At 39.9% G+C, this 60,948-nt stretch overlaps 2 protein-coding genes across 7 annotated transcripts; both read right to left on the bottom strand.

Moving 5' to 3' along the window:
* Positions 1 to 771: 771 nt before the first annotated feature.
* LOC117558109 (nucleus accumbens-associated protein 1) lies at positions 772 to 16,149 on the bottom strand. Of its 6 annotated transcripts, none has more exons than XM_034234097.1 (9): positions 15,797 to 16,149; positions 15,192 to 15,340; positions 11,428 to 11,581; positions 10,376 to 10,645; positions 7,217 to 7,835; positions 6,809 to 7,012; positions 5,917 to 6,022; positions 5,652 to 5,749; positions 772 to 4,818 (listed from the first exon to the last, which is right to left on the bottom strand). In XM_034234097.1, the coding sequence occupies exons 3-9, from the start codon at positions 11,551 to 11,553 to the stop codon at positions 4,511 to 4,513; spliced, it is 1,731 nt and encodes a 576-aa protein (XP_034089988.1). In that variant the 5' UTR covers positions 11,554 to 11,581; positions 15,192 to 15,340; positions 15,797 to 16,149; the 3' UTR covers positions 772 to 4,510. The 6 variants fall into 6 exon arrangements, with proteins under 6 accessions (XP_034089988.1, XP_034089989.1, XP_034089987.1 ...); XM_034234098.1 differs by lacking the exon at positions 15,797 to 16,149 and adding an exon at positions 15,497 to 15,732; XM_034234096.1 differs by lacking the exon at positions 15,192 to 15,340.
* A 6,840-nt stretch (positions 16,150 to 22,989) lies between these two features.
* On the bottom strand, positions 22,990 to 38,355 carry LOC117558112. Its single transcript, XM_034234103.1, is given in 23 exon segments — positions 22,990 to 23,048; positions 23,051 to 23,120; positions 23,348 to 23,619; positions 24,052 to 24,360; positions 24,534 to 24,857; positions 24,999 to 25,283; positions 25,387 to 25,698; positions 25,790 to 26,015; positions 26,017 to 26,081; positions 26,274 to 26,558; positions 26,661 to 26,972; positions 27,066 to 27,356; positions 27,448 to 27,865; positions 30,074 to 30,189; positions 30,279 to 30,318; positions 31,267 to 31,305; positions 31,678 to 31,716; positions 32,089 to 32,127; positions 33,981 to 34,369; positions 34,532 to 34,855; positions 34,958 to 35,311; positions 36,807 to 37,115; positions 38,144 to 38,355. Coding segments are annotated over 23 exon segments (4,896 nt in total). The 5' UTR covers positions 38,163 to 38,355.
* Between the last annotated feature and the right edge of the window lie 22,593 nt (positions 38,356 to 60,948).

Raw genomic sequence — 60,948 nt, 5'->3', positions numbered from 1 at the left:
TGCACTAACATAGGAAATAAAAAAAGAGATTTTTCTTCAGCTCTGGGTTCGGCAGTGTTTGCTTTTAAGGCAGTCATAAACTAAACTGAAATAAAGAGAGCGTCAGTAGTTTATCTCACATGTTGAATCATTCGGAATGTGTTGTTCTTGTTACAATAACATACAAAATGAGTCATTATCGCCAACATTTCCATAAAAAAGCGTTTCAAGTTTATATTGGTAATTGGTGTATTTCTTATGTTCACTTTTAGGAAAGGTAATATCACAGTTGTAAATGCATAACATAAATGTGTATCTTTAATAATGTAATATTGTCCCATTTTACAGTGTTTATACAAAGTTGAGTTGTGTTCACTTTATTGTAGTGAATGTCAGTACATGTGTTCTTATAAGCCAGCTGTCCTTTCAACTATGGAAAGTAGCTGTGTTTCACGATTGAAACTAAAGCCAAATAAAGGCAGAAATAACTGTGTGGGGTGATATGCTCATAAAGTGTGAAACTGGTAGTACAAGGCAGCCAGGTGGGAGTACTGAAGTGTGCATGGGAACATTTAACAATGAGCATGCATGTTTAACGTTTTTGTCTGGTGGTTTATAAAAATATGCTTATTTACAGTAAATAACTGTGAAAAAGGGAATGCTGGTGTTTTTTTCATGGCAATAGTCAACATCTTATACACTTTATTCTAGCGTCACATGAAATTCATAAGAAAACCAAAATAACCAACAGGCAGCTGAACAGTCACCTTCCAATGAAAAAGGAATCAAAGAGAAATTGTTACAAATCTTTTATTAAGATATTCATTATTTAATCAATTTTGACATTTTTCTCTATGATTTGTATTTATTTATTTTACAGTTGTTAATGTGCAATTACCTTTGATAATGTTGGGTCACAGTTACAGGGCTTTCACAAAGTTATTGGCACTTGGAACACAGAAAGAAAGGATGAGAAGTACAGGATGTACACTGGCGCTACAGGGTTACACAGGGAGAGGAGCAGGGGGCAGACCAATTACTGCACAGGTTGTGAAGAAGCGCCGTTTCTGGGTAAATATATACCTCATGCTGCGAGTGCACAACAAACAATCTGACCTCTATGTGTGCGTCTATATATAATATACAGTATTTATCTATACATGTGTATAATCATATTTATATATGTACTGTTTGGTGACAAAAGGTTCCCCGTGCCGTGCCACACCTTATCCATTCAAGTCTGTAGGTCTACATGTTTTGTGAAGTGTAAACACATACTTTGAAATTACGATCTGCTTAGAACATATAGAAAAAAAGGAAGCATTAAATCTTTCAATTCTCTAAAGCACAGAAAGTGAAACACAAGCACAACTCTTGCAGATGAAGCAAGTAGGTTGTGGGTGAGGGACTTTTTGGACATCAGAGAACGTTCACTATAGGTAAAAACCCCTGACAAGTCCCGTAACCAAAGTGAATTCTACTCTAGGCTCATGAGGCGCAATAGCAGGATAGTCTCAGTGGGTGTGGACATTTCTGTGGTTGCTGTGCGTAAGCAAAGCTTCATAAGAGTCAATACTGATTCACTTGTGATATTTTAACTGTAGTTAGTGACTCAAAATGGAGTACGAGTCATTCAGTAGGTCACAGTGTAAAAGAGTTATTGAAATAAACTTATCCAAGTTGTTTCTGTCTTTGAAAGCTACTTTTATTTAGACATTTTCCTCATTAAGTCTTTGTTGTCTCGGTTGAATTTTTCAAAGAATGTCAATGGCAATCACCTTTTACCAATGCCTCTAATAATGGAACCAAATGTAGACATTTTAACAGTGCAAATTAATCACCTATATCTCTAGGCAGGAACATTGACAGATTTGGTACCAAAAAGCTATTATTTAACAACGTTTTTTGTTATATAGTAAATTAACTTCAAAGGATTAAATTCATGTCTCTTGGTCCTTTAACTTTTTACACCAAGCATGTATCCGGAAAGCTGGTACTTTAGTGAGTTTCTTTTGAAAAGTTTGATATTTTTATCAGATTATCAGTAACACATCATGTAACAGTCCAAACTATTTTTTGGTTATGGCGAGTTAATCACACTGATTTAGGTGGCGTCATAATATTTATAAAAAGAGGGAAAGACATCGAGATGTAATTTGAGGTGAACTGTAAACGTTGCAGTTAAAAGCCACTAAGCAAATTAAACAAACATTTGAAAATGTGGATTCAACCACGGCTTTGCCTCTCTCCGAAACAGATGAATAAACTTGTGGAAGTGAAACTCGACACCAGCTGCATGAAGGACAGGAAGCACGACAGTCTTTGAGTATACTGTAGAGGTACGTGGGGGAGGGGGGGCATCTACAGTCAGATGTAGCGCTTACTGAGGTTTTGTTGTCATTACCCTTAATTACAGAATACGAGGTACTGTATTTTTGTTCTTTCCATAAACCATCAGGTCAAACTATTTCAGTAAACTCATCCTTATCATTTAATCAAAATGAAAATACGCTAAGCTTGCTTCTTGTTCTTTTCCCCCCATAAGATTGCATCAACTGCTTTCATTACAAATAATAAATTCCTTCCTGTTTTTTTTACCCTGTACCTGTCTTCAGAAAAATAAAAACCTTTTTAGAAATGCCCCTCCAGAAGGAGAAAGTAATGATCTGTAGGAGCATTTCAGGTTAACAACACATTCCCAAGTCATACCCATAACGTTTTCTCTTATAACCAACTGCAACAGGAATACTGAACCCCCTGTGTTGACCAATAACAGGCCATTCAAAAAAGCAAATACAAACTTTCACGTACAAAAAAAGGTCAGTTTTGAACATTTCACAATCAGATGCATCCAGCAACAGAAAGGAAGAACACTTGGGGTTTAACTCAACAGTCGTTTTGATTATTTACAGTAGGAATTTGTGCCACTTTCTAAACAAGAAACGCAGGCAGACATGGAAAACAAAGAAACACATTCCACCAAAAGGGGTTCAGTTGCTACACAACATTTCTCAAAAAGGTGCATGAACCGCTGGTTCTTCTTATTAAGGTGCAAAATCATTTCAAACTCTAAAACAAAACTGTCAGCCATTTTCGAATTTCCATCGTAAAGATTAGATACATGAATAAACGACATACTGAAAAGACACAGCCGTGCAATACAGGCTCTCCTTCTTACTCAAATAACTGTTTTGCACACGTGGATCGTACCATAGAACCATTTGCTTCAAGCATCATTGCCTCCTCATGACATCACTGTACCCACCAAGCTTCTGCTTACTGACTTAAATTAAAAAGGCACGTTCCTATTTTAAGTAATTATTCCCTGTGACTTTTGCATTTGTCAGCAGTTCTTTTTTCTTTTTAAAAAATATGAATACTGCCCGAGCTGTCAGATCAATATAACCTTATATTACAAGTAATCTTCATAATTGTGGACTAAAGTTTTATCGAAAGGAGGCAAACGACTCAGGTTCACCACCTAACAAGAAATGGATCTCCTAGACAACAGTCAAGCCAACTGTATCAGTCTTATTATTCCTTTAAGCGAAAAGAAGATGAAATGCTTCATATTTAGCAGTTCAACTGCTCATTCCATCTCTCTGCACTGTCAAATAAAGATACACATAAATGACTGTGTCTTGTGATAAGACTGCTTTATTAGACTCCTTTTTTATGCAAAAATAGCACTTTCCTTATTTGACAAGACCTCTTTCAATTAAACATGAAGATCGAGATTTTAAAACAATCCCTCTCACTCTCTTCTGCTCACGCCGTTCTAGGCATGAGCACTTGTATAAATATAGTTTGTCTTCTAAAAATATGACCATATTTTATAACCCGTTGCCCTTTAAATTCTCTTTACAATCATCTCAGTAAAAAGCGTTCCCCTTCTCTCTTGATCACGTATTCAGTTCATAGACAGAGAAACATGCTACAATTTGAGGAAACAGAAGAAGAGGAAGATGACAGTCTATAAGACACTGCACAGTGAAACACTCGGGTGAGATTCTCTAGGTCTCGAGAAAAGGTGATGTGGCGAAGAACAGTTGCAGCGCGAGGATGGGAAGGTGCAGGGGAGGAAAAACAGGTAGTGTTAAATTATATTATTGGTTCTATTTTATTTTTTTAGTTCCTTCTCCGAGGCTGGAATCCAAGTTGTTTACTCCTAACCCTTTCCTTACAGCCATCCTTCCACTTCTGCAATGGTAACCCACCAATCACCTTCATATCAGGGAATGTATTTAATATTAAACAGTGGATGCGTTTACACACCTTAAAAAGACAAGGGGACAGTTTGGAGAAAACCCTCTCACTCTCTCCCTTTCCTCAACTACCTTCATTGTACAGTCATAAAGCAAATAAGTGTTCATGTCCTGGTTACATCAGGGTAACAGCTGTTGACCCCAGCAGTGTAGTATAGACAGTCACATGTGAGAGATCAGCGTGGGCCAAAGAGTGAGGAGGCAAGCAAAACTGGGGAATACTGGTATGTGTGTCACCAAATCTCAACCTTCCCCGGACACAAAGTTCAAAATAAGGCTCCTCCTTCCCCGCCTACACCTGGTAGCGATTCACCTGAAGAGCCACCTGACTCCATGCCGGCCCCGCCGGCAGCCTCCAGGGAGGTTGGGTCGAAGGCTGGGTCCGCCCCCAAGGTGTCCTCCATCTTGACTCCGTCGGGAAGGAAGGCGGTGTAGGCGTCGCTCTCGGCCATCAGTAGTTTCAGCTTGGGGATCCAGCTCTTACGGACCACGCGGCGGGCGTTGGTGCACATGTCCGCTGCGATGGCATTCATCTCGCTCTCTTTGAAGCTCGTGGCAAAGTTCTGGCAATAAACTGACATGGAAAAAGTAAAAAAAAAACACAGTTAGGCTGATTGCACATTATGCTAATAGCTATCAGAAGTGGTGTCGTGAAGCAGACGGAAATTAACAGCAGAAGTCAAGGGAAATGTTGAGTAAGTGAAAAACACTTCACTAAATGAGTAATGTGTGCTATCGTGCCTTTGCCACGGGGCTTCTGGCACAACTCCCAATGTGCAAGGAGCATTGAAGCAGCCTGAAGTATCAGAGATCCTCCGCCTCACACTGCAACACTTGCAGTATTGAAACAACATCTGGTCAATTTTGGATTACATCCCAACATTTTACTGCATATGTAAAAACTTTAAAAAATATCCTACATTCAGACACATTTCAGTTGATGTTGGCTTTTACTGTAAACCGTGTCCCAGAGTTAGGACATTTAAAGAGAGGTAATAACTGCAGGTATGTTGCTGATCACACAGGCTTTGATTTGTAATAGAAGTTGTAAATGGAGTCACATTTGACTGACGAGAAACAAATCCAACTCAAAGGAGCTACACAAGTGAGCCTTTTTCATTTACGTAACATCATATTCAGTATGTAAACATAGGTGATGTTGCCATCTAGTGGTCAAAGTGGGTTATTACCTAATGCTGATCATAAGGGTGCAGCAAGATTCAGAAATCTCCCCTTTGCACTTTCAACCAAAAGTAACTTAAAGTAGGCCATACATCTAATTCTGCACCAGCTTTAAGATATGCAAATATATGGTACATTCCCCTCTGTCTGTATCCAACATCACACACAAAAGTGCAAATAGTTTCAATGCTTTAAAGGCACACACCCTCGGACAGAAACACTCACATTTGACCGCGTGCAGAACTCTGTTGTCCAGCGGCTTGCGGCTCGGGTCGTTGGTGGACGAGCGGATGCCTGTTCCACAGCTGTTAGCCAGAGTGTTCCTGATACATCAAAGATAAGAACACACAACAGAGGAAAACAAAAATAGTTGTTACATCCCTCTTATGCCTGCAGATAAAGAAATCTAATCATCTCTATATAAAAATGTAGCTTTTGCTAACTTTACATGAAGCACTGGCAGAAATAGACCCAGACAGATGAAACAAACCTGTCAAAGAAGGCGGCCAGCAGCCTCCTCAGCAGCACCTTGTGTCTGGTCCCTGCGCTCACGTGACAGTTCATTAGCTGGGCTCGCGATATATACACAGAAGTACCTGCAAAGAATGCACAAGCAATGATTACCAAGAATCAAATAAACCACCAGCACTTATCCCCGTTTACGAACCACTTATTGTCTCCTATCAGGCCACGGTTGATCTCTTCGAGTTTAGATGTTGTGGTTCATACACAGTAACATGATAAAGATCTTCGCCTTGATTTACTGGAATGGAGTATTTGCTTTTCTGGTCTGATTCATATCAAACATTGCAGCTGTAGGCGGAGAGTGAGGAGGATGTGCTTCGGTTACATATCATAGTTTAGAGTCTTGCTTTTTTACCATTTTAACTAACTAAAGTGTATTCCTTTTAATAGTGTGTAGTGTATGCTACATTCGTGCATTTCACTTTATTACACAACCTTTGTAACCTGGCGTATGTTAACACCTCCTTTCTTTATATTTGTATGTTGCACTCAGTCTCTAAATCAAACACACACTCTGCTGCAAGGTACAGTATGTAACCCAGCCCGTAAGGTAACACACACATTGCCACAGGATGTCCTTGACAAACACACAGAATCAAATGTTCAGTACTGGCACATAACCTGCATGTCAATGTCAAGCCGAGTCATCTGAGGACAGACTTCTGTCAATATGTGTATACATATCATTGCCAGTGGCCTTTTTAAAGTGTCCTTTGAATGATCTAACATTCCTTCTAGGTATATTCTAGCTTGTGTGTTTCTTTAATATACCTTTCAAATGTTTAAAAGCCTTAGACAAACACATAGAAAAGACATTTACCAGCTGCTCTAAACCCCTATTCCCTAAAAGCATTTACCTTTGGTTTTCTTTGAGAACACCCAATCCATACCTGAGACTAACTCCAGTTTCTCAGCGGGGTCTCCTTCCTCGTACAGTTTGGGATGACAGCGGTTGCCTATCTGAGCGACGAGTTCTGCAGGCAGACATGTGAGGTCTCTGCCTCGCATTCGACCCCGAGTCTCTGTGTGGTCTGGTAGGGCCTCAACACGCTCACCAGCTGCTGGAGAGAAACAGGTTTGCAGAATTACAATAAAACCATATCATTTTAACACACGGGAAAATGAAATACGGTGCACAGTTAAGCGTCTGAACACCAGATATTGATTCATTCAATTTCACTGACATTAGTTATGTGATATTAGAGCTTTATCCAACACACATTTAAGTCACATTCACACATGCTGGTCTGACTCGTGTCCTTTACCTGCGGCGCCCATGTTGAGCATGCTGTACATGGTATACATGTTGCAGATTTGCCTATACTGCTCTTCAGCACATTCGTCTGTCGCCTCTTCCTCTTCTTCATCATCGTGATAGCTGATGGGTGAGTCGCTGGCGTAGGTGCTGAGGGTGCCGGGACTGGCCCCCTCTGACACGCCGAGGCCCGCTGCGTAGCTCCCATTGGTCCCAGTGCTGCCACTGAGCCCGCCCCCGGCCACCATGCCGGCCAGGCTGGTTACGTTGGCCCCCATACCCATGGCCAGTCCCAGGGCTCCGGGGCTCTGAATGGCACTACCCCGCACTGCCTCCTGGGAATAACGGGCTGCTTTCCTAGCCCCGCCTCCTCCCCCTGAGCCGACCCCGCTGCTGCCCCCCTCCCACAGCCGCTTGGCCACAGGGGTGCAGACCACAGAGTAGGGGGCGGCTGCTTCCGGATGGCTCGCTGGCTGCTCCGTCTTCACCCGGGACACCAGAGGCAGCGGCGTCAGGCAGGAGGCAGGCCGGCCTGCACTGTTACTGGTCTGAGTCACAGGGCTCTGGGGCTCAGAGGGGGGGGCCTCCTCAGCGTGAAGGCCCTGGGAGTCGCAGCTTGGAGAGGAGACCTAGAATGAAGACATACATCAAGGGTCAGCGTAACTCATTGATTTCAAGCATATATATGTGCTTGTGTTGGGAAAATACTGAATGTACTCGTCCAATATCAGAGTAGCACATGATAACAAAGGCCCTACGTAGCTGTGTACGTAACAGGATGTATGATTACATAGAAGAAGCTCATGAGACACTGTGTTGAACATACGATAGCTATGTTCAACGATTAACATGATGATTCAGCCTCTATGGAGATAGGCATATGACTGTCATGTTTATTGCTTACGTGGGCCTTAGCTAATCTGAACTAAGCATAGTATATGGCTTTGAACCGGTATACATGTATCTTGTGACTGAATAACACCCTCTCTTGTATTTAAGCATCTGAAGGACACTGTTTGGGGAACTATTTGTCCCATATGCTCTGTTTGTGATGACTACTTCCATTCTTGCAAAGATAATAAATACATGTATCCTGATTATTGAAGCTCAAGCCGGTGACGAGTAGGGTTGGGAACCGAAACTCGGTTCCAGATGAGAACCGATAAGAAAATGCCGGGTACCGGGTACCCATACAAAATACACCGTTTCTGTTCTGCTTAACGGTTCCTAAACGCAGTAGACCCTGTATTCCACCGGGTCCGTCTGCGCCGCAGCGACCCGGTGGAATTCAGCGGCGGACTGGCCATCTGTGTGTTCTGGAGAATCACAGAACGGCCGGTCGTCAGCGGCATTTTTTTAAACGGCATCATGTAAGTTGCACTGACAGGCGACAGAGGTCCACAGTTGCCCCGCAGCGAGGCTCCCCCCGCCCTCCCGTAGACAGTTCACGAGCTCAGTCACTTCATAACACCAAAGATGGGTCGCGGTAAACGCTCTAAAGTGAGGCTCCACTACACTAAAAAAGAAAAAGACAAGGCACAGTGTAATGCCTGTTAATAGCTTGCCACAGGCAAAGCTCAGTTCAAATAAAGCACAGCTATTGTGCAATACATTTTTATTGCATTTATATTTTTTATTTGTAAAAATGTCAGTTAAAGCTTAAAAGAATAAAGATATTTTTGTTATCTAAACGTTTGACCTCTTTCTTTTACAATTTTGGAATCGAAATGGGGAATCGATAAGAACCGGAATCGATAAGCAGAACCGGAATCGATACATTTCAAACGATACCCATCCCTAGTGACGAGTGATATTTTTCTAACAGCTTGTATATTTTTTAACAAGAAAAACCAGTCTGTCTTTGTGTGATTGTTCATGGGTTATCAGTGAATTATTCCAAATAATCTGTGACTCTCTTCCTTATTTTTGAACCAGTCACTTTATAATTTTACTTCCAAAAGCCCTTTTCACTGATGACAAAGTATTTCAGCCTTTTTCTGTTCATAGTGCATACAGTATATGTTGCAGGCAATATCCGTTTTGTTCCTTTCCAAACTCTGAGCACAGTATATATTTCAAACTGTTGCAACTGGATTAAACACTTTATTTTAAACAGTCACTTCACCTGGATCGCAAATCTCAATGAACCCCAGGGGCGTCGCCTGGACCTGAAAACATTCGGGGCTTAGCCCACAGTGGCGGCGGCCGCGGCGCTACAGTGGAATTTTCTACTGCAACACTCCCCACACAGTACACCCGCGACTGTTACAATGAAGGCTCGATAATCAGCTCACGGCATATAGGCAGGGGTAAAGTGCTATTTTTTCTGAGTGGGGGGCGGACCTCACCTCCTCTAAGGGGGTCCGGGGGCATGCTCTCCCGGGAAGATTTTTTTTAAAATATTGAAGTTAAAAGCATCAATCTGGTGCACTTTGAGAGCAACATGAAGAGATCTATGGATACATCTCTCAACACCCAGATGAAACAGAACTGTAAGCAGATTTTCTTTTTCTTTATGGATATTTTACAAATCACTCCCCTTTCAAACTGTATTCTTGTTTTACTGCCATATAGACTATAATGATCATATGAAGGTGTGCCGCGGAAATAGTCTTTTGAATAATTTGTGACCAAACCGTTTGAGACCCACTGAGATAACGGCGCATTCACACCAGCCTTTTATAGTCCGGTTGAATCGAACCCTGGTGCGTTTAGCCGCTTGGTGCGGTTCATTTGGGTCGGTGTGAACGCAGTCCGAGACCTCTGAAGTGAACTAAACAACCGGACTCTGGCCCGCTAAAATAGGTGATCTCGGAACGCTTGCTTGCGAACTCTGAAGCGGTTCATTGCTGGTGCCGATTTTTTTTTGGCTTGTGTAACCATTAGCCAATCACCTTATCACCTGAATCTCCTCCTAGGGCACGAATGTGTTCTTTTTAACCAAATATCTCTCAGAGGGGCGTGGGGAGGGGCTCCTTATTTTCATCTAAAGTAACAGACAGAGAATCAGCACTTTTGAAACAGGGCTGAAACAGAGGGGAATATGGGATGCTGCAATGATCTGATTGGTGTTTGGAGCCAAACACTTCTGAGACATGTTTGTATATATCTGAGACCTATATATTGATGAAAAACAGTATAATAGGAGACTGAAAACAATCTGCCTCACCTTGAGAAAGAACTCTGTGCCCTTTTCCATGATCTGTTGGATCTGCAGGAAGCCGGCCGTGTACATGAGCAGGAACTGGTCCCCCACCGTCATGCTGAGACGGCCTGTGTAGCAGAAAGACAAGATCTGCTGGAAGCTCTGGGGCTGCACGGCCGACGGGAGCTCCACCACGGAGGGGCTCGTATCATTGCTGATCCCACCTCCGTTATTGCTGCTGCTGAAAAGGTCACGGAAATAAGAACTGCTAGCAGCCAGCACAGCTCGATGGGCCTGAGACAAAAGCAGATAAGTAAGGCAACCCATTAGAACTTTTGAAAGACGTGTTCTATAAATATTATGTACAAGTTATGGAACTTTACAAACATAAAAAAGACTCGAGAAAAGTTTTAAATAAAGTAAGCAATATATTAAAAGAAAAGACAGCATTTTGTTGCCAACTATTTGGGACCTGAATTCAGTCAGTATTTAAGTATTGAAGTCTTAAACACGAGTTCTCCCTTTGTTATAAGAAAGAAAGCCGTACTCAGATTTTGGGAGATATAAGATTGCAGGGCAGACAAAGTTAAGAGTTTCCTCCAAGATAAAAGTGAGGAAAGACATCCAATCAAACCTTACGGCACTCCAATTGGGGGCAATCTAAACCATTAAGTTTACAAGCAAAGTGGGAAATGACATGCCATTAAAGACTACAAAAGGGTGATTTAACTTATCTCCAAACCTTTCTCTAAAGAGGAGGAATTTAGCAGAAGCTCTCTAAAAGTATTCTGATGTGAAAAAACGCTCTCTGTGAATAAGTACTACAGCATTAAAGGGTGGTCTCTCCAACACAGTAACACAAAAAAAGAACAATTTAGAAATATCACAACGATTGCTTGAGACTGTCCAAACAGCAATTACTTTGAAGTATATTGACGTTCCATTATCCAAGCAACATGGCTGCCATCTGGTATGATTGTTTACACTGAAGCCTACACTTCTGTTAATTGAGCCCCGACTTTAAACAAGAGTCATTTCTTTTAGGAAAACAATAATAACTTTAGTGCGATCAGTACCTTGAAGGCATGGCCCTTGACCACCACGGAGACATCGCAGTAAAGGCCCTGCAGTCGCTGTTCATTCAGACACTCTAAAACATTGTTGCCAAAGTTTGGAATCGCCATCTGGAGGGTCTGGGCCATGGTGCGCCTAGGCACACCACCAAAAGGTCTTGTTGGGAAAGAAAGAGAGACAGAAAAAAAGAACAAGAGAGGAATAAATAGGGTTGCAAATTTAAAAAATATTCAAGAAAATATCAAATGGAAATATTGGGTTCATTTGCTCAGGCTGTATTTACCAGGTCATATGCATAGAAACTAACCTTTAACCTAAAAGACAGTATCAAACACAATGTGCCATGATCTGTATGTGTGCTAGATAACAAGTTGGAATATATACTTTAAAATAAGACCCAATAATGTGCACTAGGGTTTAAGATTAGGTGACAAAATAAATGTGTTACTTAAAAAACAAATGAATGTAGATAGATGTATTGACAGTCTTTGGTTAGCATGCTCAATCAAGCTACATCCCACATGGTATAGGTGTTTAGCATGACTTGCTACCAAGTTATAAAGGGTTTACTTAGCTTTGGGTTACTATCTGCCTTACTGAAACATCATCAACCTTTCCAAAGAAATATTCACTCGAGTTATATGATCAAGATCTACGTCCTTTGGCAGTACTGTCAGCAGTATTGTGGGTTGCACACGTGATGGGAGAATGCACTGTGTAAGCAGAGGGTTGTAAATATACTGAATTTTTATTTAATGGAATGCTTGCAAATGATCTGTATTATGTGATGTAGGAGTTTTCTGCTGAGTGCGGTGCAAGACTAGAAATAAACTAAATGTATACTTTTTAAATAGAAATCGTGAAATAATGTTTAAATCTGATTTATATATTTCAGTTAATATTAATATATTTAAGTTAACTTTACCTTGACATTTTTCAAAAAATGTACAGATTGTTTGCAACCCTTGGAATGACAGAATTGCAATAAGTGACAGTTAATCATCCACACATAACTTGTATAACACAGACAATTAAACAAAAGTTCAGCATGTCTTGAAAGGATGCTGCCGAGTCATCATGTAGTGTTATAAACATTACTGCTCAACAGGGATTTCATTGCAGTGAGCAAATCATGATTCCAGTGGGATAAAGTTGAGCAGGCCCATTTACAACAATGACAAAAAAACTATTTCATCCTGTGCTGTGTGCTTGGTGTGAGGAGGGATTCAGCAGGCAATGTGAGGAGGAGGTGCAATGTAACATGAAGGTGTTAAAAGACAGAAAGCTCAGGGAAAACCGGCCTAAAACTAAAACAGGTGAGGAATGTCACACACAGTACGGCCGACTTTTACTTTTACTAAAACGTACACTAAAGTTAATATAATTCAATGTATGTATTACTTCAGGACTCTTTATGAAACACCTCTATTCTAGAGAAAAGAAGTCCTGAATAAACCTTGGCATATTGACCACAAATAATTCTTCACACAGTGATACTGAAGGCTTTTGGCAGGCTCACGGGACGTTGATATTTCAAACCAAGTTGTGTTGAAGCTTCCATGGGTAATCTACATAGCATTAATCTTATACGTCACTTCAGCCTTGCAGTGGTTGTTTTGCCAGGAGTGGGCTCAGTGAAAGCCTTTTTATTGTCTGTCTTATATGAGCTATAAAACTCTCCTTAGATAACTGGGTCATGTCCTGTTATTCTATGTGAACAAAGTGTGTGGCTTAAACAAACACCACATGGCATGTTTCCGTTCACTTCTCTAAACATTCAAAGGCAAACATACCTCCTTGCCGCTCGAAAGATTCCTATATTATGCATGTCAATATTAAATTAAAGTGGAGCAAAGTTCTGTAGGAAAGCTATATTATTGCGTGAATCTGTGAGATAGCTTTGAATTCACTATCAACACAACAGAAAACGTATTTTGGAAATTGTATCTGATTCTACAGAATGTGAGGAATCTACTTTTTAGCACAGAGATTCACATAAGCATGATATGCCCTCTGTACTGATGACCTAACTTCCAGTCACAGCTAAGGCAACAACAGATCCATTGATAAGTCTACGTGGCATTCCATTGGCTATTAACCATTACAGCAGAATAGAAGCCATACGTGGATTCCACAGATTTACATACATGTGTATCCAGGCTAAGATAAAAGCTGTTTTTACACCGATGCTTGACTACTATTGCAAGTTGCACACACACACGTGAAGATACAAACCCAACAAAAGACAATATCTGAAACTGAGAGAACACACTCTGATTGAAGCCCACCCTGTGCGAGGCACACTACCACTTTGGTGTGAGTGACTGACGAGGGCTGGAGAGAGCCGCCCCATCATATCCAAAGCCTTTCATTTGGGACCTATCCAAGCTCCAGGGTAAAGAGAAATGCTCTCTTTGTCTCTGTCTCACTCAAGCTCCCTCTCCCTCATACTAAAACACAGATGCGCACACACAAACTCAAACAAACCCACAAAAGGCACACTGAGTCACAGAGACATGAGACAATACTGCTTGTTTACAGTTTGGCGAGCCGCAGTAAGCACACATGCGTGCACATAAAGACACACAAGCACAGGGCTGAGAGCAGTGTGTGTTTGCACAGTTTGCCCTGACAGTGAGAGAGAATGTGACTGTGTGTGAGTGTGTGTGTGTGAGTGTGTGTCTTTATGCACCAAGGAGGGTCAGTGAAGCTTGCATAGATGAAAGGGATCATCTCAGGTCCTTATTCCATACAATATATAGAGCGCAGCAATGGGAAAGAATTACATTCACCCGAACTCACCCTGTGGCTTATACCAACCAGCCTGGTGGGGAAAGTAGGTCAAACATACAAACAACATGCTTAAGACCTTAGACTTCTCATAGTGACCCTTGAGAATGTTTTGCCCACATCCAAAACGGCTTATGTAAGATGGGAACGTCTGTTAACATATTTCAGAACTTATCCAGAATAAGTCCTTTAATAGTAAGGTATACAGTCTGACTACTTCAGTGTATCCAGTTATACCACTGTAAACACCATCATGGGCTCATACACAGCTATGTGGATGATTAGTGTGGAGTCATTGGGTAGCTGGCACACAATGCATTCCCTCTATAGGCATTTCCTGGTTCTCATGTGCCCATGCCTGCATGGCTGTGCTACTCCTATGAAGTCCAGACATATGAGCAGGCCTGATTCGTGATTATTCTTATATAAAAGGGAGATCCTGAATATAAATCAGCACTGACGTGAAAAGCTTCTAAACTTCTTAATGTTGCTGATGTTGTAGCTGACAGTAGTCTGCCTCCGTTCAGAAAGGTTTACACGGGAAAGGATTCCGGGTAATGGGGAATAGCTCTTTAACACACCGACCCGTGTGCCAGTCCACCCGCCGGGAGGCTCCACTGTCTGCTGGCACCGGAGGCGACGGGAGGGGGGTGACAGGATGGCAGCCAGCCCCGGTGTTGAGGAGACGCTGTGCTCCTGTTTACGTGCCCTCAAATGACATTTAAGTGTATTAATATTAATTATCTTCGCTTTATGTAAGTGTCCCCCGCTCCCCTGTGGCTGACAACGCTGAATTGTTGTATGCCCTCTTCCCATCCGCAGTGGGCCTGTAGAGGTGGCTAACAGCTAAGCTAACACTACTGTTAAATATTTTGGGTTCGCCCCATCCACCTCATGCACACTCAGCCCCCAGCTGCACAATGACAAGCATTTCCGCGATAGTCCACACACTCAAAAATATGAACAATACACTTACTGCCTGTGCGGACGAGGTAGCTGTGCTGCGACGCCGGTTGTCAAGCCCAAAATGTTGCTTATTTAAATATTTTGGTGATGGGGGAAATCGCTCCCCCTGCCATTCTCCATTCTACCGACATCAACAGGTCATCCCAGGACACGCAGCAGCTGAGGGCGAGCCAGACGGAACCAGTGCGGCACGGAGCGGGGGGGGGGTGTGGGAGCACAACAAGGCACAATTCTTTACGAACGAGTTACCGTGCCAAAAAAACCTGACTGCCATTGCATTTTCGCACATTTGAGAGAGGAAATTATACTACAAACCTTATACTCCACGCTGGTTATGTGCTATACTTTAGTGTGTTTTCTAAAGGTTGTTTTGAGATAAAGAACTTGGACCCGTCCCCTAAGTGGGCAGCCTACTTCCCAAACTTTGTATTGTCCCGTATCTACTGGACCGTTCATCCTCAACCTTACTCCACGGTGTTAAATAAGGACACCGGCACAGACCCCTCACTCCTCTACACCCTCCCCCTCCTGCTGCTCCGCCACCGCAGCAGCAGCAGCCGGTGAATCCTCAGACGACCCCGGCAGGACGCCTCACACACAGCGGTAGACACTCACCCCCTCGCTGGGAAGTTGATGCTGGTTCAAAGGAAGAGACGCAGATCTCTCTCTACCGGTTTTTCCTTGCTCTGGGAAGCCATTCAGTTTGAGCTAAACGCCGATAGCAGACTCATCGAGGGCGGTACAGTATCCCAGGGGATTGCGGAACACAGAGCCACTGATCGCACGGAGCAGGAGAGGAGGAAGACGAGCATGACGCGCTCGTCATTCAATCGCATGATCGTGTCGAGCGCAGCCTCAATTTGGGGAGACCTATCCCACGGCGGGGAATGTTTGCGCATTGGCAGTGGCACAGCAAGCAGCAGCAGCATGAGAGGGAAAACTGTCTCCCACTGGCTCCCCCCTCTCTCTATCTCCGCACATGAGCCATAGCATTTGGAAAAGTAGGCCGTGCTGTGCACTTTCTAAACTGGGGTGAACTTCCGCATATAAAGTAGGGATAAAGCCGCTCCCTTGTTGGCTGTAAACAAGTGAAAGCTTATAAGCTAAATACAGGGTGCAGTAGTGACACCTATCATACCTGCACGCACCTTTGTTCAACTGCACATATACCGTAATAACCATTAGGTTGCAGGTATCCATGTGTTTGCTGACCTCTGGCCCACAACGCTATATTCAACTTAATGTGCATTGCATTAATATGGTCTAATGTAACTGAGTAGGCTACATGTACTCAAGTACGGTAGGCTACTACACATTTTTCATAACTTGTACTCAGAGTAAGCCACTTTTTCAATGCAGGACTTTTACATTGTGTTGGGAAAATACTGAATGTATGTAGGCCTACTCTTTCAATATCAGAGTAGCACATGATAACAGAGGCCTAACTGTAACTGTGTACTTAACCGGATGTATGATTACGTGGATGATGCTCATGAGACACTGTTGAACATCATGTTCCTATGATTACCTTGATGGTTCAGCCCCTAGGGAGATAGGCATATGACTGTCATGTGTATTGCTACGCAGGCCTTAGCTAAACATTGTATACTGCTTTGAACCGCTATTCCTCCATCTTGTGACAGTGTAACACCCTCTCTTGTGTATAGGCATTTGAAGGACACTGTTCTGGGAACTAGTTGACCCATATGCTCTGTATGTGATATAGGCTACTTCCATTCTTGAAAGGATAATAAATACATGTATCCTGATATTGAAACTCAAGCCGGTGACGAGTGATATTTTTCACAACACATTTGCCCCTTTCACACCAACGCGTTTTCAGCTCCGGCTCGGAGCTGGAGCCTGAAATTGCCGGTTTTTCATGTTCACACCGCAGCGGCGCCGCCTCTTAGCTCCGGAATCCGGTTCACTTCCAGCTACAAAAAATTGTCGGTCTAGACTAGAGGCAAGAGCTTCGGAGCTAAGAGGTGGCGTCGCTTACGTCTCTCTTACGTCGAGGCGTGCAGGAAACTAAACCCACCTCCTCTGAACATGGGTTGACTGTCATGCCTGCCTACAAGCAGTAGTGCTTATAAACACACTTTATAAAGTCAGGCAACACTAACCAGGCTTCGTGTAATTCTGTTTATTTGTACCTTACTTTGACCATCCGTTCACTGTTATTGATCATTGTGGAGAGAGGCAGACGTGTTGTTTTGTATTATAGCAGCTATCGGATGGAATCAATACATGGGCTGCACAGGTTGTCGTGTCCGACTATCACAAGTAGAATCATAATAAAAATACGCCGGTAAAATGTGCCTGTAGAAAACGGTTTATGCCACAATAGGATAGCAATAGCAAGTAGTCAGTTTAGCTTCGGTTGCTATGCTAACATCACCCATTTTATACCAGAGAAACTTTCATAACAGCGTTGTGATACCAAACAGCGTCAATTCAGACTGACACACATTCACTTAGGCTAAGGGGAACTGGGGATATGTATCAGCTGCTTGTGTGAGTCGGACAGTGAATACTTTAGAGCGGCCGCAGCAGTGTGAGCTAACCGGGAGCTAACGGGAGAATAAACTCCCGTGGAAGAGCAGCCAACACTGCAGCGGTCGGTAAATGCTGCAGAAACACATTAATAAACAATGAACCACTGCACTCTGGAGCAAAGTACAAGGTTGGAGAAGTCGTTATTCAATTTATTCTGGCTTCGTGTGATTAAAAGCAACACGATAATCGACCCGACGCAGTTGTTGTTGTTGTGAGCGCCGTAATGCCGTTGGGGAGCAAATCAGCGATGTAAACGGTGACGTCATGACGCAGCAGCGGCAGCACCAGTCGGGTGCTGGGCGGTGTGAACAGAGCGGGAGCAGAAAAGGGAAACCGGAGCTGAACCAGAAAAGCTCTAGCTCGGAGCTAGAAAGGGAAAAGCACTGGTGTGAAAGCCGCAATTGTAACCAAGTATTTTTTACACTGTATTGTTACTTTTACTTATTGCTACTTTTAATATCCTTTAAAAAGAAAATCCCCTTGTCTAGCTTTAATATTAACCACACTTTCGACACAGAGTTCCAGCCTCAGAAGGCTATGTATCATATCAAAACTGCAAATAAATTGTCACATAAAATAAATTAAGCTCTTGCTTGAAGGACCACTTTTCTGGCTGTCATTCATAAGGACCTACAATTCCCCACATAAACATCTGCTTTACACAATAAACATTCTCTCAGTTATGGAATGATACAGATGTGGCTGCATTACATTTTGAGGTCTATCAAAGTTATTTTGACATAGGTCATAAAATAAATCCATGAAAATAGGCAGTTTTGGTCATTCAGAATTTGAACAATGAATTCACACAGAATGTGAAAATAACGAAAGCAGTGCCATCTCCTGGTTATGATGTTCTGCTTCCAGGATAATCTGATTCACAGCTAAATTATATCACACCCTTTTTTGTTTTGTTTGTTCAGTAGATGTGCCTGATAAACTCATCCAAAAATGACAGTGGCTATCTTAGAAACATTCTTACACTAACATTTACAAATGTTGCAGTATATTCATGTCTCAATAAATGTATATGTTCCTTTAGCTGAATTTTGAGGGTAAGCCACTGTGAGGTCAAAATATGATGTACTGCTTTACCAGCTTGAACCAGTATTGCTACAATAGACTAACTACATTGTACGTTGCAATTAAGATATACTCAATACAAAAAATGTGTTTGCACAGAACTAATAATACGTTTAAGTTCACGATTTGTGAAGTAGCACAGGAAAGGGATCACGGGCCATAATACCGCAACATGAAGAAGTGTCAGTTTAACCCGTAAAAATAGAATAGGGTTTACTAAGGCAATAGTCTATATCACACATGTCAAACTCAAGGCCCGGGGGCCAAATCTGGCCCGTGGTAGATTTAATTTTGGCCTGCAGGATAATTTCTAATTACTACTAGATCTGGCCCGCCGGTATATTGCACGCACACCTTCACTCAATCCTGAGGGTTTCCTCAGCTCAGAGCCTGACCCCAAACATTGATGAACTTGCACCCAAGATGAGATGCCAAGTATCTGGCTTAAACTAGCATCACAGAGCAGCAAACTGAGTTTAAATTGATGTTTCCGTTTGCACTTTTTTTCTTGCGACAACAGGGCATGTTTGGTTTTTTCTTTGAGGGAAATTGTTTTTTTGAAGCTGTGGGAAAATGTAATCATAAAAAATGACTCTGGAAAAGCTGCAGAGCTAAGAAATTAATGCAACTGATTTAATGTTTAATGTTGTTTTTATAGGCAATTTATTTATTAAGCTTTGTTAGTTCCAGGTTTAAGATGTCATTTCAATACGTTTTGCAATAAACATTGAACCCTCGACTAGTAGCCATACCCATTTTAAAATGTTGGCCCATGTGTATTTGAGTTTGACACCCCTGGTCTATATGTTGTATAGTACAAATAGTAAAGTTACATTCATTATGAATCTTATACTTTCTATATATTATTCTATTGTTTCAAAATTGTTTTGATTATTTTGGCAAAAATATTTCATACACAAATGTCGCTTTACACACTTTTAATTCCTGAATGACCACCTTTCTTCTCTTCCTATTTTCTTATTTCTGTTTCACAACACCCTCAGTTTCCAATTAGTGTAATGAACACTGATGTGTATGTGCCTTGTTATTATGTATTGGAAAAATTGTTCAACAAAGTGTTGAAGAAAAACAAATTACTTCCCGCCATTAATAGAAAACAGGAAATCAATCTGGTCCCACCCCTTCAACACCTGACGTCCAACAGGTGACAATTTACCAACGAGTTAACCGTTTCACCTGTAGGCCTACAATAGTCATGAATAGATAAGTAACACCTGGAAGTGCACGCAGTCTGCAGTTCCTTTGGTTTTTAGAGGATTCTGAAATTAGAAAACTTCTGTCACCGTTTCCAAACCAAGATAAATGGTGAATTTTACTTTTAGCTGGTGTCCTGTTTGTCTCGGAGTCGGGTTTTCCTGATATTTGCGGTTGCTTTTAGATCATAATGGAATTAAAAGCACAGATGTTATTATTAACACGATTATGGCTCTATTTTACTATTACTATCGGACATGGAAGTGTTAAAGTGGCTAGCTTAATGCTAATTAATTTGATTAATTTCTGGGACATGTGAAAACGTAAAATGTGAAAAAAAGGCCTATTGGTGACATTATAAGTCAATATTGTTAGTAGAATACTGCCACCTGCTGGCAGTGTTTATAACTAAACATGCACAATTTGTTATAATTACAATTTGTAATGCCATTTGTTGTTTGTTACAACAGTGATTTAAATATGTATTGGGTAGCCTTGTATATTGAAATCTCTGGTTGCTAATCGTGACATAGTATCATACCTAATATTATTTGTAAATATCACCAGTACAATTTATTTAATGTTTTACTGATCAAAACAGCCAATTGCTCCCCAAATATTTATTTGTGATGGAATAGCACAAAAGCTATTGTATTAGTGCTCTGCACACCAAATGGATGAACTTAAAAAACATATGCTTGAATTTCTCTTGTTAAAAAACACTTTGGCTCTTTTTTTAGAGACAAACGGTGTAAGTGATGGTGAACACATGCAAATATTATCCGAATAAGTGGGGTTCTCTGCTTTTATCTTTACATTGTTATATTTTAGGGTCATGTTATACCACTATACACAGTTATTAGGCATTTCCCCAGAGATCTTCATAGTTATGTCTTTGAGATCATAGCACACAGGTTTTGTATCATTCTCTTGTTTTGCCTTTGCAAATTTGGTTGGCAGTATTGCCTCTTGACATTTTACCTCGGAAGCTTATAAACAGAGCATCAGTTTATTTGCATTCCTTTTTGGCAATTATTTAGTGGCATAATGTGGTTTTCTTTGATTTACTTTAATTCATAATTTTTGAAGCAATTGTAACAGTAAGAAGGACACAAAGTACTGAGATCAAGATGCTTTATCTAGAGGTGGAGTGTAGAGGTTTAGGTTTTGGTTAGATTTTGTTCCCTTCCCTTCAATACTGTCATTTAACTCAAATGCATTGTAGAAGGTATCTGTACATATGCCTCAAGATGATGTGTACATTTTACAGGTTATTGAAGACAGCTAATTCCCCTCCTGAATGCATTGCCTGTTTTTGTGAAGAATAGAGATACCATAACCATAACCTCAGCTATATCAGTGTCGCTAAATATAATACGGAAATATTCATTAGACTAAATCACATTCTTTATGTGATAATAGTGATGTTTTTTGTATATCATTTATCCTTACCATATTTGATTTCAAACTGATATGGTCAAAAAGGAAATGTTACAAAAATGTCTTAATGCTCAACAGTCTGCTTCTCTATTGATAACTCTAAGGTGGGATATGATAAGATAAATCTCTCATTTGTCAAGTATTTAATTTACACAGACGTATTCAAAAATAGACTTACCGTGTGGTTATTTGAGATAGACTTTATGCAAGCAGGGAAAATGCTCTATCAGTATTGAGATGTGAAATCACGTAGCCTTAGCCTATATGGTGATTTTCTACATATCGCCCAGCGCTCCATTATATCACAATCAGTTCAACAAGTTCAACGCTGAGAGCTTTTCAGTACACTGGAGTTTGTAGCGAAGTAGCCTACCTCACTTTGTTGTGCTTTAACAATAGTTGAAGAAAGAAAATAATTCTCCTATGTGAGGTTGACTGTTACGTGTCCCTGGTTCACATGGATTCACGGAAGGGGTCATGTTAGGACCCAGAGGGGGTGAGGCCTGGCATAGGAGGAAGTGGGGTATGGCGCTGTTAGACAGTGAGACGCTGTCAGGCAGCCTGCTGGGAATAGTGCCCTGCTTCCCTGTTGAGGGGGCCTTGGCAATTAGACTGGCAGCAGCATGCTATGACTCCATCCCAGCAACAGTGTCACAGATTTGGGCTGGCTGCCAAAGGATCCCCAGCCAATCAGGGCACACGCAGTGCCAGATCACTCCAGAGGAAGCCAATAGTAAGCCTTAATGTGCTCGTGTCATCCCTCCCAGATGTGAATTCCTTCAAAACCCACAAGGTACACAAATGCAGACACAAACACGCAGCTCTAACTCAAAGACGTAGTGTGCACATTTACGTGACTGTGTGTGTGTATGGAAAGGAGAAGACATAAAAACAGTCTCTGTGTGTGTCTGCAAGTGAATGCACCACTGTATCATACCACTAAGTAAGTGCAGTTCAGACCTGTCAGCATCTTAAAAATACTACATAACTCTTGTTTACATAGAGGTGGCCAATCACCACTGCTGCATGTGAAGCCTTGTCTACCTCTAGTGGACAATCTGAGTAACACAGGAGTGTTTGCAATGTGACTAGTGTACTGTATTGTACTGATATGATTGTGTCATGTCATCATTTGTGATTATTTAGATCATAGAGGCAGGTAAGAACAAAGTGTGTTTTTCAAATGTTATTTTTTATTTTAAAAATGCAATCATGTGTCCACACCAAATACAGAATGAAACATATACAGACAAAAAATAATATAGTCTAAAACAGTTTTCTAACGATAGATATTTAAAAATGAAAATCCATGACACTTTAACATTGTATGCCACATGCCATTACAAATCCTCAAAAGTCCACATTTGGATCATAAAATGGTATCATCATTTAGTCTGAAAAGAGAAAGCAGAGGGAAGTTGTCAGGAGCTGGTGACTGTTTTGAATCAAAAATATAAAAAAAAGGGAATTTCAAGAACAGTTACTTTAAATTCCCCATCATACTACATGTTTTATCTTACCTTAAACATGGTAGCAAAGACACCATAGATGAAGGAGATGAGGAAACACGGAGAAAAGTGAAAGCCAAATACCAGCCTTCAACACCGGTTTTCTGGTTCACATCTGGCATGCAGGATGTCCTCTAGGAAAATAGGTTACAGTCCCTCCAGTTGTCTAGTGAATCATAAAATGAGATGTGGCATTTAAATGTTGTGGTGTGACACGACAAATACTACATTGATAGGACACACACCGAAAGAGAGAATGTTAAAATATATTATCTTGCAAATAGACGGTTTGACCTTTTTCATTTGCAACAAAGACATGGGAATCATAACAAACTCGCACCTGGTTTAATGCAATTCAGGGATATGCCTGGTGGTTTGAATGCGTCACCCTGCAGGTGATGTTGCCCCCAGGTAACCTGATGACTTGAGACAGACTAAGGTGCTTTGGATGCTGAACGGTCCCTGTGGGGCCTCGGTGGGGTTCACTAGTGTTGTAGTGCAAACAGTTGTCCCTGCTGTCATCGAGGAACCAAGTGATGTTTATGGAAGCTGGACTGTAGCCAAAGACCAAGCAAACAAGTTCACCAGAGCCCTGGAGAATGGTGGCCGAAGGTTTGCTGTATGTCACTGTGGCTGGAGAAAAGGATCATGACAGTTATTTTTGAATTAATTTGTATTTGGATTATAACAAAATCAAGAAACACCTGTATTTAGAGGGGATATACCATAGTTCCTACTAGAAAAGTGTTCTTCTGATAATCTCTGGCTACATGTTAGTGCTTATCTCTCTCTCCCCTCCGGTCAAACAAAGTCTGCTCTGATTGGAAGAAATGCTTATAGTCACTTCTTTAACCTTTTTGCTTACTCTGCAACATTATGAGCAAGCTACGGTGGACAAACGCGGTCTACGGTCAAAATAAATAATTTTGGAGTGTCGTATTTTAGCTTATACGATCAACAACATTCTGTCATTATGAAAATCCAGGCGTCCGGCCCCCCTTTGATCTTACACATCTCCATTATGATAAACAACTGCAATTTTACTAAAAGTTATACACAGCTCACCGAAAACATCCTTCATAGTGCTTTTAAAAGGTTTTTCAGATGACTCATGCGTAACAACACAAGAATACTCATTGTCGTCGTCAGTTTTTGAAAGTTTGCTGCTCATTGAATAAGTGCTGCTCCCGGAGTACTTCCATGTAGGACTGTTGGTGTAACGAGTAGAGGGGAGTCTCCGGTCATTCTCTTCCCAGTTCACTATGATGTTGGCCGGGAAAAATCCAGAAACTTCGCAAATTAGTGCGTTGACTTCTGATGTAGACAGTTCAGAGGTAGTCGGTTGTATTATCTTCACTGTTGGTTGGTACATGTCTTTATAAACGGAAAAAGAAGGCAAGAGGAAATAGAGAATTATATTATGACCATTTATCATCAAACAACTTGTAGGATTTTTTTATGGAGGGTTCTGATGCCTTCTCAAATTATGTTTAGAAACAGCTATAAGCAATCACAACAAATCATATGCTTTTTATGCATAACACTACCTCTGCTTTTGCTTATATGATCCACGTAGCCCTTGTTGGAACATCGGTGCGTTGCCTCACAAGACACATTTTTATATGCGCGCCAATCCTCCACCGACACAATCAGAGAGCTCCACAAAGTCTCTGTCCCATTGCTGTGACTCACTGGTGGCTCCTCAAGGGCACTCGGGGAATTACTGCCATCTACTTTCCAATTGACAGAGAAATCACTAAGAGACGGGCCGACCAGAAGACAGGTGATATGTACCCGTCTCTTGTTCATAAGCTCCTGGAGTGGTGGTCCCTGAACATACACACCAACTGTCATAGATGATGCTGGAGTTACTGTAAAAAGGGAACAAGACATTTAAAGGGGGAGCACATGCAACACCAATCAAGTAATGATTGTGGGATAAAGGATTCAAATTCAAAAACATGTTTAATGTACACTTACTGCAAGGGTATGATTACTGATTTTCATTTTACCTGAGCAGATGCTGATGTCCTTTCTCACAGTTTTTTCCAGAAACTTGTCAGAAACTTCACAAGTGAAGACCTTCCCTATGCTCCACTCTGATTGAGGGATCCGAAGTTGACTGGTTACCGCCACACGTCCATCTGCATCCATGCTGATTTTATTAGTTGATGGAGAGCTTTGCTGAGACTCAGGAGACCATTTGATTTGTGGGTCGAAGCCCGATCCAGAGCACGAGAGTATCTGGGGTCCTGATTCTTCACTGGGGGCCAGGAGAAGTTCCACTGATGGCTCCACTGAAAAATGAGATGTATCAATGCACCAATTAAACAATAAGTGAATATTTTAGGTTTAAAACATGGCAACTGTCATCAAGGAAGAAAGTATTACTTCTCTCACCAAAAATACTGCCAATGGAGTTTGATTCAAAGCTGTTGGAGAAGCCTTGGTTCACTTTGCAGGTGAACTTTGCATTTTCCTTCCAGTAACTTTGAGGGACAGAGAAACTTGTACTGATTGAATGGAGGCCTGGGGCTTGAGGAAGATCGACATAATGTTGGTCAGGAATGTCAACACTGTTGGTCTGAAAAGTGACGTACAGGTCATGGGATGAGATATTTGTGACGTCACACTTCAGCACAGCACTTTCTCCTTCCAGAAAATCCTTTAGAGATCTCCTGATGCCAACCAATGGAGCTGTAACTGCAGGCCCTGGATGATATAGAAGAAAATAAAGCAGATTCTATTGTTTTATGTATTAGTTGTCAAAGACATCTATTTTCATATAGTATAGTAATCATACCTGTAACATTCACAGTCTTCTCAGTGGATGAGAAGCACTTATGGTCTGCTTTACATGTCAGAAAGACAAGTTGTTTCCATCGACTTGAGGTCAGCGTCACTTCACTGAGAATATGAGTGTGTTGTTACTCTGCACTGAGCTACTTTCTGTCACTTCATCACCCATCAGCCAGTCACCTTGGCTTAAACATAGTGTGGACCAAACATGTAGCTTTCACCCAAGGATCTTGCCATCATTACAGTCTTGAAGCTGGGGATCTCCACATGGATGGAGGGAGGGGCACTTGAACAAGCTGATAGGAAACAAGGAAAAAAACATTATGATGCAACACCAAAATGCTATTCAATGATACCTTTGTAAATACTTTTTTATATTCTAAGATTATACTGACACAATACTTAAACAAATGTTTTTGAAACACGTTTTGATTGGTCAAATGGTTCATAGTAGATGGTTGGAGTTTTGAGTCTCCACTTAGTTTTACCTGAGCAGACACTGATGTCCTTTCTCACAGTTTTTTCCAGAAACTTGTCAGAAACTTCACAAGTGAAGACCTTCCCTGTGCTCCACTCTGATTGAGGGATCTGAAGTTGACTGGTTACCGCCACACGTCCATCTGCATCCATGCTGATTTTATTAGTTGATGGAGAGCTTTGCTGAGACTCAGGAGACCATTTGATTTGTGGGTCGAAGCCCGATCCAGAGCACGAGAGTATCTGGGGTCCTGATTCTTCACTGGGGGCCAGGAGAAGTTCCACTGATGGCTCCACTGAAAATGAGATGTATCAATGCACCAATTAAACAATAAGTGAATATTTTAGGTTTAAAACATGGCAACTGTCATCAAGGAAGAAAGTATTACTTCTCTCACCAAAAATACTGCCAATGGAGTTTGATTCAAAGCTGTTGGAGAAGCCTTGGTTCACTTTGCAGGTGAACTTTGCATTTTCCTTCCAGTAACTTTGAGGGACAGAGAAACTTGTACTGATTGAATGGAGGCCTGGGGCTTGAGGAAGATCGACATAATGTTGGTCAGGAATGTCAACACTGTTGGTCTGAAAAGTGACGTACAGGTCATGGGATGAGAGCTTTGTGACGTCACACTTCAGCACAGCACTTTCTCCTTCCAGAAAATCCTTTAGAGATCTCCTGATGCCAACCAATGGAGCTGTAACTGCAGGCCCTGGATGATATAGAAGAAAATAAAGCAGATTCTATTGTTTTATGTATTTAGTTGTCAAAGACATCTATTATTCATATAGTATAGTAATCATACCTGTAACATTCACAGTCTTCTCAGTGGATGAGAAGCACTTATGGTCTGCTTTACATGTCAGAAAGACAAGTTGTTTCCATCGAGTTGAGTTCAGCGTCACTTCACTGAGAATATGAGTTGTGTTACTCTGCACTGAGCTACTTTCTGTCACTTCATCATCCATCAGCCAGGTCACCTTGGCTTTAAACATAGTGTGGACCAAACATGTAGCGTTCACCGTGGATCCTGCCATCATTACAGTCTTGAAGCTGGGGATCTCCACATGGATGGAGGGAGGGGCACTTGCATGGACTGCAGGAACCAAAAACACACTTGTCTATACATGTTCTCATTAACACTCCTTATTGTTGTCATTGTGCTGTGAAGTAGTAGCTGTACTTACGTTGACAAATACTTGTTGTTTTTATAAATTCCGTATTGTTTTGAACGGACTTGCATGTATAAATTGAGCCACCTGCCCACTCTGTGATATTCGGCACAATCTCGCTGCTTAAACTGAAGGTGTTCTCCACTCTTTCCACACTCTGCAACTCCTTCTGGGTACCCACATTAGTTAGATGTATGTTGTCCTGCTTCCACTCCACTGTCAGTCCGTCAGGGAAGTAGCCACTTAGGGTGCAGATGAGTCTGACTGGTGAGGCCCCAAATTCACCTTCCCACAAAGGGTGTAGTGTGATATTTGGAGGGACAATCCGCTGTACTGAGATAGAGAAAATATCCATTACTTGCCTCATTCTAAAAGTTAGATGTGGACAATTTTCAAATATAAGATGATTTAGTCTTTTATGATATACATACCTTTTTAGTCAAGTTACCAACTGCGTTTTTTCATATCTAAGTGTATTATATTCATATAAGGCTAGGTGGCAGAGTTGTACTTTTACATGGTCTGGTGTCTTACAGTCAGGTGGAGACGAGGCTTGAAGTCTGTTGCACAGATGTTGCAGAATGACAGGGCAGAGTGATCAGGGCAAGCAGCAAGCGGAAGCATTGAGTAACACCCAGGTCCCAAAAAAGTACCAAAATACAGAAGTGAAACACTGCCAAGAGCAATGGTGCATGACAGACACCAGGTGTGGAGGTGTGGTTATGCAGTAAAAGAAACGATGTGCACATTTAAATGTCTCATATCAGTTTTCACATAGATTTTACATGACTTCTCATGACTTTGATAAAGGTTTTAGTTCTCAATTCCATTAATAATAGACTTGAGAACTTACTAACTGTAAAAAATAAATTTACATTTAGACATTTACATAATGAGTTTAACATGGGCTGTTGATTCCAGGTGCTGGGTAGGTTACGAAAAAATGTCAAGAGCAACGTCAATGGTTATCTTTAATGAAATATTTATTTTTCAAAAACACACAAAGCTCTTTTAAGAAAAATGATAAAGGACAGTTGTGATAACTTACATGGTACCATGAGTTTATAAGAAAGAAATGTGAAACCCCCCCCTTTTCTTTTTTTTTTACAGAAAGTTCACCTCGTTTCATTTAACCTGAAAAGACAAAAGAAAATGGATTAGAAATAACTAATAATAACTGTATCAATAAATGGTATCAATACTTAGTGTTACAACTGGCTTATGGTATAGTATGCTGTTCTCATTTCATTCATTAAGCTTCATTAATCTATGTGAAAGATAATATTCAACACTCAATAAAATGTTAAGACAAAACTTTAAGTATGATGGTTACCATAGGGTTGACTTAACATCTCGGTAGAAAAGTCTTTAAAACTATTTACGTAAAAAGGGATTTTTTTCTATTTTAAAGTACTGTAGGATCTGTGTCCGCCCCTTAACATGCCTACATCATTGATATTGGGACTTTTGCTAAAAACTCTTTAATAATGTATTACTACCTTTTATTAAAAACATTACTATATTTACTATAAAGAAAATATAAATAATGTGAGGTTATCTTTGGCGATACTGTATTAATTCTCAAAAAGACTACACATGTTTTATTTATAGTCCAAGTTCCATTTAAGTGTTCGGGTCTCCCGTGACACGTTTCAAGTTAAAATGATATAATAACTAAGCTCTAGTATTTTTTGTTGCCCCAATCAAGATTCATATTTGACTTTAGACACCACAGAGGTTACTGTAGTTAATAATATAAAGTGTTAACAACTTTTTTGGGGGAAATTGTATTCTAATATTAGTCTATTATAGTCAGATAACGTAATGATCCACTGTCTTCACTATAGGGAATATAATGATTTAATTGAATCACATTTTTTACTTAAATATGTGGTGTAATGTGTTTTGGTGCCATACAATAAAATGACAACAGGATTATATGGTTATGAATGCATAATAAGTTAGTTATGATGTAGATAAAACAATATTGGATGATAGTCATTATTTTTGACTGTTTTGGACTTAGATAAATCATGGGTCAAAATTGACCCGTGAACACCATGAACGGTAACAGCTTTCGAACACAACACAAGGGTTAAACTTTGTTTTTATTTAATTTGTTTACCTAAAGAATCCTAGTTGTATTACTCTTAAGCAAAAGTTCATTCCTTTGCTCAGATTGCAAAAAAATACTTAGATCAACTTTAAAGCAGCTGTGAATAATGCAAATGCAAATCCCACGGTTCTGATCGCGTACAATTAGTTTTACTCAGATTTTATGCATATGGCTGGTTGTTCTTTACTATTTAAAAGTTTTTTATAAAATAAGATTACAATAAATAGTATTGCTTATGTTAATTTATGAATCATAACCCCTGTATCATGCTGCCTATCTTGTTGCCTGATTCTAGCCAATTCACAATAAGGCAGTTATGATATGATTACTATCACGTATTATTATCACGTATTCTGACATTTAATTTACAACGTCTATTCACTACATGCATCCTTTGTAACTTCTCATATTAGTGGAGTTTTCTGTCCACCCCTTAGTGTTGTTTGAAGACATCCAACTATTTACTCAGTTGTCTTTTTCTGGCTGAATTCAATCCACATCATTACCTAATCAACTCATTATTACCTTGAAAGCAGTGGTTCCAATGGCGAACAGCAGAGTGATGAGGAAGAGAAGGATGAAGGTGATGGCTGTGCTTCCCATGTTATCTTCTTCTTCGTCAATGTTCGTTTGGTTGGAGTCTGGATGTACAGAAATTATTCAGTTATTGCCTGAGACAAACCCAGCTTTAAAACAGTAGCTCATGAGATGGTTACCATATCATAATCACTTCCCTCCCCCACTCTTAATAACCTCAGGTCAGTGTGAAACTACAGTAAATCAATGTCAGTCAATCCAAGTTTAACTACAAATTTAAATAATTTAACTGTATACATTATTGTAAGTGTAAAAGGCTGGGCTAAAGGTCCCACTAAAATTGATTATGATAATTAAAGTCATCCTACAATGATCTTGACTGGCTTTTGAAAGACCCCTTTATGTATCATGACCTGGCTTGTGAATCAGTCAATTCATTATTCGACCATAGAGCTGGAGTTTGGCCGTGAATGACTATTTGTCTTATGTCGGGCTGCAAGACCCAGTAGTAGAAACACACATAGACAAAGACAAGTCACACAAACAATGGTAATACTATGTATACAAAAAACAATAAACAAATAGATTTTCTTCATTAGATTTTGTGAGGTGATGTTGTTAAATTTGATCTATTTTAATCACTGCTTAACACACGGATGGCTTAACCTAATGTGTGTTGCATTAGGAGAGCACTGTGACTCTACACTTAAAGTATCCAATCCATTTGATTTCTATAGCACATTTAAAAACAACAGAGTTGAACAAAGTGCTGTACATCAACAACTGTATAAAAATATAGCATGAATACATACAAAATAGACAGGACATGAAACAAATGTAAAACACGAGAAAATGAAACCAGATCAGAAGCCACAGACTGAAAAACTCTCCTACATGACGTAAAAACAATACAAAACACTAGTAAGATAATTATTCACTGTCTCTTCATTTAAAAAATGCGGCACAGATTGTCCTGTAGCAGATGCGGATGTACATATCATCAAACCCTCAATGGAGGACATTTTATTACACCACAAAGGAACGGTATATTGTCAAGTCAAGGTTAACAAACCATCTCTGGATAAGATTTCGTGGGAGACCGAGACTGGAAATCCAATACTTGGTGCTGACCCAATTACCAACCTTAAGGGCCATAAGGGAGTATTTGATGCTGAACTTACCATCACGTATGAAGAATGGATAAAGGGCACCAAGTTTGTCTGCAAGGTGGAACATAAAGATTAGATGACACCACTTACAAGATCCTACCAAAGGATTAATGGTAAGACTGAAAAACTCTCCTACATGACGTAAAAACAATACACAACACTAGTAAGATAATTCTTCACTGTGTCCTCATTTAAAAAAGGCTGCACAGATTGTCCTGTAGCAGATGCGGATGTACATATCATCAAACCCTCAATGGAGGACATGTTATTACACCACAAAGGAACGGTATATTGTCAAGTCAAGGTTAACAAACCATCTCTGGATGAGATTTCGTGGGAGACCAAGACTGGAAATCCAATACTTGGTGCTGACCCAATTACCAACCTTAAGGGCCGTAAGGGAGTATTTGATGCTGAACTTACCATCACATGTGTGGCATGGACAAAGGGCACCAAGTTTGTCTGCAAGGTGGAACATAAAGATTAGATGACACCACTTACAAGATCCTACCAAAGGATTAATGGTAAGACTGAAAAACTCTCCTACATGACGTAAAAACAATACACAACACTAGTAAGATAATTCTTCACTGTGTCCTCATTTAAAAAATGCGGCACAGATTGTCCTGTAGCAGATGCGGATGTACATATCATCAAACCCTCAATGGAGGACATGTTATTACACCACAAAGGAACGGTATATTGTCAAGTCAAGGTTAACAAACCATCTCTGGATGAGATTTCGTGGGAGACCAAGACTGGAAATCCAATACTTGGTGCTGACCCAATTACCAACCTTAAGGGCCGTAAGGGAGTATTTGATGCTGAACTTACCATCACATGTGTGGCATGGACAAAGGGCACCAAGTTTGTCTGCAAGGTGGAACATAAAGATTAGATGACACCACTTACAAGATCCTACCAAAGGATTAATGGTAAGACTGAAAAACTCTCCTACATGACGTAAAACAATACAAAACACTAGTAGGATAATTCTTCACTGTGTCCTCATTTAAAAAATGCGGCACAGATTGTCCTGTAGCAGATGCGGATGTACATATCATCAAACCCTCAATGGAGGACATGTTATTACACCACAAAGGAACGGTATATTGTCAAGTCAAGGTTAACAAACCATCTCTGGAAAAGATTTCGTGGGAGACCGAGACTGGAAATCCAATACTTGGTGCTGACCCAATTACCAACCTTAAGGGCCATAAGGGAGTATTTGATGCTGAACTTACCATCACGTATGAAGAATGGATAAAGGGCACCAAGTTTGTCTGCAAGGTGGAACATAAAGATTGGATGGTGCCTCTTACAAAACCCTACCAAAGGATTAATGGTAAGAATCTATGGAGCAATTGTTCAAAACATATTTTCAATTCCTCTTGTCATGCCATCAAACACGTGTTATTTTTTTGTGTATTATGTAGCAGGGATTTTCTTCTTTAGGCCTTCTATCTGTGGCCAGAGCCCTAATTGTTCTTTAATGCTTGCAGGAGGAACGACTCAGCGTCCATCAGTGTTTATGCTACCTCCCCTATTACATACTAAAAAAGAAATGGTGACCCTGACTTGCTTAGTGAAAGACTTCTACCCGAAGTATGTGTTTGTGGCTTGGCTTGTTGATGATCAGGAATCAGGCTTACAATACAACACCACAAGCCCTATAGAAAACCAGGGATTCTATTCTGCTTATGGCCAGTTAACTCTCAGCACTGAACAGTGGAACGACAATGACACTGTGTATAGCTGTGTTGTTTACCACGAGTCTATGGTCAAAACAGGAACTAAAGCCATTGTCAGATCCATTGGGCACAGAACATTTGAAAGAACCAACCTGGTCAACCTCAACATGAACATCCCCGATACGTGCAAGACTCCCTGCAATTAGATGTGATTCTGTGTCACTGTGTCTTCGGCTGTTTGTTGTTTAATGTTTGTGCTTGTTATATTACATTGTGTTTGTCGTTTTAATGCAGATTCAAAATAGCTCATGAGATGGTTACCATATCATAATCACTTCCCTCCCCCACTCTTAATAACCTCAGGTCAGTGTGAAACTACAGCAAATCAATGTCAGACAATCCAAGTTTAACTACAAATTAAAAATAATGTAACTACATTATTGTAAGTGTAAAAGGCTGGGCTAAAGGTCCCACTAAAATTGATTATGATAATTAAAGTCATCCTACAATGATCTTGAATTGCTTTTGAAAGACCCCTTTATGTATCATGACCTGGCTTGTGAATAAGTCAATTCATTATTCGACCATAGAGCTGGAGTTTGGCCGTGAATGACTATTTGTCTTATGTCGGGCTGCAAGACCCAGTAGTAGAAACACACATACACAAAGACAAGTCACACAAACAACGGTAATACTATGTATACAAAAAACAATAAACAAATAGATTTTCTTCATTAGATTTTGTGAGGTGATGTTGTTAAATTTGATCTATTTTAATTACGGATGGCTTAACCTAATGTCTGTTGCATTAGGAGAGCACTGTGACTCTACACTTAAAGTATGACAAACATGGAGATCAAACTAATATTAAATAATAAAGACATAAACAGCATGCGACATACAACAACTGAGTTGCAAAGAGCTTTTTTTTATTTTGAATCTGCATTAAAACGACAAACACAATGTGATTATAACAAGCACAAACATTAAACAACAAACAGCCGAAGACACAGTGACACAGAATCACATCTAATTGCAGGGAGTCTTGCACGTATCGGGGATGTTCATGTTGAGGTTGACCAGGTTGGTTCTTTCAAATGTTCTGTGCCCAATGGATCTGACAATGGCTTTAGTTCCTGTTTTGACCATAGACTCATGGTAAACAACACAGCTATAAACAGTGTCATTGTCGTTCCACTGTTCAGTGCTGAGAGTTAACTGGCCATAAGCAGAATAGGATCCCTCATTTTCTATAGGGCTTGTGGTGTTGTAGGGTAAGCCTGATTCCTGATCATCAACAAGCCAAGCCACAAACACATACTTCGGGTAGAAGTCTTTCACTAAGCAAGTCAGGGTCACCGTGTCTTTTTTAGTATGTTCTAGGGGAGGTAGCATAAACACTGATGGACGCTGAGTCGTTCCTCCTGCAAGCATTAGAGAACAATTAGGGCTCTGGCCACAGATAGAAAGCCTAAAGAAGAAAATCCCTGCTACATAATACACAAAAAAATAACACTCATTATGTTTGATGGCATGACAAGAGGAATTGAAAACATGTTTTGAACAATTGCTCCATAGATTCTTACCATTAATCCTTTGGTAGGGTTTTGTAAGAGGCACCATCCAATCTTTATGTTCCACCTTGCAGACAAACTTGGTGCCCTTTATCCATTCTTCATACGTGATGCTAAGTTCAGCATTAAATACTCCCTTACGGCCCTTAAGGTTGGTAATTGGGTCAGCACCAAGTATTGGATTTCCAGTCTCGGTCTCCCACGAAATCTTTTCCAGAGATGGTTTGTTAACCTTGACTTGACAATATACCGTTCCTTTGTGGTGTAATAACATGTCCTCCATTGAGGGTTCGATGATATGTACATCCGCATCTGCTACAGGACAATCTGTGCCGCCTTTTTGAGGAGACAGTGAAGAATTATTAAACAGAGATTGCTGCAAAAACATGAAAATTGAACTCTTTGTATACAATTTTGAAAGATAAAGTAGTCATTTACCGGTAGGGCCAATTGGACATGTCTTTGTGATGATCGTTCTATTCAACATACTTGGACCTTTTTCCCCTTTCCCCTCAAACAGACATGTGACTGGGATCTTCAAAGTTGGGTCACTGGAATTCATCGTGAGGAAACTTGCTGCGCTGTACAGTGAAGTTCCATTCTCGTCCTTTCTTTCCACAGAACGAGTTTTCATCTCGTGGATTTCGGTTGTGATTTCTTGATTGTTTGTCAGCCATTTGAACTTATATTCGTCAGGTGAAAAATCAGTGGCCAAGCAGGAGAGGTAAGACTCACTTTCTTCAGAGGAAATGGAGGCTAACACTTTAAGAGTTGGAACTCTATAAGCCACCACTGAAAAACAAACATATACACAAATGTGTTTGCAGAAGCAGGTAATCATATATATATGCAGAAGCAAATGTGAACAATGTGCTACAATGCTTATTTTTTATTATATTCACATATATTATATTTGAGTGTATGACTTTTTTTGTATTTCACATGGTGATTATGCTCTTCCATTTAACACTTACTGTAGCTTGTTAATAAAGACTGCAGAAAAATAAATAAAGTTAATAGTTAAAAAATAAAAGACTTGTAACAAACAGAGCTGTAATGCTTGCTTCTGCATATACATTAGATGCTCGGGCAAGCGAACACACAGTTAAAGTTAATAATCAACATCGATAAAAGGGGAAGCAGACAGACATTTGTAAAATGCAGATCGACGGAAAGAAGCAGGACATATAGCAGTTATCTGTTTTTTTAACAGGTGCAGAGGTACAGTAAATTATAAATGAAACAAATAGACCAAGTTAACAGCTGAGCTTTAGCCTTCTCGTCCCACCTCACTGTAAGATTTGGCCGTTATCCCTACTTATTATAAAACAAAAATATTTAAGGATACACTATTTCACACATATCATTTTGCAACAATGAATTCTATTTTCATGCTCTCCTGTGTTAATGTTCCTTTGAAATGACAGATGGGAGTATATCTGTCTGTTTGAACAATTAAAACCGCTATTCATTCATTTGACGAATTACAAAATCAGCAGCTCGGTATACCATTATAAAGGTTAAGGTTGAGCTCAGTCTTATTTAACAATGGACCAAAACTATAAGGCTATTACAGCTCTGTAAACATTTTCCCGTTAACTTAAAACATATTTATTCCACATTGCCTTTAATTAACAGTCACTCTTCCTTTGTTTTGAATATTTACTGACAGGTTGAATTGTTCTTATCATAAGTGTTCCTGCTATTTGCTGCCTCCTTTTTATTGTTAATTGTTCAATTGTTTATTTTCAATATACAGGATTTACACTAGTTTTAAGATGCCATATCTAATAAACTCTCTTGTTTAATAGCTTTTGTATATAACGCCTTGAAGCACAATTTTTCGTTTAAATATTTGTTAAATTTGTTATTTTTGGAATTTAAATAGTTATCTTACTTGGTGACCAACTGATCTTACATTTTATTTTATGTTATCAGTATCTTAAGTATTAGTGACTAAAGTAGCCTTGTAGCAGTGCACTATAAAGTGTAAAACTTTCTTCGACACTACACTCCCTATTCATTCTGACAATATGCACAAGTTATTATTACCACACTGCGACAATTTAATAAGAATACATGTATAAGTAGGCCTAATTATTACCACACTGCGACAATTTAATTCAATTGAATAAGAACACATAATTAACATTTATGATAAGCACACTACTACAATTTAATTTAATAAGAACAGATAATTAACATTGTTTTCCCACCATGAAAACTTATTTGCTAGATTTTTAATCAACTACTAAGACACTTACATTTGACTTAACAAAGGTCTTACCTGGTTTTACGAATTCACACTGCGCCGTTCCCGCTGCATGTGTCACGGTACATTTGAATTTCTTCTTGGCATCCCAGTCCTGTCTACTCACTTGGATTTGACTGACACCCTGATAGAGGTTGTTCTTCTGTATGGGTGGGTACTGAATGAAGTCTGTCAAGGGCAAGTCTGCCCCATATTTGCTCCATCCGTAGGTCAGAGCAGACGGTGCGAAGCCGGTGGCCAAGCAGCCGAGAGTGACTGTGTCTCCGGTCCCGGAGCCACATTGCATCAGAGGAAACACAGTTGGTTTATTGACAGTGGCAGTGGCTGAAAAAAGAAATAACATACGTGTTAATACAATTACAAATAAATTGTATACAACAGACATTTTCACCAGGCATTAGGTAAAACAGTGATAAGACAATTTAGTTGATGAATTGAATGTAACAAAGCACCGTCCTGATTGCGTTATATTTTAAATGATCCTTTCACTGACCTTTTATGTTCCCCTCTTTCGTCTAGATTTTGATTGTTGGACAATGTTTAACCTACCTCAATTAAATAACTTTTTGAGTTAAATGGATGAACGTTTAAAGTCACTAACCATCCATTTCTTAATCTCAAATGTAGCGGTAATAAGAAATGATTCTTACCTGATGAAACAGTTACCGTTGTACCCTTTCCCCAGTAATCAAAAGCTGCGTAGTAGCACAGTGCTGAATCTACTTAGCTGTTAGTATTATAAGGCTACATCTAATGGCGAGCGGAAAGGTTTGTCTTCATTTTTTATTAATCACACTATATTATTAAATCCGCTTGCGTTAATCCAAGCTAGTTACCGCAAATATCCACCATTGTGTCCTACTGAGAATATCACTGACTGTGTATTCAAAGCTTTATTTTTTAAGTTAGACTTCACATGCTAAAAAATAACTTTACATGATATTGTGCAGTCTGAAAAACACCTTGTTGTAGACTTTAAATGGTAAAATTCTTACCTGAGGACACTGTTACCATAGTGCCTTTTCCCCAGTAGTCGAAAGCCCAGTTGTCACAGTTATGAAAGTCAACTGACACTTCTCACAAAAACTCATTACTTTAATGTCCCTTACTTAATGTCACACAATTTAGTTACGGCAGTTACAATCAAGCTCAAATATACACCTGTTGCTAGACTTGCTTTACAACTGAACAAAATCATGTAAAGTTTTTCTCAGATTCTCTATCAGGCTGCAAAGGACTTTTGGCTGTTTTAAAACTGACCAATAGTTGTGACTACATGAAAATGACAATATGTATTTTAGTTAGATGATTAGGCATTTCATTCTCTAATTGGAAATATTAAAATGACATACCTGAGCTGACGGTGACCATTGTGCCTTTTCCCCAGTAGTCAAAAGCATAGTCACAGTTCAACAAGTTATCAACCTCTGCATACAAAAACCTGTTCCCTGACAATCTACCCTCTGAAAACGTTTACCTGGGCTTTTTCAAACAAGGACACTTTTCAACATTTTGAATTGAGTGTATTGATTTTAACAGATTTGGCTCACAGTATCCCAGAATTGAATGAATTGCATGGTGTCAGAAATTCCTTTTTTTTTTTAACTACCAATTTATTTACGTTGAGATTTAAATATATTAGAGAAAGAAAAATAAGAGTGCCTTACCTGATGTGACTGTAACCATTGTGCCTTTACCCCAGTAGTCAAAAGCACCGTAGCACAGTGTAATGTGTCAACACATCTAACGTACAAAAATGAGCACCTTAAAGATGCATTTGGTGCTCCCAAATCTAAATATGATATATTCAATAGAGTAATTATTACATTTTCAATATAAAGACCATAAAAGCTTTTGTTACCTGTTGTGACGGTCACCATTGTTCCTTTTCCCCAGTAGTCAAAGTAGTAGTCACAGTGATATGTTTCAATAGATCTTAGTACAACAATATTTTATAGCTAATATTATCTAATAAATGACGGTACCTATTCAGTAAATTACTTTATACCTAACATTCACCGTGATATTGTTTTTGCTACAGATTAATGTTATTTATGAGCAGAGTTAGAATATAGAAAAATGCAACAATAAACCTAAAAGAAGTTGAATTGTCTTCACTTGATATATATTTAATTATTACTCACCAGAAGTCACTGCGACTTGTGTTCCTTTCCCCCAGTAGTCAAAGTATTCGTCACAGTGATATATTACAATTGGCTTCTAATACAAATACTTCAAATTATATTAAACCAAGAAAAGCATTCATGTTGGTCTCACTGCTGAAGCAATGCCCACTGTACAATTTATTAACCACTTCCCTTGAGATATGCATTTCCTGTGGTCTGGGTTATATAACATTATTTGTGTTTTGCCAACGGTTAGTGAACACTTCCTCTTTATCAGACCCTCCAGCTCCTGAAGCAATGGCTATGGAGCTTGTCCACATTTTCTCAATTGAAGTTTAAAAATGTGTATTCTTTGTAACCTGATCTATTATAAACACAGACTTACTGTCCGTCTTAAAGATATCTTGTGTTTTAGTCCAATAACTAGCTTACAAGCCTTGTGTACATGTTAGTGTTTAACATTTTACACATGTAAGGATTGCATTTCTAACCTTCCATGCAGCTAGTGTTTATTTTCACTGAAACATTGAACATTATTATCAGGTTTAATTTTATCAAAGCAAAATAAAGGTGTTTAATTTTAAGTCCATACTTCAAATGTTGATAGCGTACTGGCTGGAAGGTGAATAATTAGATTCACACTTAATGTAAACGGTTACAGCTAAACTGAGAAATGTATGATGTCATTTGAGAAAATGCATTTAGGTGGTTAAAAGCAGGTTCCAACATTGTGTTCACAGGATGCTTGGTGTACTATTAAAAGTTATTTTATTCAATCTCATAATATAATTCCAATGGTGGTGTTTACTTCATGGTTACACTTTAATACGAAATGCATGTTTACTTATGTAATGTGTTGTTCAATCTGAACCAATAATCTAGAGGTAAATAGTCGTTCCTCCACTTTTCAATTCCGTTTTTCCAAAGTTGCAGTTGTATGACGACAGATACAGAAAAGTTGTAGTGTATGTATCTGTACTGACACACAGTTGGGTCTTTATGAGAGTTTGACACGTTTAAACCTTAAAACCTCTTCTACACCGCACACCCGATACCGGGGGGAAAAACGCGTCATCTTCAGGAAACAGCGTCTGAGGGCATCTTAATATTCAATAAACTATGAATGTTTTATATCCATGTAATGGGAAGAAACTCAGCTAACTGATCTTTTTTTTTCTTTTTAAAAAAAAAAACCCACAAAGCTAGCGCCAAGCCTCTGAATTAGCTACGAGCGAAACAATCTTAAGGCCGTTAGCACAGAACTCTAGCTACACTGATCGATATACTTATTGTATCTGTACAAACAAGCTTAGATAACATCCTGAGAGTCCACAGATTATAGAAGTATAAGGATCATCACTGAGCGATCATAACTCGTGACAGGGGAAACAAATACAGACAACACACGAGTAGCTTTAGGTAGCAAAACACGGAGATATGCTCACCTTAGCTGTTATTCTGATCAAAAGTCGTGTTCAATAGCATTGCAACGAGAAAAAACGCGGCTGGAGGTTAACCCATAGGTTATAGCAATGTGTCTGTCACTTTGAAAAAAGTATTGATAATCCATAAATCAATTTTTATGCAAAAATCGGAGAAGAAAAATTAGCTGCTAATGGTAGCCACCAGAGGTTAGCGCAGCTTCCGGGTTTTCTACGCATCTCTCTCACTCCTTATTTAGTAAGCTGTGTGTGTATGTGGGAGTTCCCCTCGATTCCATTGGCTCTGACGGTTAGAAAGAGATGTCAATCAGCAAAATCGACCAAGGGGGGCCAGAGATATGGAAAATCCACCCAAATGACCCCAGAAGTGTTTTTTTTTTGCTAAACCTCTCTAAAAAGGTCAAATGTCATTTATTTTGCATCAATCTTGATACAGGGTACTTATATGTTGTACTTTGGATTCCCAAAGCTTTTAGTCTACCTTACCATAATCCAAGGGTAGTTTTCACTATCAGTAACAAATATTTTTTGGACGGACACTATAATTTACATTTTTTTACTATGTTCAATCAGAATTTTCTTTAAAATAAAAAACATCTATATTGATTCGGACTTTTCTAAATCCAACTCACAGGTTTATCATTACTTTGAGAAAAAAGATTATTAATTTAACCCTTTTAGAAGGGAAGATATAGTCATTTGTTCTGGGAATGTCATTTTCGAGCCTGAGACCTGAAAAACAGGCTCAGTGCTTAACATTAAAGCACTAAATACCTAATCTTTGATCATTAACATAGCCACACCCATCCAAGCTGCATTAACATGAAAAGCGGCAAAACGTCTCTGCGCGGACGTTGCCATTTTGTTTCTATGGGAAATGTGGTGCTCGACATTGTCACATTCAAATTATTTCAACTTTGACTGTGTTCACTGACCTTTTTATGTGCAACCAATCAGATTACAGCTGTGCTAAGCGGTGCAAACTAGGGGAGGTAACTGTAGAAATTAAATGTGAATGCAGCTTTACGCAAAAGGCAATGAGTAGTTCTATAGTGCACAAGTAGCCAATTTAAACAAGTATTGTAGAACTTATCAAAACAAATCACAGAGCCTCAAGAGAGTTAAGCTTAGTTTTTGAAAACTTAACATTAGACCACACTTTGTCCCAGACCTATGCAGGAACTTGTGAGGTGGGTTGCAGATCTTTGATTTAGTGTTTGTTCTAAGCCACAGTGGCGGTGTGGTCCTATGGATGGCAATAATGGTCTGCTGTTCCGTTGGTCCACCACTTTTTCTCCTGACAACTTGTCAGTCATTGAATGGATTTTTGACCTGACATCCACGGTCCCAAGACTATCAATCCTACTTAATGTTGTGTTCCCCCGACCTTTCTTCTATAGTCTAGCTTCGACAGGAGTCGAATCACGTGCTCCTGCGCGTTGTCTGCGTTCAATTAACCCCTTGACTGCCTCACAGTTTTCAGATGCTTTTAATACTTATCCGATTTGTAAATTAGAGGTGAACTGTGCTGTTAGTGCGGATGAGCTTATCTCTTTGTTTGATTCGACATGCACACTAATACTGGATTCCGTTGCTCCTTTTACGCTTAGACGCAACAAAGTTCTCTCAGAGCCGTGGCTCAATGATTGTACTTGCGCATTTAGACGCGCTTGTAGGCGTGCAGAGAGAAAATGGAAAAAGGATAAACTTCACGTCTCCTTAGAAATTCTTCGTGCTTGCCTTTCCGATTATCAGACGGCAGTCAAAGCAGCCAAAACAGAGTATATTTCTCTGTTAATCTCCAAAAATAGCCATATACCTCAAGTTCTTTTTAATGTCCTCAATTCGATCATTAATCCTTGTGATGCTTCTCCAATTGTGCCATCAACTACTCTCTGCGATACATTTCTTAAATTTGTTATCAAAAAAGTATCTGCTCTTAGGCTAGCCTATACTAGTGCTACCCCAGATCCTGCTCCCTTTCTGTGCCCTGCTGTCCTCGACCATTTTGAGCCTGTATCCCTCTCTTCTCTCTCGGAAGTAGTCAAGCACCTGCGGCCGACAAACTGCACCTTAGACAGCATTCCCTCTCGCTTCCTCGAGATGTTTTTGAATCAGTTGGAGCAAGTGTTTTATTGCTTGTAAACACTTCTCTTAGCTCAGGATGTGTCCCAGCTGCCTTCAAAAATGCCGTGGTTAAGCCACTACTTAAAAAGAAAAATCTCGATCCCTCCATTCTCGCAAATTTCAGGCCCATCTCCCAGCTACCCTTTTTATCTAAAGCCCTGGAGCGAGTAGTCTACGCCCAGTTGCAGTCATTTTTAACCACGCTTGGTATCCATGAAAAATGTCAGTCTGGCTTTAAACCTATGCATAGTACTGAAACAGCCCTTTTAAGAGTTTTTAATGATCTGCTCTTAGCCGCCGATTCAGGCAGCCCAGCTGTTTTGTTGCTGTTAGATTTAACTGCTGCCTTTGACACTGTGGATCATAGTATCCTGTTGTCACGGCTTGAACAGTCCGCAAGCATTACAGGCTCTGCTCTTGCATGGTTCAGGTCTTATTTGACAGACCGTAGCTTCTCAGTGCAGTTAGGTGTCTTCTCCTCTGCCAAAGCCCCTCTTACCTGTGGGGTTCCCCAAGGCTCGATTCTGGGCCCCATCCTTTTTCTATTGTACATACTGCCCCTAGGTTCAATTCTTACAAAACATAATATCCCCTTCCATTGTTACGCTGATGATGTACAGATCTATCTGCCTCTCAATCAAAATGCCAACTCACTTCAGCAGTTGAAGGACTGCTTAACAGAGATTCAATCCTGGTTGAGCCAAAACGTCCTCACCCTTAATGAGAGTAAGACCGAGGTCATCTTTTTTGGACCCCAACCAACAGTCTCCCCGGTTGATATTCTGGGCTCCCTCAATAAAAATATCTTCCCCTCTGTTATGAACCTTGGAGTGACCTTCAACAGCGCCTTTAAATTTGATAAGCAGGTTAGCACTGTTTTCAAGACCTGCTTTTTCAAAATACGACTATTGGCTAAGACCAAGTCGTTTTTATCTTTTAAAGACCTAGAAAGGGTTATTAACGCCTTTGTTACCTCGAGACTGGATTACTGCTCTGTATGTGGGTATGGATCAGGCCTCAATTAGACGCCTCCAGCTAGTTCAGAATGCAGCTGCACGTCTTCTCACTGGCCATAAAAAGCGCGACCATATCACCCCAATTCTGGCTTCATTGCACTGGCTTCCAGTTCGGTTCAGAATAGATTTTAAACTCCTTTTATTTGTTTTTAAAGCCCTAAATGGGCTGGCTCCTGCCTATATAGCCGAACTCCTCCATCGCTACACCCCAGGCAGAGCCTTAAGGTCGGCTGATCAGCTGTTGTTGATAGTGCCTAAGACTAGGCTTAAAACCTGAGGGCATCGAGCTTTCGCAGCGGCTGGCCCTAGGCTCTGGAATACTTTGCCCCTCCATGTGAGGTCGGCCCAGACCCTGGGTTTTTAAATCAACACTTAAAACTCACTTTTTCTCTTTGGCTTTTGTTTAATTATCTATTTATTCATTTATTTAGTTATTTATTTATTCATTTAGTTCTTTATTTGAATATTTATTACATAAAATAGGATTAAGTATTTTTAAAATAGTTTATACATTATTCAAATATAGGAATAGTAGATAGGACTACTTAAAATATAGTACCTTATATTTAATATTTTTTCCCTTTAGACCCTTGCAGTTTATTCTTAAAAATCATTACCCTTACACACCCCCCATTTTCCCTCTGCTGGTCTATGGCCTTGTAGAGGATAACGGGGTACAGAGTCGCTTAGGTAAGCGGGGGAGTGCATCTGACGAAGAGATAGGTTGTTGTGCTCCCTATCCCTATCTCTGTTTCTTATCCTATATCTAATAGAACTGCTCGGGTCTTGATAGATTGAGTGGGGAAGTTCATGAGATCTTTTTAGAGGGCAAGAATAACTTTTATCCAATGACCTTTTCCCTCTCTGTCTGTGTCTGTGTATTCTCTTGTTCCGATTAACCCAGCCAAATCTTTTTTCTTGTTTTGTATCTATATTTTCCCCCGGGAACCGGAGTCGAGGCTGATCCTCTTGCTGTAGTCCTGTGTCTTGGATCCTCTATCCTGAGTTCTGGATTAAGTCGTGGACTTCGGGTCGTGGCTGAACCTGTCTCTGCGGCCCTGCCTTGGGTCTCGTCATGCTGCTTCCCTGATGGCTTCCACAGGATTGTAGCTGACATCCTCGTGGATTCATCTTCTTATTACAGACACATGCATTTCCTAACATTCGGTCTATATGCTGTAAAATGTATTATCTCTTCGATTTACACACGGCATCTATTGCACATCTGTCCGTCCTGGGAGAGGGATCTCTCCTTTGTTGCTCTCCCTGAGGTTTCTCCCATTTTCTCCTTTAAACTGTGGGGTTTTCTCTGGAAGTTTTTCCTTGTACGATGTGAGGGTCTAAGGATAGAGGGTGTCGTTTTTCTCATACTGATATTCTGAACAATCTGTGCTGTTGTATTTGCTGTAAAGTGTCTCTACTGTAGGCTATTTTTATTTTATGTACAGCACTTTGGCTCGACCAAAAATCGTTTATAAATGTGCTATATAAATAAAACTTGATTTGATTTGACATACACTGTATAGACAAAAGTATTGGGCCACATACACATTACACCTACAGGAGCTTTATGACATCCCATTCCAAATGCTTAGGAATCCCCTTTGCAGCTATCACAGCTTCCACTCTTCTGGGAAGGCTTTCTACAAGATTTTGGAGTGTCTCTGTGGGAATTTTTGCCCATTCATTGAGAAGAGCATTTGTGAAGTCAGACACTGATGTTGGACGAGAGGACCTGACTCTCCGTTCTAGTTCTTCCCAAAGGTGTTTAATGGGGTTGAGGTCAGGGCTCTGTGCGAGTCAGTCAAATTATTCCACACCAAACTCATCCAACCATGCCTTAATGGACCTTGCTTTGGGCACAGTCATGCCAGTTTCCACTGCTCTGAGTCCTGTGGTGCTTTACACCAATCCATCCAACGCTTGGCTTTGTGCTTGGAGATGTAAGGCTTGCATGCAGCTGCTCGGCCATGACAACCCATGCCATGAAGCTCCCGGTGCACAGTTTTGGTGCTGATATTAATGCCAAAGCTGGTTTGGAACTCTGCAGTTATTGAGTCAGCAGAGCTTTGGCGACTTTTACGCAGTATGCGCCTCAGCACTCGGCGAACCCTCTCTGTAACTTTACGTGGTCTTACACTTCGTTGCTGCGTTGCTGTGGTTCCTAAACATTTTCACTTTGCAAAAATACCACTTACAGTTGATCGTAGAATATCAAGGAGAGAAGACATTTCACGAACTGACTTGTTGCAACGGTGGCATCCTATTACAGAACCACGGTTGAATTCAGTGAGCTCTTTAGAGCGACCCATTCTTTCACAAATGTTTGTAAAGGCAGACTGCATGGCTAGGTGCTTGATTTTATACACCTGTGGCAATGAGAGTGAATGAAACATAATTAAATGATTAAGAGGAGTGTCCTAATACTTTTTTTCCATATAGTGTGCGATTGATATTATGGTTTTGGAGTGGCTTTGACTTTATATATTATTTTTGATCTCTGGTGAATTGTAAAGATTTTTGTTGATTGACATTGTCATCTGGTTAAAGTTCCTATTTTTTCTACTTTTTTTGACGAAATATTTGCAAACATACTGTAGCATCTCCTCGGACAAATATCTACATTCTGAGCCATAGATGTCCCCATTAGCACTCTGTCAGTGTCCCCAGAATAAAGTTGCCATTAACAGTGTGTATCCCATATTATATTAAAGGTCCCGTATCATAATGTTTTTCATCAATATATTATAAGTCTCATATACAAAACATGTCTCTGAAGTGTTTGGCTCCAAACACCAAACAGATCATTGCAACATCCCATAAACCCCTCTGTTTCAGCCCTGTTTCAAAAGTGTTGATTCTCTGTCTGTTACTTTAGATGAAAATAAGGAGCCACTCCCCACGCCCCTCTGAGAGATATTTGGTTAAAAAGAACACAATGGTGCTCTAGGAGGAGATTCAGGTGATAAGGTGGGGGGGATACCTTGGTTAGTTATTGGTTAATGGTTACACACAGGGCCGCCGTGGGGCCTCACCTCGTGGAGGGGGCCTCACGGAGGGGCCCTAATCTTGCGGAGGTAGCCTCATCTGAAGCTCAAATGCGGCGCACCTTCTATGCGCTTATGCGACGCAATAGTGTAAGCGCGTCACAGTTTCGCCGCTGCAAGGCTTTGGCGCTCGCAGTTCACGCGCATCCTCACTAGTAGTCCTGTAGCTAACATGTAACCGAGACATTTCTTCCCACAAAAATGGGCTGATTCGTTGATGCTGCTCTGGTGCTAACCTTATTTTACCTAGTTAGACTAAATTGCATGAAATCCTAAAACCATTCAAATGTTTTTAAATGTTTATTCTGTGATAGACAAAGTCACTAAGTCTACGTAGTAAATACTTTTCAATGGTACTGGCTAAGACAAATGTTATCTATTAGAATGGAATTGCTTGATTCAATAACTTTTTTAATCTTGAAAACATAAAACACACAATTTTTCTGGCATGCTTTTGCGTTAAGTATTATCATGTCTTATCGGGGCTGGTTTCTGAGCCCTTGGCTTTCAGTCTAAACGTTCAGTTTGTTGACTGGATGAGGAAACACCTGCTGTGGTTAAGATTGTTTCCTCTGTGTTACATAAATATTAACCAGCAAGGAAGTCCAAAAAGTACCCACATTTTCATTTCTCTTTTGATAGTGTCTGTTACTTAGTCTAACTGTTTTGAGTGTATGTGTGTGTTTGTATAGAACATTTAAAGTTATGGGTAGCAGTTAGCAGTTCATTTTCTCATCAAATACATGTTAGATCCTTGCGTTGTGACCATTCATCAAGTTAAAAACATACTTTAAACTGTAATTTGTAAGTAGGCCCACCTTTTTCCTCTTTTAGTTTTTCAGTATGTGAAATATATAATTTTTGATATCATTATTGCTGTTGCTGCATACAGTACCAAGTGCCACATACTTATATATGGCATATACAGTACAAAGACCTTTGCACCATTTGTTGCATGGTTGATATTCTGTCTGCAACCAAACACCACTAAGACATATAGTAATGGATCTATATTAAGATTATGGACAAATTACATTCACACGCTTCTGATGAGAGTGATGTATGGCGTTTTGAAAAATATGATATGATAGCAAGACAAAAACAGCTTTTCTGGGGTTTGTGAGTTTCTAAGGTTTTAGGAATAGTGACTCTGGGCCTCCATTCAGTTTAGGACAGGTTTTTGTATTACCATATAGCCAGTGCTTGAATTGGAATGAAAAAGGTGCCAGTACTCTAAAATCAGCAACTTTTTCAAGTCAATTTTATATATACAGCCCACAAACAAGAACTTGGCTACTATAATGCTGGTGGGTTTGTATCTTTACTACTGTATATTTTAGAAAGGTTCACTGTACTTAACATTTTTTATGATAGGCAGCGGATATGGCTAAAGCTCAGTAAGGTCAATATTAACTGAAAATATAGCAATCAAAGTCTAGATCTTCTGCTGAAGACACATGAAGCAGAGACCTTTCAGGTGAGAGCCCCTCTGGTAGTGTTCAACATTAATGACAAGGAAACAAAGCTCTGGTCAGAAGCATTTTTTATAAAAAGCTTTAACAAAATTAAGTATTTCTGTACATTTTGAATGCAATCTAACTTTCCAACTCAGAAAACGAAAAACGAAAAAGTGCCAAAAGTCTTCTCACATGGCTGAGCTGCTTTGCAATATACTTCACCACTGAAGAATACAAATATGTATAAAGTAAACTATGATGCAATCTAACTTTCCAACTCAGAAAAATGATAAAGAGCATGAACAAAGAACATGTAAAAACAAATGCAAAATTTGCACAATCTAAAATGAGAAACTGTAACTGCAAGTAACAAAGTCTGAGCCATGGTAAAGAGTTACATTGAACACCAAGCTGATCAGATAACTCCCTGGTTGGTCTGAAGTCCTTCTATCTCCAGGATCTGTACAAATCGGCACATTATGCCAAAAGTCTTCTCACTGGGTGAGCTGCTTTGCAATATACTTCACATTGTTAGAAAAGGCTCCAGAAGGCCTTGGGGACATCAGTATCAGGGGCTGGAGCTGGACAGGCTCTTTCATCAGCACTTCTCCTTCCCTTTGCCAGCCAGGACCTCACATACTGTTCCGGATTGAACTGTCCTAGTGATGGTCCATTACATTTAATGAAAACCAGGCTGGACAGTCGGCTGACAGAGAGAGCATTCCTTTTTGCAGTAAGGATATCGTTCATGCAGCTGAATGCCCGCTCACACTCACTAGTGGAGACAGCGATGGTTCGGACTGCTTTCAGTAGAGGCTCCATGGCAGCAGGTGTACGGGATGCCCTGGTTTCCTTGTATTCGCGAAAGCCCTGAACAGTCTCTCTTCTGTCCACTTTCAGCACTTCGCACAAACGTAGCACCTCTACGTCCCCATACTGTACGTCTAACTCCTCTTCAGGCCAACTTCCAGGATGGATAACTTTCATGTCCTGGATTAGCTGATTGTCCCGGGCCTCCCGGCCATGTAATGGGATTTCTCTTGTGCTGACATGAGAGGAGGTTGTGGAAGTCATTCTGTGTCTCAGATTCTCTACCATACTGCGGAAAAACTGACCTGCATGAATCTGTACAAGCCTGCCATTCTCACGCAGGGCAACACCCTTGAAGGACTTCTCAGCTAGAGCTGTATGAACTGTAGTCATGTGTGGGCCAGGCATGGTGACCATGGATTCAAAAACTCGTATTTCTCGAGTTAAGAGCCTATCTGCTGTAGGCAGTGTCATCTCTCTTTTTTGGAGTTGCCGAGAGAGGTCGCTGAGCTCTGTGAGCGCATCGTACATCAGTCCCAGATTGCTGACAAACGTTGCAGATGTGAGCACATCATCCAGGCCCTTGTACTTTGCTCTGTCTCTGGAATCCCTGCTCGTGTCGTTTGCAGCATTTGTGAAGTGATCATGAAGCACTCGGTAGTTTTCCCAGACTGCTCTGACGCTCCTTTCATTTGAAGCCACCCAGCGGATGGACAAAACACGCCCTATCACCAGGAGACGCTGTCCGACTGCTTGCGCACACTGCGCTAACTGCCTCTGATTTTTGGGGGAGGCATGGAACAAGGAATAGAGTTTGTCAAAAAAGATCTGGAAATGATTGAGCCCTGAGACCTCCTTGACCACATCCCCAACTGCCAGCTCTAGACGATGATTGGAGCAGTGCCACACAAACAGGCTTGGGAATTTACTACACAACTGGGTAGCAACGCCTGTTCTCTTCCCTAGCATGACTGAAGCCCCATCACATGCAAAAGAAACGAAACACTGACCTAAAAAGTCCTCGTTAAAATCTCTTCCAAGACACTCCATTGACGCCTTTGTGATGTCATCAGCCGTTGTTCCATCCAACTCGATCAGCTCCCAAAAAAAGTTTCGGGCTCAGCATCAGCTAATGCTGAGCGTAGACACACAACAAGCACCGTTTTACCACTAATAGTGGTAGATTCATCGACCAAAACACAGAGTTTTCTTTGGTTTTCTGTAATGTCTTTTGCCATTTTTTTCTTCAGCTCATGAGCTATGTGGTCGATGATTTCGCCACAGGTTTTATTGGAGTGCAAAACCCTGCCCACGTTCAGCCCATTCAGTTTCTGTACATTCAAATCAATTGGCATGTCTGTGAATGGCCGGCTATGTTTGCCAATTTGATATGCCGTTCGAAAAACTCTGATAGTGGTGTCTAATTCAGATTTATGCATAGACTGCACTTGATGTTGAATAGTTTCACGTGAAGCAGATGTAAGGATGTCAGCAGCTTTTACATGGGCTTGTGATTCTTTATGTTCTTTGATTTATTTTCTCAGGCTAGCTTGTTGTTTGCCCTTGTCAACACCGAAATGAGACACTGCACACTCACCCCATTCAGTTGACAGTTTCAGTCCTTGTCCAGTGTGTATTCCCAAAGATTTGACATCTCTGCATATCCGACATCCTAGCTTCTTATCTTTAAGAAGGAGCCATGCATTGGTCTTGCAAAAATATTGCACCTGGTCCGTTGTCCAGCAGTCAGGTGCATCGCTTTGCCCGGTGTTGGTGGTGGCAGTTGCGCCAGCAGCAGCTAACATTAGAGGCTCTGGAGGAGGCGGCGGAGCTAGTGCTAATGCTAATGCACTAGAACTTGGAGCAGGAGGATCAACCAAAGAAAGCTCCCCATCAGACACAATTTCCAACACAGGCACAGCATTCTCTGTATTTGAAGTTTCTTCCGGCGACAACCGCTGTCTTTTTGCACTTTTATTAATCCACGCTAACATTTTAGAAATGCTAATTTGTTACGTGACTTGCTTTTCTTCTCTCGGGGGCGTGCCTGCTCTGTTCTATCACTCTACATAGCCACCCACTGGGTGGGAGTTGCACTGCATAAACACAACACACGTGCATCTAGGTATGTAAATTGTAAAGCATTAAAACATGGTTTTACTAACAGTTTTCAGTATGTTGTTACTTCGGCATTATTATTATTATTATTATTATTTTGAAACGTGTATTACTATTAAATCACGGTCAAATAGGTTAATTTTGACATAGTCGTTTCCACCACAGTATTTACATGGAGAAGATAAGCCCCGCCCCCTCTCCAGCACGTTCTGTTTGAATGACAGGAGTAAACAGCTGACAGCCGCTGTGAAACTCCAGCGGTTAGAGCGATGAGAATGTCCGTTCGGCACCTCATGACGCATCTACTGAGTACCGGGCGGCTGTATATATATATATGGATGTATAATAAGAACGGCGGGAGAGTGTTGAGTACTGGCACGGTGCATGAGTACCGGAGTACCGCCAGCATGCCGGTACTGAGCAAGAAGTGCCGGTACTCCATGGGTCAGAACCAGAAGTGCCGGTACTGCGTACCGGTGAGTACCGGCCCAATTCCAGCACTGCATATAGCACTGTGCCCCCCCCGTTCCACACAGTGCCACATACTCGTACAAAAACCTGACAGTGTGTGGTCAATGTTTTGTACGGAGCCCTGGAGGGTTCATAGAGAGAAAAATAAATAAAACGTGGCCACGTTTTACTTTCTCGTGCGCACGCTTTAGTAACTCGTGCGCACGAGTTACTAAAGCGTGCGCACGAGTTACTAAAGCGTGCGCACGAGTTAATAAAGCGTGGCCTCGTTTTATTTCAATTGAGGGATTCCTGTCCGTGACTCACAGTATCTGCTGCCCACAGCTGTTTTATAGAAGGAAAACCTCCTTCACTTTATGAAATCTCTGCGGCACCAGTGGCCTGTATTACGAAGCAGGATTTGCTATTTACACTATTCATTCATGAAGTATGACGCTGCGCTGTCAGCACAGGTCTCCATGTTTGTGATTGGTCAAATGTTGCTAACCCCGTCCCTTTCACGTGAGCGCGCTCTCAGCCGGACAGAGAAACCCTGGTTGATTTACTGAGTTGATAACCAGCTTCGTAGGACCGCTTATCGACATCGCGTTTGTTAGGGTCAGTTAAGCCCCTGTCACACTGTCCCGAAATTGACACCCGATGGACACACGATAAAGGAAATGTTCAAATTCGGCTGTGATCGTAGCAACATCGGGCCATTCGTGAGGGCATCTAAGCCATCGTATGACCGCCGGTGGAGTTTCTCAGGCACCGGCAGCAACTTTGTGAGCGGCAACTTCGTAAGGCACTCGTGAGGGCATCTTGTCAAATCGTGTCATCTTCGTGTTATCATCGGTGCATTCACCCTCACTCTGATCGGGGCGAATGCCCGATGGCACCGATGATAACAAGATGCCCTCACGATGGCCTTACGAAGGGCACAATTGACACACGAATTCAACACGAAAATGAACCTTCGCAAGGTCCTTCGGCCATTTTTTGGCATGCCAAAGATTTTGCCACCGCTCACGAAGTTGCTGCCGGAGCCTGAGAAACTCCACCGGCGGTCATACGATGGCTTAAGATGCCCTCACGAATGGCCCGATGTTGCTACGATCACAGCCGAATTTGAACATTTCCTTTATCGTGTGTCCATCGGGTTGTTTTATTGCACAACAAAATCATGTAAATATATTATGTAAATAACCCAATTTGTGTTCTGTGAAACTAAAAAGGATATAATATATTATTTTGAAGGACAGTTGACAGGAAGTTGTTGTTGTTATGGAAACAACATTACGGAGAAAACGTAATATTTTCTACATATAACGACGGATAAAGTAAAGAACAAAGTCTGAAGATATCAGTACAGTATCATAGTACTGTAACATAATTGTTTTTGGTACTTTCATTGCAGTTGTATGTCTTAAATGTAATGTAAATGTTGCCTTCGTGTGTGGTTCGGGGCCATCTTCGTGCGAAATTCACAATTCCATATTCGTGTGTCCATCGGGTGTCAATTTCGGGACAGTGTGACAGGGCCTTTAAGCCGGGTAAATCGAACATATCCAGGTCCAGGGTCTGTTGAACTGGCTTCGTCGTACAGGGCACTGGAGGCAGTAACGTGTAACTCAGCAGAATCTGAGAAGAGCAGCACCAGCTGCAAAGAGCTGTGCCTTTTACCGTTTACTTCACTAGAACCGCTGAATAGAGATCGAGGCTGCTACGTTTAACCACACACACCTATACACACATCGAACTGAGTATTCCCCCTCGCTTTATGAAGGAGATGTCCTGTCACCGGGGCGCATTATGTGTGTGTGTGTGTGTGTGTGTGCGTGTGTGTGTGTGTGTATCCGACACCACCGGCATTTGTTTTCAAATTACCACGAACAGCACACGCACACACACACACAAAACGAGGCCACGCTTTATTAACTCGTGCGCACGCTTTAGTAACTCGTGCGCACGCTTTAGTAATTCGTGCGCACGAGTTACTAAAGCGTGCGCACGAGTTACTAAAGCGTGCGCACGAGAAAGTAAAACGTGGCCACGTTTTATTTATTTTTCCCTCTATGAACCCTCCAGGGCTCCGTAGTTTTGTACTCGGCAGGAGTATTCACAATATTTCAGCACTCCTTTTTTTCCCACTGAAATCATACAATATATTTATATTATTTTTGTCATTTTACACTTGGAAACCTAATAACTTTGTTATGACCACAATCCTCTGGGTGTTAAGGTCACTTTGTCAGTTTTGAGCTCATGATTCCTAAAACCACCATTTTATTGTCAGTATTTAATTATTTATCATTACAACTCAACCACAACAACTTACGTATGGGATATCATGTTGAGACTTAATGAGCAGTAATGGGACGTTAAGTGCAAATTAGACTATTCCTTACTTTTAACTTTCTTTTGCAATTGAATATTTTTTTATTGAATATTTGTATATTTTCGGTTTTCGTATGGATTGTATTAGTGCTGGGAGGTATACCGTTTCATACCTAATACCGTGAACTTTATACCGCATGATGTGAATTGTTCATATACCGCAATACCGTTGCAGTGTTACAACATGTGTAATGTCTGAGATGTCTTGATGACTCAATTCTCAACAAGCTTTACCAAAGCCTTAATGTCGCCTCACTAGCCTGTACATAATGTTCAGCTTTGGTGCCTTTATGATGTTCATAGTGTAGCCTTTTTGACTGTTAAATAAAGTGTGTTAAAGTCTCTATATTGAGGGATAATAGTTCAGTGCCAGCCAAGTTGCACTAGTTATATTTAAATACTTGTCTGTGTACTGTACCTTGGCTTGAAGCGAGGATTATGAAGTTGCACTTTCTTCTTTTATTCTGAACCTAAGTTTGAAGGTCAATCATAATTCAAATGTGCAGTTTCAGGGAAGGGGGGATTTGTTTACATTTTCAAACAGTGCTTTTCTTGTTAGTTGCACTGTGATACAACTCCATACAAAAACTCCACCCAGTACACTGACTGACAGGACAACACACACATGTTGCTCTGTGTTAGTAATGTTATAATCTAATCTTGTAAAAGGAACCATCAGTGCAATAGTTTTCTAATATTTTATTTTTTTCATCTGTCGTGTTGCATAGACACCTGAACAATGGCTTTACATTATGGTGCAATTAAACAAATGTGTGTAATATCCTCCTAAATTAAATGAGGAGCAGAATTACTCCAGCATGTAATAAGATCAAAAGGTGTTATTAACACTGTATGTTGGTAGGTCAAGCTTTTTTCTGAGGTGTTTCCTGTATTCTCATGTTCAAACAAAAACATATATTTAACAATTTCTCATATATTGAATTTAAACTGCCATTTGTACATTTAATATCACCTTGCTTTAGATTCAAGGGATTTGGGGGGATTACCTGATCTTCTCTTTCTTGAGGCACAGTGATATTCAGTATTTTAGTTCAGGTTTTTGTATTGCCCAATATCACTGTGGTTCCCATACGACCCACAGTGCTGCATGCTCATACAAAAACCCTTGCTTACAGTGTATTGTATTTCTCTCCCTTTTTTTTCAATATCTGCTTTTATCTTTTATTTTTCGCTTTCTCTTTTGCTGTTATTTATGTACATTTAAACATCAAAGCAAATTCCTTTTACCATCCTTACCAAATTCTGATTCGTTTTTTCTAAGGTAATTTATAAGCCCATGTTGCCTACCAAAATCCTATGTAATTGATCACATTATTTTCAATGATCATACATCTGTGCTTCTTATGATGAAGTTATGTAGGTCAAATATCTCACCTCCTGGTTTCCCTATTATCGCCACATGTCCTCCAGTGGAAAGGGGTTTTTGTCACACAATGTATCACTGTGGGAGCTGCTATATAGAGCACTGTGATACAACTCCATACAAAAACTCCACTGACTGACATGACAACACACACATGTTGCTCGGTGTTTGTAATGTTATAATCTAATCTTGTAAAAGGAACCATCAGTGCAATAGTTTTCTAATATTTTCTTTTTTCATCTGTCGTGTTGCATAGACACCTGAACAATGGCTATAGATTATGGGAATGGTGCTATTAAACAAAAGTGTGTAATATCCTCCTAAATTAAATGAGAAGCAGAATTACTCCAGCATGTAATAAGATCAAAAGGCTCTGACAGGATGATTCATATTTCAAACTGGGCATAATGTATTCAGGCATGTTGTCCAAAGTGTGGGTTAACCCAGCAGAAAGGTGTTATTAACACTGTTGGTAGGTCAAGCTTTTTTCTGAGGTGTTTCCTGTTTTCTCATGTTCAAAATAAATAAATATATATAACATAATTCCTCATATATTGAATTTAAACTGCCACTTGTACATTTAATATCACCTTGCTTTAGATTCAAGGGATTTGGGGGGATTACCTGATCTTCACTTTCTTGAGTGATATTGAGTATTTTAGTTCCAGAGTTCATACGGTCATTAAAAACCTGCAAAAGTCATGGAAATTCAAAATGCAAATTCCAGGCCCTGGAAAAGTTATGGAAAACAATATTTTTCCCAAAGTTTTGGAAAAGTCATGGAAATGTAACTAAAGTAGCATAAAATATAATTTATATTTGATCTAATCGACGAAATATTAATACTATAATGATAATAAATACTGTATCGTATAGTAATGAAACGTAAAAATGGCATTTCACTGTCGAGGTATTTTGCTGGTGAGATTTTTACAATCACGCCCTCTAGTCTACAGTGGCTTTAGCCTGAAGCTAGTAAGCCTACAATGTGTTTGTTTTAGATAGGCACAACATGTTTCATATGCAGACCTTATTTTCCTGTTCCATGTTAAAATAAACCATTTTCAGTGGTGCCGCTGAGAAAGAGTAATATTTTTGATCATGGAAAATTAGGCAAAGGTCATGGAAAAGTCATTGAAAATCATTGGTGAAAAAGTGTATGAACCCTGTGGTTCAGGTTTTTGTATTGCCCAATATTACTGTGGCTGCCATCCCATCCACAGTGCCACACGCTCATACAAAAACCGTTGCTTGATACAGTGCATTGTATTTCTCCCTTTTGTCTGCTCTTATCTTTCACCGACTTTCTCTTTTGGTATTTTTTATGTCTCTTTTTTAAACATCAAAGCAAATTCCGTTTACCATCCTTACCAAATTCTGACTAGTTTTTTGCAATGTCATTTATAAGCCCATGTTGCCTAACAAAATCCTATGTAGTTGATCACATTATTTTTCAACTATCATACATCTGTGCTTCTCATGAGGAGGTTATGTAGGTCACATATCTCACCTCCTGGTTTCCTTATTATCACCACATGTCCTCCAGTGGAAAGGGGTTTTTGTCACACAATGTATCACTGTGGTTGTTATACTGCACTGTGATATGACTCCATACAAAAACTCCACCCAGCACACTGGCTGTCACAACACACACACTTGCTTTGAACCCTTTCATTTTAGTTGATGATTTTACGATTTAATCCTAGAACAGAATCACCTGTACAAGTGTCTCCTTTTGTTTCGTTTTTTTTAATAATGTAAACAATAGGAGTTTCACTAATACAGTTATAAAAGAAAAAATGCATATACAAACTAAGTATACATGTGGATGAGAAACAAATTGCTTGAAACATGGAAAATAGGCTCTGACAGAAGATTACATATTTTCATACTCATTATATTTTGGTTCAGGTATATCATCCTGTTTATCATATTTAAAAATACTGCCCAGTCTTTTATAGAATAGAATATATCTTTGTTGTCATCCTACAAAGTTTAACGACATTTCTTTGGCATCTCTCACTGCAGGAATGAAAATAGACACAAATAAATAAATAAATAAAAGCAGATGTAGCAGCAATGACAGCGTAATGCAATAAAATGTTATAACAATATGCATATTATTAATTCTTAAGTACTGCGTTTGTGAAATGTATTCAAACTCACTCTATTTTCTTCAAGTCACAGCTTCCTATAATTGTTGGCATATCATTCATCTAAAGTTTACGGAGCTTTGCCAGAGGTTTTTGTAACCGTGTCAATCACTGTGGTTCCCCCCGTAGACACAGTGAAACACCGCTGTGCAAAAACCTGTGCCACTGTAGCTCATCCCCTTCTCTGAAGTACACGGCTAATAAAACGGCTACTTTTAAAATGAATCATTTCGATGATTCATAATAAGAAAAATGGGATTGTAATAACCACTGTACATACCTTTTGTATTTGTATTCATTCACATTGTTCAATGGCCGTACTAAATGACTTTGAACATGCAGAATATTCCAATAATGGAATTCTTTTAATATTTGTTTTGATCTATATTAAGATTATGGACAAATTACATTCTCACGCTTCTGATGAGAGTGATGAATGGTGTTTTGGGATTTAGAAAAATATGATATGATAACAAGACAGAAACAGCTTTTCAGGGGTTTGTGGGTTTCTAAGGTTTTAGGCATAGTGACTCTGGGCCTCCGTTCAGTTTAGGACAGGTTTTTGTACGAGTATGTAACACTGTGCCCCCACCCCCCCAATCCACACAGTGCCACATACTCGTACAAAAACCTGACAGTGTGTGGTCAATGTTTTGTACTCGGCAGGAGTATTCACAATATTTCAGCACTCCTTTTTTTTTCACTGTGAAATGATACAATATACTTATATTGTTTTTATCATTTTACACTTGGAAACCTAATAACTTTGTTATGACCACAATCCTCTGGGTGTTAAGGTCACTTTGTAAGTTTTAAGCTCATGATTCCTCAAACCACCATTTTATTGTCAGTATTTAATTATTTATCATTACAACTCAACCACAACAACTTACGTATGGGATATCATGTTGAGACTTAATGAGCAGTAATGGGACGTTAAGTGCAAATTAGACTATTCCTTACTTTTAACTTTCTTTTGCAATTGAATATTTTTTTATTGAATATTTGTATATTTTCGGTTTTCGTATGGATTGTATTAGTGCTGGGAGGTATACCGTTTCATACCTAATACCGTGAACTTTATACCGCATGATGTGAATTGTTCATATACCGCAATACCGTTGCAGTGTTACAACATGTGTAATGTCTGAGATGTCTTGATGTCTCAATTCTCAACAAGCTTTACCAAAGCCTTAATGTCGCCTCACTAGCCTGTACATAATGTTCAGCTTTGGTGCCTTTATGATGTTCATCGTGTAGCCATTTTGACTGTTAAATAAAGTGTGTTAAAGTCTCTATATTGAGGGATAATAGTTCAGTGCCAGCCAAGTTGCACTAGTTATATTTAAATACTTGTCTGTGTACTGTACCTTGGCTTGAAGCGAGGATTATGAAGTTGCACTTTCTTCTTTTATTCTGAACCTAAGTTTGAAGGTCAATCATAATTCAAATGTGCAGTTTCAGGGAAGGGGGGATTTGTTTACATTTTCAAACAGTGCTTTTCTTGTTAGTTGCACTGTGATACAACTCCATACAAAAACTCCACCCAGTACACTGACTGACAGGACAACACACACATGTTGCTCTGTGTTAGTAATGTTATAATCTAATCTTGTAAAAGGAACCATCAGTGCAATAGTTTTCTAATATTTAATTTTTTTCATCTGTCGCGTTGCATAGACACCTGAACAATGGCTTTACATTATGGTGCAATTAAACAAATGTGTGTAATATCCTCCTAAATTAAATGAGGAGCAGAATTACTCCAGCATGTAATAAGATCAAAAGGTGTTATTAACACTGTATGTTGGTAGGTCAAGCTTTTTTCTGAGGTGTTTCCTGTATTCTCATGTTCAAACAAAAACATATATTTAACAATTCCTCATATATTGAATTTAAACTGCCATTTGTACATTTAATATCACCTTGTTTAGATTCAAGGGATTTGGGGGGATTACCTGATCTTCTCTTTCTTGAGGCACAGTGATATTCAGTATTTTAGTTCAGGTTTTTGTATTGCCCAATATCACTGTGGTTCCCATACGACCCACAGTGCTGCATGCTCATACAAAAACCCTTGCTTACAGTGTATTGTATTTCTCCTCCCTTTTTTTTCAATATCTGCTTTTATCTTTTATTTTTCGCTTTCTCTTTTGCTGTTATTTATGTACATTTAAACATCAAAGCAAATTCCTTTTACCATCCTTACCAAATTCTGATTCGTTTTTCTAAGGTAATTTATAAGCCATGTTGCCTACCAAAATCCTATGTAATTGATCACATTATTTCAATGATCATACATCTGTGCTTCTTATGATGAAGTTATGTAGGTCAAATATCTCACCTCCTGGTTTCCCTATTATCGCCACATGTCCTCCAGTGGAAAGGGGTTTTGTCACACAATGTATCACTGTGGGAGCTGCTATATAGAGCACTGTGATACAACTCCATACAAAAACTCCACTGACTGACATGACAACACACACATGTTGCTCTGTGTTTGTAATGTTATAATCTAATCTTGTAAAAGGAACCATCAGTGCAATAGTTTTCTAATATTTTCTTTTTTCATCTGTCGTGTTGCATAGACACCTGAACAATGGCTATAGATTATGGGAATGGTGCTATTAAACAAAAGTGTGTAATATCCTCCTAAATTAAACGAGAAGCAGAATTACTCCAGCATGTAATAAGATCAAAAGGCTCTGACAGGATGATTCATATTTCAAACTGGGCATAATGTATTCAGGCATGTTGTCCAAAGTGTGGGTTAACCCAGCAGAAAGGTGTTATTAACACTGTTGGTAGGTCAAGCTTTTTTCTGAGGTGTTTCCTGTATTCTCATGTTCAAAATGAATAAATATATATAACATAATTCCTCATATATTGAATTTAAACTGCCACTTGTACATTTAATATCACCTTGCTTTAGATTCAAGGGATTTGGGGGGATTACCTGATCTTCACTTTCTTGAGTGATATTGAGTATTTTAGTTCCAGAGTTCGTACGGTCATTAAAAACCTGCAAAAGTCATGGAAATTCAAAATGCAAATTCCAGGCCCTGGAAAAGTTATGGAAAACAATATTTTTCCCAAAGTTTTGGAAAAGTCATGGAAATGTAACTAAAGTAGCATAAAATATAATTTATATTTGATCTAATCGACGAAATATTAATACTATAATGATAATAAATACTGTATCGTATAGTAATGAAACGTAAAAATGGCATTTCACTGTCGAGGTATTTTGCTGGTGAGATTTTTACAATCACGCCCTCTAGTCTACAGTGGCTTTAGCCTGAAGCTAGTAAGCCTACAATGTGTTTGTTTTAGATAGGCACAACATGTTTCATATGCAGATCTTATTTTCCTGTTCCATGTTAAAATAAACCATTTTCAGTGGTGCCGCTGAGAAAGAGTAATATTTTTGATCATGGAAAATTAGGCAAAGGTCATGGAAAAGTCATTGAAAATCATTGGTGAAAAAGTGTATGAACCCTGTGGTTCAGGTTTTTGTATTGCCCAATATCACTGTGGCTGCCACTCGCTCCACAGTGCCACACGCTCATACAAAAACCGTTGCTTGATACAGTGCATTGTATTTCTCCCTTTTGTCTGCTCTTATTTTTC

Source organism: Gymnodraco acuticeps, unplaced genomic scaffold (assembly GCF_902827175.1).
Source record: "Gymnodraco acuticeps unplaced genomic scaffold, fGymAcu1.1, whole genome shotgun sequence".
Classification (NCBI taxonomy): Eukaryota; Metazoa; Chordata; class Actinopteri; order Perciformes; family Bathydraconidae; genus Gymnodraco; species Gymnodraco acuticeps.
This window is presented reverse-complemented; position numbering and strand designations above follow the sequence as displayed.

Excerpts from the sequence above, each read along its gene's own strand:
- LOC117558109 (XM_034234097.1), bottom strand. The coding sequence starts at position 11,553 with ATGGCCCAGACCCTCCAGATGGCGATTCCAAACTTTGGCAACAATGTT. Across the intron at positions 7,836-10,375 it reads GCACAGAGTTCTTTCTCAAG|GTCTCCTCTCCAAGCTGCGA; the intron begins GTGAGGCAGATT and ends TCTTCATTCTAG. Across the intron at positions 7,013-7,216 it reads GCTCAACATGGGCGCCGCAG|CAGCTGGTGAGCGTGTTGAG; the intron begins GTAAAGGACACG and ends GTTTCTCTCCAG.